This window comes from Salvelinus sp. IW2-2015, linkage group LG30 (genome assembly GCF_002910315.2).
Source record: "Salvelinus sp. IW2-2015 linkage group LG30, ASM291031v2, whole genome shotgun sequence".
Lineage (NCBI taxonomy): Eukaryota > Metazoa > Chordata > Actinopteri > Salmoniformes > Salmonidae > Salvelinus > Salvelinus sp. IW2-2015.
In genome coordinates, this window is record NC_036869.1 from 1,040,000 (window position 1) to 1,108,638 (window position 68,639).

General features: G+C 42.9%; 4 protein-coding genes across 6 annotated transcripts in view; 3 read left to right on the forward strand and 1 right to left on the reverse strand.

The window, feature by feature from the left end:
- LOC111955159 (coiled-coil domain-containing protein 126) overlaps positions 1–2,556 on the forward strand; it is a 12,201-nt gene extending 9,645 nt beyond the window's left edge. The window contains exons 2-3 of the mRNA XM_023975271.2: positions 50–650; positions 844–2,556. Of these exons, the coding sequence (XP_023831039.1) occupies positions 425–650; positions 844–1,091 (474 nt within the window). The 5' untranslated portion in view covers positions 50–424 and the 3' untranslated portion in view covers positions 1,092–2,556. The remainder of the gene's footprint in view (positions 1–49; positions 651–843) is intronic.
- Positions 2,557–5,149: 2,593 nt separating this feature from the next.
- LOC111955019 (transformer-2 protein homolog alpha) lies at positions 5,150–11,260 on the forward strand. Its single transcript, XM_023975052.2, has 9 exons — positions 5,150–5,296; positions 6,792–6,919; positions 7,039–7,183; positions 7,692–7,751; positions 7,975–8,163; positions 9,110–9,225; positions 9,814–9,999; positions 10,468–10,538; positions 10,658–11,260. The coding sequence occupies exons 1-9, from the start codon at positions 5,261–5,263 to the stop codon at positions 10,666–10,668; spliced, it is 942 nt and encodes a 313-aa protein (XP_023830820.1). The 5' UTR covers positions 5,150–5,260; the 3' UTR covers positions 10,669–11,260.
- A 13,084-nt stretch (positions 11,261–24,344) lies between these two features.
- On the forward strand, positions 24,345–59,517 carry LOC111955141 (insulin-like growth factor 2 mRNA-binding protein 3). Of its 3 annotated transcripts, XM_023975240.2 has the most exons (17): positions 24,345–25,157; positions 26,103–26,163; positions 34,661–34,709; positions 38,933–38,984; positions 39,167–39,230; positions 43,211–43,492; positions 44,021–44,155; positions 44,307–44,429; positions 49,110–49,245; positions 49,513–49,647; positions 49,882–49,950; positions 51,814–51,939; positions 52,051–52,089; positions 52,300–52,374; positions 52,652–52,783; positions 52,921–53,034; positions 56,512–59,517. In XM_023975240.2, exons 1-17 carry the CDS (start codon positions 24,983–24,985, stop codon positions 56,632–56,634), a joined length of 1,890 nt encoding a protein of 629 aa, XP_023831008.1. In that variant the 5' UTR covers positions 24,345–24,982; the 3' UTR covers positions 56,635–59,517. The 3 variants fall into 3 exon arrangements, with proteins under 3 accessions (XP_023831008.1, XP_023831009.1, XP_023831010.1); XM_023975241.2 differs by lacking the exon at positions 49,882–49,950 and having other exon boundaries at positions 24,355–25,157; XM_023975242.2 differs by lacking the exons at positions 24,345–25,157; positions 26,103–26,163 and adding an exon at positions 32,309–32,503.
- A 3,190-nt stretch (positions 59,518–62,707) lies between these two features.
- Positions 62,708–68,639, reverse strand: part of LOC111955143 (transmembrane glycoprotein NMB) — a 19,489-nt gene continuing 13,557 nt past the window's right edge. Inside the window, exons 5-11 of the mRNA XM_070436189.1 lie at positions 67,468–67,758; positions 67,183–67,248; positions 66,750–67,052; positions 66,338–66,443; positions 65,944–66,170; positions 63,885–63,975; positions 62,708–63,441 (exon numbers count right to left, since the gene is read on the reverse strand). Coding sequence (XP_070292290.1) covers positions 63,288–63,441; positions 63,885–63,975; positions 65,944–66,170; positions 66,338–66,443; positions 66,750–67,052; positions 67,183–67,248; positions 67,468–67,758 — 1,238 coding nt within the window. The 3' untranslated portion in view covers positions 62,708–63,287. The remainder of the gene's footprint in view (positions 63,442–63,884; positions 63,976–65,943; positions 66,171–66,337; positions 66,444–66,749; positions 67,053–67,182; positions 67,249–67,467; positions 67,759–68,639) is intronic.

Genomic DNA, 68,639 nt, shown 5'->3' on the forward strand with positions numbered 1-68,639 from the left:
ATTGAAACATGACACGGATGACTCACCTGTTTCTGTCTCTCTCTTTCAGATCCTCCCTCTCTGAATGACTCAGGCAGCTATGTATGTGTTTGGGCCCCATGGTTGACTGCCAGGTTTGGGCCCCATGGTTGGCTGCTAGGTTTGTATAGTGTTCTACTCCTCCAAACCCAGCCCTATATCCCCCWGTCCTAACCCCTTAGCCCTGTGTCATTATTTTGACTAGCCCGAGCTCCACACACTACTAGCCCCAAACGCTTAACCCTTTGCCTCCAGATCCCTCTCCTTTCTTTCCTAACACCAGCCATCTCCAGACCCAGTACCAGCCCCAAGCCCCTCTCCCAACCCTGTTCTTCCAGTCCCACCCTCTATCCCCCAGACCCCTACCCCTCTCCCCTGGCCCAGCCCCACATCCAGCCCCAGTACCATGCTGGGGAGGAACATGTCCCAGAAGCTGAGCGTGCTGCTGATCATCATGGGGCTGGCGTGGGGGTTCATGTTTCTGCTCTACACCGGGCAACAGCCACACCACCAGAGCAGTGGCGAGCTGCATCAACAGATCCTGGAGCTGAGCCGGCGCTATGTCAAGGTGCTCACCGAGGAGAACCAGAACGCACCGGGAGGACCGCAGGGCACCTCCATGGCTGGTTACGGTAAGGGTTGCTTTAGAGCTAGAGAAAAGTCCAGAAGCCACCATTTAGTATTTTGTTGTGGGGCTGGAAATGAGGAAACACTCATCTACTACTTAAACAAAACTACTTACAACATTCTACTTGAACCTAACATTGTTTAATATTTTTATTCTCTCTTTCTCTCTCACGTACGCGCGCACACACACACACACAGCTGATCTGAAGAGGACCATAGCGGTGTTGTTGGACGACATCCTGACGCGCCTGGTCAAGCTGGAGGGGAAGATTGAGCTGGTGGCCAACACTTCAGTGACTAACTCCTCCCATCTTGCAGTGGGTGCCCTGGCCTCAGCTCCWGTTGCCTTACATAAAGCCACCAAGCAGGACACGCCAGGCAACCACCGCCTGGAAACCGCTCGCATCCCTCCACACACACCCAACAGACCTCGGCCAGGGGTATAGTAGGTTGGGTAGCGATTGAGGCCCTGTTCAAATACTTTACAAGTGCATCCTTTCTTCCTAAGATGGTCACTGATCTAATAAGGTTGGTAGGGTGGTAACTCTCATTTCACTTGTCTATTAATTTACAGATCAGTGATTATCTCAAGGGAGCAAGGAAAGATATAGATATATATATTCCAAATCATTTAAACCTAACCCTGAGAAAGGACTGACTGCCTGTTCATTTCCAATAACTATATGGCTGATTTCAATTCTTTTTACGAAGACATTTTAGCACCTTTTTTAATAGTTTTAGTCATGGACTCTCTTAGGCTTGAATTTTAGCTTCCCTTTTTTAATGGTTTCATCATGGATGGGTCTACAAACTGCCGATGTCTTTGACGATGTCTGTGGGCAACAACATAGCATCAACAATAGTAGAGGAAATAGACAAACGTATATACTCTGTAGTGTCTTCAAGGAAGCTGATGATGCTGAATGTGAATGACACTCCCACCCGGATATGACTTAACTCGGACATACTGCCTGCGAATTTGCAATACTGCTTCTAATCCCATCCATATCAGAATGCTGAACTAAAAAATGTTCTCATGGTAGTTTGGGAAATATTTTGTAGTTTGCAGCAGTTCCTGGTGTGTGTGTGAGAAATCAAATAAAACAGTTAAATAATAATAATTTAGCCGTTGTACCGTAGACTTTAAAAGGATAAAGTGATGATCCAAAGAATGTTATTTGCACTCTCCTTGAAAGCTTGATTTTAGAGTATGTGTATAACATGTCGAATGTAACTCAATAAGCGGATAATGACCAAGTGATTGCTATTGCCCAATTCCAACTCTCCTCTTTGTCACTACCCAGACTGTTAATCTTTGTCGATTTCCCTTTGCAGATCTGAATGGTTAGGACCAGGGGGTTTTCTGACCTGACCAGTAAACTCCTATCCCAATCAATGTACAACATGCTTTTGTCTCAATGTAGCCCTCTGAGGGAGTTGCTTGCCTATTGCTTACACATATCAGTTCCTTTAGTCTGAGATCACATTACACAGTGACTGTTTGGGGAAGCCCTAAAAGATAGTGGGCTAGCCCAATCTTTGTTTTTTACTTATGGGAGTGCCTTTCTATGGCACACGCTTACTTACCCCTTTAAYACAAAAACATGGGCTGCAACTAGACTCTCCACTGTTTCAGAAGCGTGCATTTGAACACTCCCTGTCATGGATTTAAAAGCATTGGATTGGTTTAAGCAAAACCCAAGATCAGCATTCAGGGGCAACTTCACACAGCACCCTTGTTTGACAAGACAATGGCAAGTTGGCCAAAGCAGAAACCGACTGGAACCCAGGAGGATACATGAGATCTCAAATTATATTTGTAATAGATGGTTTTGTAGTTTTAACAAAACTGGCATGTGCACAATAGTTTACAATGTTTATTAAATGCATAAATAAAGTTGAACAATGAGCTCTTGTCTCTCAAATGCATAGTAACAGTTGTTGGTTAGCTAGCTAGCGAATTTGAGCCATATTAGCATAGACGTGACATCAGTGAAAACACCTCAAAACAAGACATGGTATCAAGAACAAGATAAAACTAGCTGAAACTAGTCACTTACGGTTCCCCACATGGTAGTTAATTGTCATTGTTGCGAGCTATCTGGCCATCAAGAATCGCAACGACACATGGACTTCTGTTTGGAGCGATTTCAGTGCCAACAAAAACGATTTGAAATCAATATTTTTTTATTTACATTTAGATATTGAATTTGAAGCCAATCTTTTTGAATTTGTAATGGACAAATTGAATAATTGAATTCATAAATTTAACTCGTATTTCATGATTTGAAAGTTAATTGAATGAATATTGCATTCATTCAATTGAATTCAAATTCAGTATTTATATATTCAGTTTCAGTATCAATATGGTAAATATTGCATTCATTGTCTATCAAGTTTACAAACTATAATTTCCAGTTGACCAAAGTTTCATATTCAACTTCTCAGATTCAGTTCCCTCAATTCAGATTCAAAACCAGAGACGACATCCTAGTACTTTGCAAGCAAGGAATGGTAGAAGAAAACAAATATAATCAAACAAGCAAAACAATGAGATTATTGTGGACTACAGGAAAAGGAGGGCCGAAAAGGCAGGGCTTTAGTGGAGCGGGTCGAGAGTTTCGAGTTCCTTGGTGTCCACATCACCAACAAACTATCATGGTCCAAACACACCAAGGCAGTCGTGAAGAGGGCACAAAAACACCTTTTCACCTTCAGGAGACTGAAAAGATGTGGTATGGATCCTCAAAAAGTTCTACAGCTGCACTATCGAGAGCATCCTGACCAGTTGCTTCACCGCCTAGTATGGCAACTGCTCGGCATCCGAACATAAGGAGCTACACAGGCTAGTGCGTACGGCCCAATACATTAATGGGGCCGAGCTTCCTGACATCCAGGACCTATATACTAGGCGTGTCAGAGGAAGGCCCAAAAAATTGTCAAAGGCTCCAGTCACCCAAGTCATAGACTGTTCTCTCAGCTACCGCACGGCAAGCCGTACCGGAGCACCAAGTCTAGGTCTAAAAGGTTTCTTTACAGCTTCTACCCTCAAGCTACAAGACTGCTGAACAATTAATCAAATGGCCACCTGGACTATTTACATTGAACCCCCTTTGTTTTTATACTGCTGCAACCTGCGTGTACAAATTACCTCGACTAACCTGTACACCCGCACATTGACTCATTATTGTTATGTAATTTTGTGTTACTTTTTATTGTATTTTTTACTTTTGTTTATTTAGTTTATATTTTCTTAACTCTATTTCTTGAACTGCATTGTTGATTAAGGGCTTGTAAGTAAGCATTTCACGGTAATACATCTGTTGTATTTGGCGCATGTGACAAATTTGATTTGACTCTGTTAAACATGTTTTGGGTGTTTTCTGAAGCCAATGTGGCATGTTGAATTACATTTCTTAATATGAATTTGGCTCTGCCGTTTGGGCTATAAGCTATTATGTCCAATTCCTGAAAGTGAATACTCTCTGGAACATGGTCGTGCCTTCTGTTCCTCTCTATGTTGGGAGTGTGACAAAAATGTAAATTGACCCCATAACAGTATAGTTGAATAGCACTTCTAAGGATAGCTATTCCACTCCCTATTTAATCTTGCTCTTGTGAATGACTGGGTTCGAACCGGGTCTCCTACATGTCTCAAGACTGTGTTAGCCCATTTAGCTAATGGGCTAACACAGTCATTCACAAGAGCACACTATAGGGATGAGATTCCCAACTGGTTGCAACCTTGTTCAGTCAATCCATGTGATAATTTGACCCCTTTTAATTATTTCACGTATTCATTAGACCCTGAGAATCAAATAAAGTGATATGAAATGCTTAGTAAAATACTTATCTGAAATGTGTCTTATCTGACTGWTGTTTGCATTGTGTACTATTTTCCTGTTCCTATTTCTTGGGTTTTGTATACAAAACTGTGAGACAAATATCCATCAATGGTCAAATGGGTAGAGTTGCAATGGCTTACTATGGTACACATTTGATGACCATCTGGGTCATACAGCAATGGAACACTTGTAATACCATATACCAATACGTAATACCAATACAATTTGATCTCAAATCAAATTGTATTTGTCACATGCTTTAAAAAAAAATGTACTTAAAAAAAAAATGTTTTGTTAGTTAGGTGCTCATAAGTAAGCATTTCACTGTAAGGTCTACACCAGTTGTAGTCGGCGCATGTGACTAATACAATTTGATTTGATTTTGCTTCATAAACAACCGGTTTAGACTAACAGTGCAATGCTTACTTACCAACAATGCTGAGGGAAAAAAATAGAAATAATAGAAAAATAATAACACGAGGAGTTAGTACACAATGATTAACGATAACTTGGCTAGTCAAGATTCTCAATTGATTGTCATTCAWAGGCCTACAAGATCTTCACTTGCATTTGGATGAACTACTATGAAACTGCCATCAGTATCAAAAAGGCGTGGCAGAAATCACGATGACGTAGGCACAGTCTTCAGGTTATAAACAAACTGCAGTCCGCCATCTTGTTACACCGCGAGAAAGAGAAGCACAAAGGAGGACGCTATTATTTTGTCTGAAAACGTAGCGAGCTATATCGTTAGCTATTCTAATTACAAAATGAGTGACTTAGAGGATGGACACTTTGATGGACGAGTAAGTATTAACGTGCAACGGAAACCAAAATAATGTCTTATCGTTMCTCTCTTTTGCTGACATAGCTAGCTAACGTTAGCTAGTTACGGTTGTTATCAGTTTATTCGTTAGTAAGTTAACGCTGTGGCTTGCTAGCTAATTTGCGAGTTGCGTTGGTAATTTAAAATAAAAAGTAGGTAGATTACAACTTAAAATGTAACTCACACAATTGTAAGATTGCTGGGATAACGAGATGAACTCAACATTATTCTTCAAAATTAAACAGATTAGCTACCTAGCTAACGTTACCTTTCGCTATTTGTTTCCAGCTGAACAATACAATAGCTAGCAAGCTAACTTCCCTAGCTAAGTGGCTAACGACGTTATCGGACATGACGCTACCGGTATCGTAAATGCAACGTTATACACGTTACACAGATACGCTAACTAACGTTAGCTGTTGCTAGGTTCTAGCTAGCTCCCAGGTAAGTTTGGTGGAAGCCTTTGTCGCAATAGTAAGTTGCAATCGGAGCTTCCTGTGGTGTAGCTAAATAAGTTAGAGGTAGCTAGTGGTGAGACACAACTGTTACCTCACAATGTTAATTTACTCGGTGTGCTACAACTATGTATTGCAAAAAAGAAAAAAACGATGTATTGCAGTGTACCTCTCTTGAAAAGTTGTAGTCATCATCACTGAACCCTTCTGAGATGCAGGGTAATACAACATTTCTGCAAGTCAAGTACTTGTCCTGCTACAAATACTGTATACATTATTATTTAACGAAAGATCTTATTTTTCTATAAATTCATGATCTTTAATTTTATTAAATGTTCTTTTTTCATTAAGGTTAATGATCGTGAAGGATTTGAAGAGTTTTATCCAAGAATGTGGAAGAAAATATCCAAGAATAAACGAAGCCTTATGAAAAACAGTTACAGAGCAGAACATAGATGTGGGAAGGGGAAAAATCAATGAAACTGGAAGATTGGTGTTCAGATATAGAAGCGCTTGCAGTATGTATGACTAAAGGTGAAAATTGTTTCTATTTGGGGAAGAGAGAACCCGGAATCAGAAAATGAAAACTGAAAAAAGAAGAACGACGAAGAACAGTAGAATTCCTGAGAGAAGGAAGTAGAGTATATAAAGAAACTGGAAGAATGAATGTATCCCTAGGTTAAGTAAATGTACAGTATATGTTCCAAGTGTCTTTACACTACTATGCTCCCTTTCTATAGATAAAACATGCATGATGACTTTAGTTTGACCCAGGTAGAAGAAACGAGACATGGCATTTGTTAACATTATGACAGGGTTCTAGCAAATTATTATTCCAATTGAAGGACTTTTTTTTCTTCCTTTCTCTATCACTTGTAATAGACGTGGTGGAGCGCTAACCTTTTCCTCCACAGTGTATGTGCTCTAGTTGTGTATGTCTGACTTTGAACAGTTGCTTGTCTGTTCCTGTGTGTGTAAGTAAGAGGGGGCCTTTTTAACACGCGGTTACTGTAACATTAGGACTCTCGCTCCCCATCCAAATCGGACCGTGGCAGTCCTGTTCGGGTCAAGTCGGAGAGCAGATCCGGCTCCCCGAGCCCATCCCGGGTCGCCAAACACTCAGAGTCTCGGTCCCGCTCTAAGTCCAGGTGAGTCTGTCTTCCTGTTATTGGAACCCCCACTTCCTATCTCATTGATTCCATTCTCTTTGTGAAGGGTAATGTCAAATTGTGCTTTTGCATAACTTGACACTAAATTCTTTCTCTAGGTCTCACTCTCGTAGGCACTCTAACCGCCGGTACAGCCGCTCTCGCTCCCCCTCCAACCGGAAGAAGTCCCGCTCCTACAGCCCGGAATACCGGAAGAAGAAGAGCCAGAGTGCATCGCCTAACCGCCGCCGCCCCAGCAGCAGGGTGAGTGACAGGTCAGGGTCTGGCTGCTGATGGGGGTAGAGAAGTACTTCCCAACCTTCTCCTCTGTAACCACCTGACGTTTCAGATATTTGTTGTAGCCCTAAACTGGCASACCTTAGTGTGCACACTAGTCAAGGGCTTGTTGAATAAGTTAACTAGTCAAACCAGGTGGGCCAGTTTAGGGATACAACAGATATGTTAAACATCTGCTGGTTACCAAGAAGACGGTTGAGAAACCCTGTGGTAGAGGGACCGCTGTGTTGTATAGAAAATACAATTGTCAGATGTGTTTAATGGCTTGCAGCTGCTTTATGGGATTTGATTAAGGTGTGTGTACGTAGTTTATGATAGGAATGTTTGACCGTTTGATGTATAGGTAGCACGTTCATTTACCAGTTAGTATTCCTATGCTGCTCCTGTCCTGACCCCTCCTGTATTGTTTGTTACAGGAAACAGAATGTGGCGTATTTAATAACCCCTTTTATTAACCCTCCCTCTTTGTCAATAGAGCCAAGACTTCAGAAAAGAGACATTCAGTCAGGGAGCAGGAGGTGGTGAGGATGCCAGGGTATGTACATCTTCTTACCGTGATGCCTTCTGCATTCTACATAGTGTTTTAACGCAGTGGGCCACAGCACGCAATGCCTGTGGTTTGGCAGTATAGTCACATTTATGCCTCTCGTGTGTGTGTGACTGAGATGAAGAGTGTGAGGGCAGAGATTGTATGCTACACCTAGTGGCTGGTAATGTTCATATCAGCTGCTGTGAACTCTGATCCCTTTGACCTCCAGGCGAACCCTGACCCCAACCAGTGTCTGGGGGTGTTTGGACTGAGCTTGTACACCACGGAGAAGGACCTGAGGGAGGTATTTGGCCGGTACGGCCCTTTGGCTGGGGTTAATGTGGTCTATGACCAGCGCACAGGGCGCTCCCGTGGCTTCGCCTTCGTCTACTTCGAGAGGATCGCCGATTCCAAGGAGGTATGGGACAAACAGAGCAGTCTGGGCCTCTTTCTCAAATTAGTTTTTCCTCGACTATTGCGTTCTCGCTCCTTGCCTTCTCAACTGTGTTGGAGAATGTCTGAGGCCCTTCCCCTCAGAACTTATCCAATGGGTTTTGAGAAGGTGAGAATGCCAGAAATCAAGAAAAGATTAATTGAGAAAGAGCCATGGATTAGGAAGCACATGATGGGTCCTATTTAAAATGAATTTTGTTGTTATAAGAAGTAATGCTGTTGATCATGTTGTGGTACACCTAAGAACCGATGGTAACTTTGCTTTTGGTGYGATCAATGGCCTTATTCCTCGGTTCTTAATTCACCTGGAACCATTGATATTGTACACTGACTAGTCTGTACACTATAGTTTCGTTTTTATATTGTGAGTCGTGGTTGTGTGATTACTCATAAGCACCACCAGGTGTCAGTCTTGCCACTGACATGAAGTGGTACAAGTGACACGGGGAACTCATCACTGTAATGAAGGTTCAGTCTAATCCCAGGGGCCCAACATCGCGAGACTTCCGGGAATGCTTGCGAAGCAGAATGGGGGTTGAGAAGTGAAATGATTCCTTAGTTGTTCATTTTCACCATCTAAAGGCACAACCTAGGTTTGAGCCAATGTCGGCACAACCGTTTGCCCTGATGACTTGTTTCAACACATGMGCGTAGCTAGCCACTGTCGCCTTGACATGGCCTACACTGCTTCTATTGGAGAAGCAGCTTCTACATATCTTCATACTGAACCCTCTTTGGTTCAGCGTTGGACCAATGGGATGGCTCAAGCTGTGCTCAGTATGAACACACATGAAACCTATTCTCTTTATTTTTTACCTCGATCTTTTCCCTGTACACGTAGAACATTTTGTACACATTTTCAGTGATGAATTTTTAAACTGCTGTGTTTTTGTACCTCTTTGTTTCCCTAGGCAATGGAGCGGGCCAACGGTATGGAGCTGGATGGGAGACGTATTAGAGTGGACTTCTCTATCACCAAGAGGGCCCACACCCCTACGCCTGGCATCTACATGGGCCGACCCACACAGTAAGTATAGGATGGTGAATCTCTGCTCATTGTGTGGTTTTATGCAGATTTCCACCTGTCTTGCTGTAACTGTATTTATCTCCTGTGTGTATTGCTGTTTTTGGATGGCCTAGTGTGAAGTGGTGATACTGGGGGATAGGATGACTTAGTTTATTGTCCTGATGTGAAGTGGTGCTACTGGGGGATGACTTCGTTTATTTTCCTGGTGTGAAGTGGTGCTACTGGGGGATAGGATGACTTAGTTTATTGTCCTGATGTGAAGTGGTGCTACTGGGGGATGACTTCGTTTATTTTCCTGGTGTGACGTGGTGCTACTGGGGGATGACTTAGTTTATTGTCCTGGTGTGAAGTGGTGCTACTGGGGGATGACTTAGTTTATTGTCCTGGTGTGAAGTGGTGTTACTGGGGGATGACTTAGTTTATTGTCCTGGTGTGAAGTGGTGCTACTGGGGGATGACTTAGTTTATTGGGAGTTATGAGCTGTGTCTGAAGTGGCACCCCACCCCCTGTATAGGGAATCTGGTGCCATTTGGACGCAGCCAGTGTTGTGTTTGAGGAAATCTTAACTCTTGTTGTCCCTTTCCTCAGAAATGGTGGTGGTGGGGGGGAGCGAAACAATGGCGGCAGCGGTGGTGGTGGAGGAGGGAGGAGGGGACGGGACTCGTACGACAGATACGACGATCGACGCGGTGGCGGATACGACCGTGGATATGACCGTGGATACGATCGGGGAGACCGGGGATACGACAGATATGACGAGTACGACAAGTACAGGTGAGTGATACTCCAGATGTTGACTTCTTTCAATAGATTCACATTCACCTCGGTTAGCTATGAATATAYAGTACCAGTCAAACGTTTTGGACACMTACTCATTCAAGGTTTTTATTTTTACTGATTTCTACATTGTAGAATAATAGTGAAGACATCAAAACTATGAAATAACACATGGAATCATGTAGTAACCAAACGGGTTAAATGGATCAAAATATGTTTTTGATTCTTCAAAGTAGCCTGCCTTTGACAGATTTGCACTCTTGGCATAGTAAAAATAAAAACCCTGGAATGAGTAGGTGTCAACTTTTGACTGGTACTGTATTTGGAATAAAAATGAACATATTTAACTTGTTAACACTGTTGGTGTTCTTCAGGTTAAATGAGGGGATGAATGGGGTTACGTGTCCTGTTGGGGTATTGTGAGTTGTTCCTCACACTTGTATAAATCTGTTCTCCGTCCTTCAGTCGCAGGCGCTCTCCCTCACCCTACTACAGTAGATACAGGTCCCGCTCCAGGTCTCGCTCATACAGCCCACGTAAGTACACGCACCTCAAAAGCCATTGTTCAACTCTTAACTATACTCAGTTTGATGTCTGAGGGACTCACAATTACATGAAGCCTATCACACTAACGTGGATCCTTGTCTCTTTACAGGACGATACTAACAAACTTTCATCAAGGTCAGGTTTTTTTTCTTTCTCCGTTAAGCACATTGGAACAGAGCGGGTCGRGAGCGTTGTCAAGCTAACTAAAGTGTATATCAACAGACGAAGCGCCTCTGCAAGAAAGTCAGTTTGTAAGAAGTCTTGTTTACGTGCTGTAGATGTCGTTATTTCTTTACTTTGATGCCACCATGTAGTGTCTGTGCTGAAGACCCAGAGGGGAGTAATGAAACTCATTGTGCCCGTTTGAGTATCTTTTAAAACACTCCCTTCTCTTCAGCTTGTCACTGATCTATAAGTTACTGGATAAATTGAAGTGTTGTTGCTTTCAGGGCTGGATTGCTTTCACCAATCCAGCCTTGTCAGATCAGTGGTTACCTCAAGGAAGGAAAGAAGAATGTTTAATATTCAACGTATTCAAACGGGCTCATTGGTTTTGGCAGTAAATGTGAAATTGATCAAGTATCACTGGTTTGAGGAGGGTCTTTGTTATTAAGTGACCTCTTTTAGTTTCGGATGTTATTGGGATATCCTCCAGAGATGTTTATTTTGATGTTATTTTGTTTTTATGGAAATTAAAAAACTGAATCCCTAATGTAAATGTATTTTAATTCTGAATTCAAAGTTAGGCTGTGTGAAGGTATCATTCAGAAGAGTTGTCCCTGGGATCCGCATGGCAATACAGATCTTTGAACAAAAGTTGATTGATTTTATGTACTTGTTCACCACMGTGCAAGTCCTAATCACAATGCATCTATCAGCCTAATGAAAAATACAAGATGAGTTTTTGTTTTACCAACAAATAAGTGTTGAAATACACTGAACAAAAATATAAAAGCAACATGCAACAATTTCACTGAGTTACAGTTCATATAAGGAAATCAGTCAATTTTAATAAATTCATTATGCCCTAATCTATAGATTTCACACTGGGAATAGATACCTCAAAAGTAGGGGCGAGGTTCAGAAAACCAGTCGGTGTCTGATGTGTGTCTGATGTGAGCACCATTTTCCTCATGCGGAGTGACATCTGCATAGAGTTGATCAGGCTGATTGTGGCCTTTGGAGTGTTGTCCCACTCTTCAATGGCTGTGCGAAGTTGCTGAATATTGGCGGGAGTTAGTACACATTGATCCAGAGCATCCCAAACATGCTCAATGGGTGGTGCCATGGAAGAACTGGGACATTTTCAGCTTCCAAGAATTGTGTATAGATCCTTGCGACATGAGGCCATGCATTATCATGCTTAAACATGGTGACGAATAAATGGCACGACAGTAGGCCTCAGGCTCTCATCACAGCATCTGTGCATTCAAATTGCCATTGATAAAATGCAATTGTGTTGTCTGTAGCTTATGCCTGCCCATACCATAACCCCACCTTGGGACACTACGTTGACATCAGCAAACCGCTCACCCACACGCTGCCATCTGCACGGTATAGTTGAAACCAGGATTAATCCGTGAAGAGCACACTTCTCCAGTGACAATCGAAGGTGAGCATTTGCCCACCGAAGTCTGTTACAACACCCAGCTGTAGTCAGGTCAAGACCCTGGTGACGACAACGGGTACGCAGATGAGCTTCCCCGAGATGCTTTCTGACAGTTTGTGCAGAAATTCTTTGGTTGTGCAAACCCATAGTTTCATCAGCTGTCTAGGTGGCTGGTCTCAGACGCTCCCGCAGGTGAAGCCGGATATGGAGGTCCTGTGCTGGAGTGGTTACACGTGTTCTGCGATTGTGAGGATGGTTGGATTTACTCCCAAATTCTCTAAAATTATGGCGGCGGCGGCTTATGGTAAAGGAATTAACATTCAATCTTCTGGCAACAGCTCTGGTGGACATTCCTGCAGTCAGCATGCCAATTGCACGCTCCCTCAACTTGAGAAATCTGTGGCATTGTGTGTGACTAAACTGCACATTTTAGAGGGGGCTTTTATTGTCCCCACCATAATGTGCACCTGTGTAATGATCATTCTGTTTAATCAGTTTCTTGATATGCCACACCTGTCAGGCAGATGGATTATCTTGGCGAAGGAGAAAGGCTCACTAACAGGAATGTAAACAAAATTGTGCACACAATGAGAGAAATAAGCCTTCTGTGCATATGTAAAATGTATGGGATCTTTTATTTCAGCTCATAAAACATGGGACCAACACTTTACATGTTGCATTTATATTTTTGTTCAKTGTATWTGCCAATGACTTGCTCGTAAGAACAGTATAAGCACACATGATTGATAAATGAAACCGCTGCTTTTGACATTCATCCCTTCACTGAAATATGCCGACTTCTCAGGCTAATTATCCCCGACTGACTATTGTATTCAGCCCATCTCCGATCAAACAAGCTAAATTCACACCTCTGCTCCTCTGTTTTTGACAATACTTGTTAATGTTTACACTAGTCACACTCCTTTATAGTGTGTGTTCAGCATGGGGAACCATACCCAACACTGCAGATAGCAATACACTACATACAAAAGAACCTGTCCTCCACATAAAATGCGAATTACTGCTCTATTTTCTATTTTTCTATGTGCAATCCTCAAGAGGGCCGGCACACTTCACTAAAGATGACATAGCGTTCAGATAAATGTGGTGTAGAAGAGCAGATCATAGAAGACCACAGGGATTGTCAGCTCTATGCATTGCATTTCTGCCATGCTGGATAATCCAATCAGTCCAAGAGTGAGTGACACACCTTGGCTAAGAAAACGCTGATTGGGATGGGTGTGATCCATACCGTCGATGGTGTGATCGGGGGGAGGGGTCAATCTAAGTAAAACAGATTGGTTTGGAGAGGAGTAAAAAAAAAAGTGCCAATGAAGATCATTGTGATTCAGGCAGGCTAGGTGACTGATCAGAGGCAGTGGTGTAATAGAAGGGAGAAAACAAATGTTTGTCTGGAGACCTTGGCCCTAATGACAGCGGAGCCCACTGGGTAATGGCTACCATCACACTACTGGGGCCAGGAACATAAACTATAGAAGATAATGCTACAGATTCATAAGAAACCATTAGTTCTAGTACAAGGTTCAAAGTCCTTTCTCAAGATCAATATTTTTTTATTCCAAGATACACTTACTATGGAAAATATAAGTAAGTACACCTACTCTACTAGTCTATGTTGACCAGTGGTCAAAATAGTACCCAATTTAAATTTTTACATTTAAATTTTTAGTCATTTAGCAGACGCTCTTATCCAGAGCGACTTACAGTAGAGTGCATACATTTTATTACATTTTTACATACTGAGACAAGGATATCCCTACCGGCCAAGAGCAGACGCTCTTATCCAGAGCGACTTACAGTAGAGTGCATACATTTTATTACATTTTTACATACTGAGACAAGGATATCCCTACCGGCCAAACCCTCCCTAACCCGGACGACGCTATGCCAATTGTGCGTCGCCCCACGGATCTCCCGGTTGCGGCCGGCTGCGACAGAGCCTGGGCGCGAACCCAGCCCAGCCTGGGCGCGAACCCAGAGACTCTGGTAAGTATACTTACTTATTAAGTATACTTACAGTTGAAGACGGAAGTTTACAGGGGGTGACCAGTCCTCTTCTGGCTGTACCGAGTGGATATTATAGCAGTACATGGCCAAGATGTGCAAATGTTCATAGATGATCTGCAGGGTATAATAATAATAATAATAATAATAATCACAGTGGTTGTACAGGGTGCAACAGGTCAGCACCTCAAGAGTAAATGTCAGTTGGCTTTTCATAGCCGAGCATTCAGAGGTCGAGACAGCAGGTGTGGTAGAGAGAGAGTCCGGTGAACAGGTCAGGGTTTCATAGCCGCAGGCAGAACAGCAGCACGACCAGGTGGACTGGGGACAGCAAAGAGTCATCAGGCCAGGTAGTCCTGAGGCATGGTCCTAGGGCTTAGGTCCTCCAGGAGGACAGGGAGAGGGACATTGTGCATGTATATGTGTGTTTATGACTGTGTGCATGTCTATGGGTAATTGACTGTGTTYGAGTGAGACTCTTACCCATGGAGTGCCATACGTAGACGTAGCCCTTGTGTCTCCAGTCGTTGCTCTGAGGGAAGGGTTTCCCGTCTGGGAAGACGTTACATCTCTTCAGGTCAGTACAYTTTCCAAAGCCGTAGTCATCTAGCCAGGAGGTCCAGTTAAACACATAGCCAGTCTTAAGCTGACTGTTAGCTGAACAGGGCAGTGGAGGGGAGAATTACAGTCAATTCACAGAATGTAGTACACCCTAGCCTATTTCATGTCTCAATGTTGAGTTATTCAGTTTTTGTTTATGTATAATGAACTTGTTATCAACTGTCGTGGTGTTGTAAAGTGTGTATGTGTGTGTGTGTGTTTTATGTGCAGGGGCGTACTTAGTGATTTCACAATCCTCAACAGACTATGGGAGGCGCACAGTACTACATAGAACCATGGCTACATGGAACTCTCTTCCACATCAAGTAACTGATGCAAGCAGTAGAATCAGAATTTAAAAACAGATAAAAATACAACTTATGGAACAGTGGGGACTGTGAAGAGACACACAGACACACACATACAGTTGAAGTCGGAGGTTTAAGTACACTTAGGTTGGAGTCATTAAAACTCTTTTCAACCACTCCACAAATTTCTTGTTAACAAACTATAGTTTTGGCAAGTCGGTTAGGACATCTACTTTGCATGACACAAGTAATTTTTCCAACAATTGTTTACAGACTGATTATTTCACTTAATTCACTGTATCACAATTCCAGTGGGTCAGAAGTTTACATACACCAAGCTGACTGTGCCTTTAAACAGCTTGGAAAATCCAGAAAATTATGGCATGGCTTTAGAAGCTTCTGATAGGCTAATTGACATCATTTGTGTCAATTGGAGGTGTACCTGTGGATGTATTTCAATGCCTACCTTCAAACTCCGTGCCTCTTTGCTTGACATCATGGGAAAATCAAAAGAAATCAGCCAAGACCTCAGAAAAAAAATTGTAGACATCCACAAGTCTGGTTMATCCTTGGGAGCCATTTCCAAACGCCTGAAGGTACCACGTTCATCTGTACAAACAATAGTCCGCAGGTATAAACACCATGGGACCATGCAGCCGTCATACCGCTGAGGAAGGAGACGCGTTCTGTCTCCTAGAGATGAACGTACTTTGGTGCGAAAAGTGCAAATCAATCCCAGAACAACAGCAACGGACCCAGTGAAAATGCTGGAGAAAACAGGTACAAAAGTATCTATATCCACAGTAAAGAAGTCCTATATCGACATAACCTGAAAGGCCGCTCAGCAAGGAAGAAGCCACTGCTCCAAAACCACCATAAAAAAACGGTTTGCAACTGCACATGGGGACAAGATTCTACTTTTTGGAGAAATGTCCCCTGGTCGAGATGAAACAAATAGAAATGTTTGGCCATAATGACCATCATTTATTTTGGAGGAAAAAGGGGGAGGCTTGCAAGCCGAAGAACACCATTCCAACCGTGAAGCACAGGGGGTGGCAGCATCATGTTGTGGGGGTGCGTTGCTGCAGGAGGGACTGGTGCACTTCACAAAATAGATGGCATCATGAGGGAAGAAAATTATGTGGATATATTGAAGCAACATCTCAAGACATCAGTCAGGAAGTTAAAGCTTGGTCGCAAATGGGTCTTCCAAATGAACAATGACCCCAAGCATGTTTCCAAAGTTGTGTCAAAATGGCTTAAGGACAAAGTCAAGGTATTGGAGTGGCCATCACAAAGCCCTGACCTCGATTCTATAGAAAATTTGTGGGCAGAACTGAAAAAGCATGTGTGAGCAAGGAGTCCTACAAACCTGACTCAGTTACACCAGCTCTGTCAGGAGGAATGGGCCAAAATTTACCAAACTTATTGTGGGAAGCTTGTGGAAGGTTACCCAAAACGTTTGACCCAAGTGAAACAATTTTAAAGGCAATGCACTCAATTAGTATTTTGTAGCATGTAAACTTCTGACCCCATGTGATGAAATAAATAAAAGCTGAAATAAATCATTCTCTACTATTATTCTGACATTTCACATTCTTAAAATAAAGTGGTGATCCWAACTGACCTAAGACAGGGAATTTTACTAGGATTAAATGTCAGGAATTGTGAAAAACGGAGTTTAAATGTATTTGGCTATGGTGTATGTAAACTTCCGACTTCAACTGGTAAGTGTAAAAATGGAATTGCTCAAATATACTGAAGTATCAAAAGTAAAATTATAAATCATTTCAAATTCCTTATATTAAGCAAAGCAGCCAGCACCATTTTCTTTTTTAAATTCATGGATAGCCAGGGGCACACTCCAACATTATTTACAAAAGATGCTGTTGTGTTAAGTGMGTCCGCCAGAACTTAGGCAGTAGGGATGACCATGTGTTCTCTTGATAAGTGTGTGAATTTCACAATTTTACTGTTCTGCTAAGCATTCCAAATGTAACGAGTACTTTGGGTTGTCAGGGAAAATTTATGGAGTAAAAAGTACAATATTTTCTTCATGTAGTGAAGTAAAAGTTGTAAAAAATATAAATAGTAAAGTACAGATACCCCAAAAAACTACTTAAGTAAAAATACTTGAAAGTACTACTTAGGTACTTTACACCACTGATGTTGACCTTGAGAGTTTCATCTTCCTCATGTAAAGAGGAATAGCTACAGTGAAAGAGGTAGTACTTTGAGGTTTCCTGGGGACCAGACAGTGAATATTTTAATACACCGTCTGGAACATGACAGTGTTTGATTCTGGAAATGGGCCTCTCAGGTCCTCTACAAGCCGGATTGTTGAATACAATTATATTTGGATTTATTGGTCCAACTGCTCAAAATTTGAGACAAAATATTCACAGGGAAGTATTATTTTCCTGACTTTTTAGAGAACCGGTACTGAAGTAGAAATGTATATCACCTGGCACATGCGCAAAACCATGTAAACACCTGCAAGACTTTGGTTAGTATGCATGGTTCGCATGCGTGTACTTCCATCTTGTGCTCATGCATTCGGTCATGAGCAAAAGACAATCTTGATTGTCACATAAATAGATCCCAGTTTTATAATACTTTCCTGTGGCTATTTTCTCTCAAATTTCAACCAGATGTATGACCAAAACCACAGTCAATTGGCAGAGTAAGTTTAAATACACAGAACAAAAATATAAAATGCAACATGTAAAGTCTTGGTCCCATGTTTCATGAGCTGAACTAAAATATCTCAAATGTTCCATACGCACAAAAATCGTATTTCTCTCAAATTTTTAGCACAAGTTTGTTTACATTCCTGTAAGTGATCATTTCTCCTTTGCCAAGATAATCTGTCCACCTGACAGGTGTGGCATATCAAGAAGCTGATTGAACAGCATTATCATTACACAGGTGCACCTTGTGCTGGTTACAAAAGGCCACACTAAAATGTGCAGTTCTCACACAATGCTTTTGCCAGTGAATGCAATGTTTGTTTCTCTACCATAAGCCGCCTCCAACGTCGTTCTAGAATTTGACAGTACGGCCAACCGGCCTCACAACCGCAGACCATGTGGATGGCATCGTGTGGGCTAGCGATTTGCTGATGTGAATGTTATAAACATGATGTGCCCCATGGTGGCGGTGGGGTTATGGTATGGGCAGGCATAAGCTACGGACCACAAACACAATTGCATTTTATTGATGGCAATTTGAAAACACAGAGATACTGTGACAAGATCCTGTGGCCCATTGTCGTGCCCTTCATCCGCCGCCATCACCTTGTGTTTCAGAATGATAATGTACGGCCCCATGTCGCAAGGATCTGAACACAATTTCTGGAATCTGAAAATGTCCTAGTTCTTCCATGGCCTGCATACTCACCAGATATGTCACCCAATGAGCATGTTTGGGATGCTCTGGATTGACGAGTTCCAGTTCCCGACAATATCCAGCAACTTCGCACAGCCATTGAAACGGAGTGGGGACAACATTCCACAGGTCACAATCAACAGTCTGATCACCTCCATGCAGAGGAGATGTGTCGCGCTGCATGAGGCRAATAGTAGTCACACCAGATACTGACTGGTTTTCTAAAAATGCATCTGTGACCACCACAGGTGCATATCTGTATTCCCAGTCATGCGAAATCTATAGATTAGAGCCTAATTAAATTATTTAAATTGAATGATTTCCTTATATGAACTGTAACTCAGTAAAATCTTTGAAATGATTGCATGTTGCGTTTATCTTTTTGTTCAGTATATAATATTACTCAACATTCGTGACAGACAAGGGATGCGAAGAATTTTTCTACGTAAATGTGCGTAGCATTGTCTACATAATTTGAAGACGTCGCCACGTTTCGTAACTAACTTTGAGGCTATCTTTGAAAAGTAATGGTTGAATTAAAGTAGAGTAGCACATGTTTGAAAGAGGGTAAACTCAAAAGACCACTTTCACCTTTCTCTGACCACCTTTAAATCGGCATCACCATCTGTTACAGAGACTTGTTGGTGAATAGTAATGTAAACATTGTAGAACATTGATCATAGATACATATATAATTCTTGATCACTTATTGAAAATTGATCATGCATACTTATTGATCACAAGTATTTTGCATTCAAAATGCAGATGACCTCAGAACAGTAAGCGTCACCTGCTTTTCACTGGATGAGACTGGGAAAACATAATTAACTAAATCATATCCAAACATTGGTGAATCAAACATTCACCGGTTAAACTAATAAAACAAAGTTGTGTTAGGAAATGTAAAAGTGACTTTCACATGTGTGGAAACCAGATGAGTGGCCCTTGAGGTTGAACCCCGACACAACTGCACGGCTATCTCTGCTATATGTCTGCAAGGAGAAACAGTGGCACAAGGATATCCTCTTCCTCACAGTCAAGATGAGCTGATAGCCTATTCCCTGACCTCATGAGCAGAAACATAATGTGTCCCCCAAAGGGCACCCTATTCCCTAAATAGTGCATGACTAATGACTAGTTCCACCCGGTTCCAAAACAACCCTAGCACCTATCACTTCTGTATCTGCAGATTTGAAAGGACCAGATAGGTTTGAGCAATATGGCAGAGAAAACTTTAGAGGTCTATCACCATGTTGCTTACACCTATCTGTCTCTTTCAGATCTGCAAACACCAAATGAGTAGGTAAGGGTCTAGGGGTGGTTTTTGGACTGAGATGATAACTGTTCATCATCCCTGATCTATCATGACTGTCTATAGACCTACTTTAACGGAGTTATTATTCAGTTGGTATGATTATGTAGTATCTAAATGAATCAGGCAAGATCTCTTTTCCATTCACCAAAGGCTTATTTGAAAGATTTTCCTCTTGTAGGACAATCTATGTTCTGATTCTGGGTGCCAAGTTCCCACCATGGCAGATGAAAATATGATGTCCAGAATATAGAACAGACATGATACTTTATCATGTAATACATATACTCTATTCATCACACCTTTATCTGCAACATTCTGAACGTTGCACTCTGCTAATTTTCCCCCTGTTAATTCAAATGTATTATCAATTTGTATTTCTAGATTTGTTTGTTTATTATTCATTTGAAAACCAATACCGGCTGCCAGCTTTTTTTTTATTGGTGAGAGGTGTTTTAATCTGTTTGGTTTTCAAACTTGCAGAGGCTAGGTCTGAACTTAACTATGTTTTGTTGTCTTCTTATGAATGATCTTACCATAGGCACTAAGTGCGGCAGCTAGTCTAGCGGTTCGAGCATTAGGCCAGTAACCAAAAGGCTGGTGGTTCGAATACCTGAGCAGACAAGGTGCAACAAATATGTTGATGTTCCCTTGAGCAAGGCCCTTAACCATCATTTTATCCAGGGGTGCTGTACTACTATATCTGACCCTGTAAAACCATTTTTTTCTTTGTACAGTTGCTTCAATACAACACCAATAAATATCTGTTTCAAATATGATTTCATAACACCATAATCAAACATTGATCACAAGTTAATTATATGTAAATTCCAAAGCAAATTGGAAATGTGTTAATAAATTAACATAGGCTAATGTATGCTTGGAGGTGTTCAAATGAAGTGACTTGAAGAGTAGTTTGCATCAGCGCTTGGGTCAGTTCTATTTTACCTGAAGACCATTCAGGAAACTAATTTGATATAATTTAATATATAAAAAATAGTTAGATACATTTTCAAATCATGAGGTTTACTGAAATAGAATTCAACTGCATAATATTCCCTGAGGTTATCATTCATAAATGTGTTTTTTGTATWGAATTGGAGTAAATAAAATGTACCATGAAATGACGATATACTGCAACTTGATATTAGMCAATTCATTTCTATCAAGAAAACAATTAGCTGACATTTATAAATCAGTTGATTTATTGTTTAATGTAATATTGTACAGTGTAATGTATCAACATCTATTTTTCTGGACAGGTTTCTGACAAGTTAATTGCTGTTATCACACAAATATTGAATTATTAAAACATTCCTAAAAAGTTCCTGTGAGTCACATTTCCTAAGCTATTTCTAAGTTCATTACAAGAAACTTTGAACATCTTCACCAGCAATACTATGAATCACTAATTAAAAAGATCACACTTACATTCACATAAAAGTAGGCCTAGATCCAGAGGCTGACAAAACGGGTCTTGAACAACAATTTGAATGCATAGTCCAATGCAAATCACTTCAAAAACAGTCTTTAACATCACACGTTTTTTTAAAGAACTATGTAAAGGGAACAAACAATGTTTAGAAAGTTAATGTTAATTAATTTCATATTTTGTAATTTGCTTATAAACTTTCATTACCAATAGACATTGTTTTCTAGAATGATTATTGAAATAGGCCTAGGCAGAATACCGCCATTTTCTGTGTGGAAGATAGTAGTGTAAGTCTATAGGGGGACCTCACAGGAAAAAGACCAATACAATTCTTAAAAAACAAAACATTTAAGGTACATTTAATGCAATTTAAGTGCCATATATGAATGTCAGTTTCAAAAAGCAATTTATCCAATATCACATCAATTATAAAAATCCTTAGAGAAAAGTTCTCAACACGTTTTTCGACATTCACTACAACATGGCGTTCACGACAAGAATGGTCCATACGTTCTAGCTCAAGCAGTCAGCCATTGGAATGCATTGTGACTAACAAAGAGATGATTAGAGATTATCGACTGAAGTATAAATAAATAGATAAGGGTTCGATTGTAGTTGTTAAGGGTTAGATTGTAGTTTCACCCAAAACGGTATCCCTTGTTTCCATAACGGTATCCCTTGTTTCACTGAACAACCGGAATGAATGAGACAGTGTTCCCCACAACACGATATATCACTTACTATATATATATTGTTTAAACTTCCTTATGGAAAGAAATATCATCCTATTTGATCTTAAAATCTCACCGATGTTTCCCGTGTTTTCCATTCATAACAATCTTTAATCATTCCACACAAGACGTAGTCTCGGGTATGAAACTATCTTTATGGAAGCCTGTTTACCCCTATGGAATACAGCCATACCGAAGTTTTCCCCCAAAGAATGGGGGCGGGGACTAATTATGTACATTCCTCACGGATATATTTACCCTTTCGCAGTTCCTGAGCGCCTTGTACAAGCCTGGAATCGTAAACCAGAAGGACTGCGACTTTTGTTGGMCGTGAACAAAGTGTAGACTCTAAGTCACACTGATAGTCCAATCTTTTATCTATATGAACACATAGCCTATTACACATTTACAGAAAACTGTCTCATTTAAACATTTCGTTATTTCACAACGCATGTAATTAGAGTTGGGCTCATTTAATAAATTGAATCAATATAGGCTATTGAACTGTAACGAATGCATAACGCGGTTGTTTATTGATTGTTTAAAGTTGAATAGTATTTTAAATGATTAGGGAAAGATTACACATATCCTAATGTTCACCATTTAATCAATTACAGGTGAATTTGCGAAGCAGAAGAACGTATAGGCCCAATAGTGGTGTGTTTGAAACCATTTCATTTAGGACTTCCTTGTAATTCTATTTTCATTTTATATAAGATCATTTCCATCTCCAAATTTAACTCACTTTACCAACTCAAATAATGGGACTGCTGGGACTGCTTTTGTGGCGTAGCCTAACATGTATCTAGTTGCATCGTAATTATTTCGTTAGATTAAGAATTGATTATCACCTTTATTCATAAGGAGAAAAACTACATTTTCTTTCGCGCGCTGATTCATATAGAATAGCAGTGCAAAAGAGCCAATGACTGAACACGCTGAGCTCGAGCCAGCGAGAGTGGTAGGGGAGTGAGAATGAGCTCTGTGATTGGTCAGTCTTTCCAACCAATAGTAGAGCACTCTGTTTGGTCAGCTCAGAGTACGTCAACTAAAGTGCTGCCAGTGTGCCATAGCAGAGGGCCTACGGTTTGAGGCTTTGACAAGTCACAATTGATTTCCTTATTCCTTATTCCTAACATGAACATGTCCATAAAACTGAAATGAATTGTTCTTAAGTTGTCTAGAAACAAAATACTAACTTTTCCTGCRGTATACATTTGAAGAAGGCATTTTATCAATGTGTCATTAGGTGTTGCTCACACACATTATTTAAAAGTTGAATAATCAGCTGAATAAACTATATGCACTCCCATGCATATTGTGTAGTACTAAACAAGTTGTATAGGTACTGGCTAAACTATGAACTATCCAACTCTGCTCAGGTATGTGTGCGTAAAATCATTAAAACGGTATTCAACAGTGGCCATGCATGCGTTTCGAATGTGGGCCTAATGAGCCGATATAAATCCACTTTATAACGTAGAATAATTAGACCAATTCTAATTTCATGGATTCCACTTCTATTATATTATTCCCTCAATGTCTTTAGCGGAACATCTTTTTATTTTAGCCTGAATATCAGCATGGATATTTGACGGACTGAGATCATACGTATGGTAAATGTAGCCTAGTAATTTGGTACTTGTCAATGTAGTTGCACGTTTGTGAATTGCATCTACCCCTAACTACAATTATTTTACACTGGATACATATTAACAAGTGTAATTAATTGTCTGAATTAATGTACTAAGCCCAGCCAGACTGCATTTGAAAGAAACCTGCTTGCTTGTTGTCGCCAATTCGCTAGGGGCATTTCTCTGGATGACGAGACCTTCCCTCTCTGTACATAGCATATATACCAATGCCGGAAATAGTAGGCGGTTCGCCATATGCAGTAGGTTCTACTATAGGTTTCTTCTCCAGATGGGTGTTTTCGAAAACAAACAAGTAATCTCGCCCCAAGACATCCTATTCCCCTCTCTGCCATTTCGTGTGGACATGGACAAATCTGTATTGTAGACTAAAGCAGGGAACCACCTGAATCTTGTTAGAGAAGATGGATGCCGTCATGTGGTTGGTAGTAAGCGTGTCATTCCCATGTTGACCGGGCCATGGGCCTAGGGGAGGACGCATTCTAAACTTTCATTGATTGAATCCAATTCAAATGTGTTTCACATGCATAAATTATAACATCGAGCGACATAATTTATGAATGGCACCTCCCCCTTCTTCCTCTCCCACCATAATTTTCTCTATAGAATGCCTACCCTACACCCACCGCAGTCTCGCGTGCGCGCAAACCTCCGCAACACTGTTGCCCCTCGCTATATCCGTGCGCGCACTGCTGTTTTACTACTTCGACCAGCGACCAATGGGAAGCGAGGCTTTGCAGAGAAAGGCAAACAAATGTGATTCTAGTAAAAGATACACTGGGTTCTCACGGAATCTCTTAACTCACATAGCTCGCCAGGTTTCTCCCCCAACACCAATCCACTCTTACCCTCATTTTCTCTCGACTCTACGGTCCCCACCCCAGATTCCCGTGACATTTTCCCAATCCAACACTTAATTGAGCAACTGGGATTCCTCACGTGCGGGGTTGATTTGTAGTTTGAACACGTGGCTCATTCAAAAAAGCCGGAATATCCTAGTTTTTTTCCTTCCCCCTTCTTCATATTGGTTTTATTCAGAGGCGGGCACGAGCCTTAACGTGTGTGAATTTATCTGTCTCTTTGCCAAGGGGTTTGGAGGAAGACAAAAAAGTCGTGTCTCCTCCTTTTTCACTCAGTCAGATATCGTTTTGGAGAAACTGAATAAATAATTAAGATTTTTTTTTTTTGCGCGATAGAGAAGGGCGAGTAAGCGCAAACGCGACGAGGTTTCCCGTCAAATATATCTGTGGCTTCAACGACTGGGGGAAGCACGCCACCGCCACTCCGTTGAGTAGTAAGGCGATTTTGGCGACTCCAAACCCGAGAGAGCAAATCACGATTTCCTTCTGCGTAAAGATTGTCAATTTCAGCGCAGACCATGAATAAGCTGTACATTGGAAACGTGAGTGAAGAGGCGAGTGCCGAGGACTTGGAAACTATCTTTGAGCAGTGGAAGATTCCGCACAGTGGTCCGTTTCTCGTCAAAACTGGTTATGCGTTCGTGGATTGCCCCGATGAAAAGATAGCAATGCTGGCCATCGACATTCTTTCAGGTGAGACAATAAAAAAAGGCGTTCAACCGGTGCGTAAACGGTGCTTTAATTGCGGAAATGGCTACGGGTTTACTTTAACCGCTGTAGATGGACGCATGGAGCCCAATAGGGTGGGGGTGTATCCAAGCTTGTCTCATTGCCTCACACTTGGCTCCTGACACCGTAGAAGGATAGTCCATGCCTTTGATAAATTCAAAGTGTGAATTTTATCTAGTACAAAAACGTTGAAGTAACTTGTTTGAGTGAAGGAAGGAAGAAACGCCTGTCCAGTGTAACGCCATTCAGAGCAATGGGGCACACAGGCAGTGGCCGCACATTGTAGGCTTGTCTAACATGGATCACTTCGATTAAATGTAACTAAATGTAACTCTGTTACTTTTGTTGCCGCCTTTGAGCTTGCACTCTCTTCGTGGACCAACAAAGTCGCAATGGAAGTATGGCCTAACTTGTTAAATTATAGCACACAGTGCATGTGCCCTATGCTGACACACCAGGTGGCTTAATTGTGTATTGGTCAAATGTAGGCCAACGAAATGCAAGACTAATGCAAACTACTTTTTATTTACAATTTAGAAACGACAACAAAAGTACGCAATGTGGGACAAACAGTGGCATTCAGCAGGCCACAATCTAGAAATAAAAAATTACGATTTTACGAAATATCCTCGTATTGAGCTCAGGTGTCGGATACTTGTCACCGATACCACATTTAACCTTTTAGAATAGACATTCACGTTACGTTGGGTGAAACTTAGTGAAAATAAAGTAATTTGTGTAATTTGAATGGTCACACAATTGTGCCTCCGATTGAAATTAACGTGATTTCGTGCCAGGCCTTYTTGGTCATAAACTATAGTTGAGGCCTACTTTTGGCTGCCTATGAGAACAGTTGATGAGAACTAAACTAATTGTGAACTAAAATTGCATTTATTCTCCTCACTATAGGTAAAGTTGAACTACATGGAAAACTCCTAGAAGTGGAGCACTCGGTCCCTAAACGTCAAAGGTAAATTCTGATTATAAACTCATGTATTGTCCAACTGATCCATTTACGCTATAAGGGGCTGCTGCTGTCCTCAGCCAAATTGTACATATCTCCATCGACACTTCTGGAAACATGTTATTTTTGTAACGTTATTTGATTGAAGTCGTCTGATTGTGTCTTGTAGTCAGTGTGTTTGGGGCGTCAGCAGGAAGGGACGGAATGTTTGTTCATTTGGGGCAAGCAGAAATTCATAGGGTGTGTGTAGAGGTCGAATTATAAGGACATGAAGGATCTCATACCGTCACGCCTATGGCGACCTAAAATATGCGACTTATTTTTGTTGTTGTTGAATAATGTACCTTATTTTAGACACCATTCCCATCTTTGGAAGTAGTTAGCCTATATAGTGCAAATCTCCAAGTGTTTAACACTTGCAAACTGTAGGGCTATTTTAAGCAGCAATAGCATTCTGGGCCTGCTTAGGTGTGTGTACATGTATGAATGTGTGTGTTGAGGCGTAGGCCCTCTGAAGCCGTCCATTTGAGAAGGATCTGGCCGTGATTCTCCCTTGCTGCCCCACGCTTCTGCTCTCCTCGCTCATTGTGATGGTGCACGAGATGGACTCGGAAAACCCCCGGTCTGCTAAAGACCATGTAGCTCGGTGTAGGCTACAGTCAACAGGATTAAACTATGCTGAGTTATAGCCTTTAGTCTGGGGCGATATTGATCCTCATTTACGTGGAAGAGGGACAMAAAAATGCTACAATTTGGCGTGGCGTGTAGGATATCCGCCACATGAAACATTTTGTCCTTTATTAAACCTTTCTTGGATTTTAATTGCTGTCATTGAAATTAGTTATTATTGTAATCATTTGAGAATTGAGGAAGAGGATTTAGAGCCGAAATGCACTTTAATGTGTTTAGATGTGCATTTTAATGATTTAAATCATTTGGGCTAAAAGCAGTGGATAAAGGCTACTGCTACGTTTGTAAGGAATTAGAAACAAGCATCTGATCACAACTTTTAAAAATGTATATTGAAGTCAAGTTTAACAGAATTATGATTTGTGTAATTGCTGATACCACCATTTAGCCCTACTAAATCGAATAATCTGTTTTATTGACGTTCTGCACAAAATGGTGTTAACATATTTAAAATGTACAATTATTATAGTGGACATATTTATTTGCATGCTTTGAAATGTCCATGCATTGAATTGTCGAGGTTAAGGCCAAAATGAACTTCCGCAAGGGCTTCCCCTAAATGCGTTTACTGCTTTTAGCTCGTTCATTATTGGGATGGAATCATGAACCTATTATATATATATTTTTTTTAAAGCCAAATCACTCTGGTCAATTTGTTGACCTTTCCCCTGCCAAAGTGCTAGATATTTTTTGCTAAATGATTAGTCTTTGACGTCTAGGTTTATACACACTGGCGATTTGTAGCGGTAGGCCTTTATAGTAGGTAGGCCTTTTAACTGACTTGCCTAGTTAAAATAATAATACATATATATATATATATATAGTGAAGTGTAAGCCTGGTGCTTTTTGGCCTCCACCTACAGAAAAAGGAGAGAGAAAAAAGATTAAATCCCCCTTTTGCCACAGGAAAGGTTATAGGATCGACTGGGAACAGTATCCTGCCCATCACACGCACACACACACACTGAGGTGTGCACTGGGGCCCCTCTGCATTCCAGCCCGCTGAGTGTCAGCTGGAGGCTCGGCCAATCACCACAACTTAACCTTTGAACTTGTGGGAAGGGGAAGTGCGAGCAAGGAGGCAGAGGCTCCTGGTGTCCTCCAGGGTGGAACCGTAGACATTAAAACCAGTAGATGGTGATAGCGCTGACGTCATCCACTTATTCCTGTGGAAAACTCCCAATGGCACGTGAACCCGGAAGTATTTGAACTTGAAGCCCGCCATATTGCTGAATGGCACCCAAAAAAATATTTAAGGATCATGGTGAAAGTGACCTTTACTAGCAAAGGATCGCGGTCAATATAGTCATTTTCATCCTGCCTGAGAGAGTCAACCTTAATGTCTAAGGTAGAGGTATTCAAGTCTTGCCCTACGAGGTCCAGAGCCTGCAGGTTTTCTATTCTACCTGATAATTAATTGCACCCACCTGGTGTCCCAGATCTAAATCAGTGCCTGATTAGAGGGGAACAATGGGGGGGTAGTGGAACTAGCTTTGAGGTCCAGAGTTGATGAGGGCGTGAGCTTCATTGTAGCCTGCCGTCCCGTGATTGGTCTGTCAGCACGTGGTCATGTATGACTACAAATGTAGTAGTCAGAATGGATCACTATTTAATTAAATATCTTGATTTATTGCGAACTTTTAAAGGATTTACCATGGGAATCGAACTTGATCCTTATCAACACATTTTAGAGACCAAAACGTCTCTCTATAAATTGTTTAGCCATTCTGGGGATCGTAATTTACATAAGCTTTCTAGGGCAGACCAGAGGCCTCATAACTGTTGTGTAAATTTCACACTATTTACATCCGCCTTTTCTGAGAAGACTGCGCTCGTACAAAAATATCTAGAGATTTATAAACTTGGCGCACGACATACATACGAWTGTTTCCCATTTATAAATCAGAATGTCCTGAAATTCTGCGAACAAACAAGCATTACTACTCCACCTGAAATGCCCATTCACCTTTTTATGGTGACTACAATAACCCCTATTTTCTGCAAACTTTGGAGGTATTGGAATTAGGCCGAGGCAGTTTTCTGAAGGAAATGGCAATGGCGAACTTGCTCAAAGGTCTTTGGTGGTTTGATAGCCATGACATTTGCTGCAGGCCTAGGCTACCTGACAGACAACGTTATTGAAAGACGAACACAATTGCAAATTGCTGTGGACCTGTAAACGGGTGTTTTGTATTTACTTTTTATTTAACCTATACGCTTCACTGCCCACGACTTCTGACACGACGTCTATTTAGTGGTAGCCATACACACTTCAATACAGAAGATGAGCTGTTTGTTCACCTGTTAAATTCTACTGTTTGTTATAAACCACGCTCCCTATCTTATTCATAGAGCAAAATGCTTGAAAAAATACCTGAAAAAATAGCCTGTGTAATGGGGCCCAATTAATTTGTTTTAGGATACCTCGGGAATATGAATCTATCAAGGTGAGGAATTTATTTTGCAAAGGTTATGAAGATATATTATGTTTACAAATAAAATATTGTCTACACACGAAATTTGAAATGACAGTATTGAGACGTACAGAAGTAGCCTATACTGCCCTACCAAGCAAAAAGGCAGTAACTGTTCATAGCGTGGAACTGAGAAATATTGGTTTAATTTACCTTGGTTTCACAGTAACTTTATGCAGTTACTGCTAACATGACCCCTGTTTTCTCCAATACAATAGAGGCAGGATATTTGTCCACATGATTACGCATGTAGTCATTTTTGCTACAATAATTAACAAATTTCTGACCAAATGAGCAGTTACTGCCTTTTTGCGTGGTAGTGCAGTGTAATCGTCCGTTCTACTGCTAAACTACGCTCCTGACCAGACAGCATAGAGCAAAGTATTTGAAATAGTAGTAAATAAATAAGCTATCAAGTGTCCTATTAAACGAAATAGGTTACCTGGTGAGTATGAAAACATCACAGAAAAGGTGAGGAATTTTTTCAGCAATTGAATTAAAGTTTATTTAACCTTTAATATAACTAGGCAGGTCAGTTAAGAACAAATTCTTATTTACAATGACTGCCTACCCCGGTCAAACCCTAACCTGGACCAATTGTGCGCTGCCCTATGGGACTCCCAATCACGGCCGCTTGTGTTAACAGCTTGGAATTGTAACGCCTCTAGCACTGAGATACAATGTCTTATACCGCTGTGCCACTCTGGAGCACGCAATTATCATGGAAATAATATCATTAATATAGCCTAGCAAAATAGATGCCTATTTCTAAATATTTTAAATGCCAAGATCAACTAAATTGATCTCTCTTCTCACTAACGACAAACAATTGCATATTGTTATTAACCTGTTATTTGTTATGAACAAACGAGTCCATCTTATCCGCCATTTTAACAAAATACTTGGCTGCTTGCAATGCAATAGTTCCACCACTAGAAACTGTGTACACATGGTCTGAAGTTTGTGGGAAGCTGAGCACAATCTCACTTCAAGTTCAGTTTTTTAAAATAAATGGCAACTGTTGCGTGTGAACTAGCGCATCCATGTTTAGGGTCATATTTTGTACATACACATGGTTTGTAATTGAGGTCCCAGGGCTTTTGGCACCGCTAGGTTGCTACGCATTAGCCGACCAGCAGAGCTCGGGACTTCACGCTCCAGACCAAACACTGGGGGCCTGGGTGGGATAGGCACATCGAGGTGTGCATGTGGCGAGAGGGGTGTGTGCAGGTTGTTGGGGTGGTTGGGCTAGGTTTTGGTGCAARTGTGCCATTTGCCTTAGTCCTACTCCAACGTGACATTTTCCATAATCATTGTTGGTCTTTGGCCCACAGATTGTGATCCCTGTAGCTTGATCATGAGGGGTTACAAGAGTTGAACATGTAATAATGCAATAAGTTTAGGTTGTTTTGGGGCTAGCGGACAGCCACAAATTTAGGGTGTAGGTGTATTTGGCTACTTATAGTTGCTCACTAATTTGTTTATTTCATGTTAACTCTCATGCCCTATTAGCTGTACTAGTCAGTTTGTAGGACACACACAGACCCTATAATATGTTACACTGTGACCTGATTAAAGCTATATTCATTAGTTTGAGTGAAACACAGAAATAAAATATAACTCCCATCTGTAAAAAATAAAAAAATGGCATGATTTGAGAGGTGGCCCGTGTGTGTCGGGGCATTCAGGGAGGTCAAGGGGCGAGTAGGAAGCTGCTGTGTAAGTGTTGATGAATCAGTGTTATTGAATGTCAGTAATGTAAAATTCCACAACTCGTACCAGTCTGCCTTGTGAATATGGTTCAACTTGAACCAAGTTTAGTATTAGTCTAGGACTTTTTTTTTTACCAGACAACAAATCTGAAGTTGTATTGGCACAGTAACTTTCTCACACTTTCTAAAACTGCAGATGTGGATAAAATATTATCAATATTCTCATCAAATGGCGAAGGGCGTAGGTCATTAAATCCTAACCATCGTCATTTAAACCAAAAGAATACACCCATTGCCCTATTCCTTTAACTAACAGACAAAAAAATCCCAAGTCGTAAAAGCAAAGCCCACTTCCATGGTCATTCTAACCCAGTAACTGCGGCTTTGTAAGGAGTAGTAGCTCCCAGCTCTTATTAAAGAATTTGGGGTCAGGAGGTCACTGTGGGGCCCAACCTGCAAAGAAGGGATTTTGGATGGAAGCACGGGGGTGCCTGAAATTCTCTATGGCCCCTTGTCCCATCTAGCTAGTGGGACTAAAGGTCCCTAAACTCACTCATGCTTATCATGGAGCAAGAGACACTGTGATAGTGTGGATTCTTATGCTATAGAACCATTGCATACCATGCTGCAGGGAAAGTACCATTTTTAGCTATTTATGTGTGTAAATCATCAGATTTAATTTAGAAATATTCCAATTCTAGCTCAAACCAATTTAGCAATTTTTTTTGCTATACATTTTTTTTTTTTTACTGCAGAATGGACACTTGTTGTGAAGTGGAAGGGCCCATGTAAGAGTGCAGCGGAAAGTGAGCAGTTTTCTGAGTTCAGTCATTCAGAACGCCGGCATACTGAATAGTCAATGCTGGATGGATAGGCGTTGAGCACAGACCTGGGTTTGTGTGTGTTTCCTGACATGGATGGGTTTTTATAGTGTGGGTGCCAGTGTTTCTGTTGCGTATTGTCTGTATGATGAGATGGATGGTGGGGGAGGGGTAGTGACATGGATGATCATGGTAGTGAGAAACAGGGATGGATGTGGTGAAGTCTGATGTTGCTCGACATGGGATTCCTCCTATGGGTTTTACACACACACACACTACATCACATGAAAACTCAACGCTCACGGTCCCCACACCCCCTCCATGTTTCTGTCAGTGGACTTTGTGTCCATGGAAACGGGAGCCCCACCCDTACAGGGCAGAGGCCCTTGTGCCCCCCCCCCCAAACCACCCCTTTTCCCAAATCAAAGGCTGGGACTGGGGAATGCACCCCCCCAATACCCCGGCTGACTTCGTCCGTGTGTGTGGAGCTATAGGTTAATCTGGCTTGAAGTGCTTGGTGCATTTGAACATTTTGCACAGCATTCCCACTGCAATGCAGAGCAACGCGCACACGGAAAAAGGGGGACGGATCAGCCAGGAATGGCACAGCAGACCGGAAAGGGCTGGAATTCCTCTCGGACGCTTAATGGTATTTTTTTCTATAATTCTCCATTTAGAATGTATCTATCTTTATGGTCCAAATAAATGAATACAATTCATTTGAGGCCCTGTTGGTGTGACAATGCTGAAAGTTCCTCCAGATTGAGTGTGCATGTTAAAGAATCTGTAAATCTTTTTGTTGTATGTGGGTGGGGGGGGGGGTGGAAATAAATGAATACTAATGGTAAATGTCATTGAACTTTCCCCTACTAAGTTTTCGCTGTGGCCTAGTCCTGCATGCATGGAAGCCCAAAAAACTTCTAGACTGCAGATGTGAATTTCTGTGCATCACATTTTTAGTATGCTCCAATGTAACGCTTGTTTTCTCTCTGGGTCGTGTGTGTATATAATGAAGTGTGAGCTGGGCCGTGTGGGTGGCGGGCTGAGAAACATCTTTAAGGCCACCAACCAGCCTGTTCATAAAAACGTTAACATTTGACTCACTCATTGACTTGCACAGCTTAAAACTAGTTGAGTAGGGAAGCATGTTTTCAATTTGAACCAATCATATTTCGATTGTATAGTCTATTAGACTTCTCTACTCTATTAAACTTTTAAGTCTGTGAAGAGCACGAGTGTGATATGCACATCCTGAACTTGAGGAACAAATAATACAGATGAAGAGTTGAGGCCTGCTCATTACTGCTCTGCAAAGCTTTAGTTCTGACCCACAAAATACAAAGTTTCCTATGTATTTTTTGTCAGGTGTCAAAAGGTCTTTTGACATTTCATGGTGTACACACCCAAGTCTTAATTTCCTGGTCAAACCTGTGCTTTTAGCCAATGATATAGATTTTGTTTTTTGGTCCTAGTGGAAGGTGTTTGTTTTTGGTGTCGTTTGTCTTGTCTAGATGTCAGTGGGAGAAGTTTCCAGAAAGATTGTAGGGGTTAGGTTTTTGTTAGGAGTGTTGGATAGATGTGTTTTGTGGGTGGGTGTACGGTCTGTGTAGAACTGAGTAGGGGTCACAGTCTGCCCTGGAACTCCCAGCTGCATGTACATTGTGTTCCTTTGGTGTGTGGGAACAGGTGGTAGACTTTAGAGCAGCCTGGACACGTTTCCCACGTTTCTATCTCCCTGGTCCAAACGATCACCTTTTTATGAAACGTGTTACAAGTACACCAAATTACATTGTACGTTTTTGTCATTTAGCAGATGCTCTTATCCAGAGCGACTTACAGTAGTGAGTGCATACATTTTTCATGCTACTTTCCGATACTGGTCCCCCATGAGAATGGAAACCCACAACCCTGGCGTTGCAAGCGCCATGCTGTACCACCTGAACTGTGTATATGCAGACTCGTTACAATTCACTACTCCAACCAAGCATCTGTATGACCTCGTAAGTATTTGTGTCCTTGGTATTCACAATGTTTTCATTGAAACCAAATGTTTTCAAAATGTGGTTTGGAGTTTGAAATGCAGGACATTCTGAATACTAAGCCAGAGTTGTACAGTAATTGGGAGGATAGTCTGTTCTGCGCCACTGTGCTCCTGTTGACTGTGATGTGAGCGCGCCTTCGTTCTGAATCCCCATCTGTTTTCTCTGCTTTGACACAGCTAGTGGAGGTTCCCTCTTTCCTGGCCTTGGCATCCCTCCCTTTTCTGCACTCACTCTCCTCCTCTGCCTTTCTCCTTTCTGCTCCTCTCTCCTCCATACCTCAACCCTCCTTTTTCCTTTCTTCCTGTCTCTTCCTCCCTCCTTACCTCTCCTCCCTCCATCTCCTTGCCATGCTGTCCTCCCTCCCGCGCCTTCCTCCTGCTCCTCCCTCCCACGCCTCCCTACCTCTCCTCCCTCCCTCTCTCCCACCCGATGCTTCTCATTATCAGCTGGTTTGAACAATTTCTCCACACGATCAAGCTACCAGTCCAACAATGTAACAGCCTCTCTCTCCTTCCCGCTCTCCATCCATTCCTCGCTCCTCTGGTGCACACCCGCTGGGCTTGGGAGTGGTATTAAAACATTAGTCATGTCCACAGCTTGTGCACCTCTCCCCTCTTACAGAGCGCAGAATGATGGAAGGAGGCACCTACTAGCTTGCTGTTTTATTACTTTTATTTTTTTGAACCAGTCAATTTGTCCTTTAGCCCAACCAACCCTTAATGCTGACTGACTCTTCCCTTCTCTACCCCTCTCTTTCCTTTTAGGAGCTGTAAGCTGCAGATCAGGAACATCCCGCCTCATCTGCAGTGGGAGGTAAGTGTTAATTGGTCCATTGGTAAAGCTTTGGATCTAACGATCTATACTCGGTCCTGTTCAATGGGAACTAACGTTAAAAAAAATACTTTGAAACAGGATGTGAATGTAAGCCTTTTTATTGGGTGTAAACGAGTCCACAGACGAGGTTCTTTGCCATCTTTGCGTTCCATTTTGGTTTTGGATCCACTCATTAATTCTTTAGAACAGAGTTTTGCAGGTCGCCATTTTCTTCTGGCTGTCTCATTATGGTACTTTTATACTTAGGCTCATGCACCAAATGGCACCCTATTCCTTATGTAGTGCACAACTTTAGACCAGGTCCCATAGGATCACTATGAAGGGAATAGGTTGCGTTTTGGTACTTAATTTACCTTTTTAGTACAGGTAGTAATTTAGCAGTTGATTTTGTCAGAATATTTCGGCCCAAAAAACTTGATAAGGAGGTAAGTGAGTACCAGCATAAAGCAAGCATAGGACAGTCTTTTTCAAGCTTTTTTTGGTGGTAATGACAGTATCATATTTCAAATGTGCCTACATTACCTCATCTATTTCATTGCGGCAGACTTGTTGGTTGTTGTGCTCATGCCGTGTGTGTGTGATCAATGGAGCTGTGATAGTCTGTGTAACGGCGGAGGATTACCTTTTAGGCGAGTGACCTACTAATGAACTGCAGGTGTGTACAGTAAGGTGCGTTGTGACACGCATGGCGTGTGTGTGCGCATCCCCAGCCTGTGTGAGAGATCAAACCTTGCTCATGCAGACATGGTCAGATCTCTTGTTATTTCTACACACCACCTACACCCATTCATTCTCAATGTATCAGTTGGATATTGCCCTGCAGTACTGCCTTCAGAAAGGGATTTATACTAGTGGTCGTTTGTCTCGAGAATCCGACACATTCTTAGTAGGCTTGGGAGATGTACCTTATACCAGGGTATTTCCAAATACTGATGGTATGATTTAATACCCCTGCAGCAGGGTTGTGTGCTATGTCACTGCTTAGAACTATAAGTTAAGCTGAACTATAAGAAATGTAACGTGTCAAATGATATCCAGCTCTAGGCTCCAGCTATGCATTTGGTTTGCTAACTTGTTAGCTAAGTGCCTAGATATCAAGACCAAGCTTCTTGGTCATAGCAGAGACATTCAATCCCCTCCTGGATCAAGCTCCCTGGTGTCTAAATGGTTTGTGCACAAAAAAAAAAATTATTTTGGTTTTTATAGTGCCCGTGGTGTGCACTTCTGGTAAAACTGTTTATCCCAATATGGTGCAGAAACGGTATGAACATTTAATGCTCAACCCTAAGTCATCTTCGGTATTGCCCACAGGTTGCTCATTTAGTTCGACTTGTTTAAGATAATCCTCGATCCTTTCTGCTCACTGTCCAAATAAGAGAATGGACTGGGTCTGTATCACAGGGAACATCTACTTTAGAAAAGGGTGGTTCATGTCTCATTTTTACCAAATAGAATACGGTTAATGGACAACGTTCTCTTCCATTCTAAACTCGTAGTGCATAGGCCAAAGTATGACTGATTTAAGCCTCTCCACCTTTGACTTAACTGTTCTAAATTGACAAAAAGCTTTTTGCGCTGGTTGGCTTGTCTTGTGCTGTGTAAATGGGTGGTAGTCTATAGCATGTTAGCTAGCTGATGGTTATTTGACCAGAATGGGGATAGGGTTGGAATGGGGGAGGGAGGGACTAAACACAGAACAGTCTTTGACGTAAAGGAGACCTTGTATCTTATCAGGGAGATACCAACATGGTGCCTCAGCACACAGCCATGCAGGCAAAGAGCTGGCTTGTTCGCTAGGCTAGCTCGTGGTGGGTGGGTGGGCCTGCTCTGTGTTGCCTCCATGTGCTATGGACAGACACTCACAGAATGTGTAGCATTACTCCTGTCCCACCCCTCCCCCAAACCAACCAACCACCCCCAACCCAACCACCGCTTCCTGCAGGAATGCACTCCACCCTTTCCTGAATGGCCTGGATTCTCATTGGCTGAGCCCTGGAGACGGGCAGACGTGGCAGCCAGTGAACATGCAGGTGCTCTTCACCAGGATCAGTGCTGGAACAGCCAATGGGAAGGCTTTGAGATGTTTCAGGGGAGGGAGGGAAGGGGATTGGTGGGTTTGGAGAAAGGGGGCCGGGAGCGAATCTGATTGGTCAGAAAGTGGGCTTGTGAGTGCTCGGGGGTGTGGCTTTCAGTAAGCCTGGGCATGATTGGAGGTCCTCTCCCTGTAGGCTGTGTTTGGACTCCTGTCCCTCGCTCTCTCCCACCTTCTCATCCATGACTACACTTGAAGAGGAACATTAGATCTAGCTAGTTGAAGTTTTAAAGATTGGTTTGGCTCTGACAGATTTTTGGTCTCTTTCTCTATGGACTCACAAGTGGATAAAGATCAGTTCAGCTTGATAATGTGGGGAAATGAAAGATCATGAATTTAGAAAGATCTCTCTCCTGCTTGACTCGTACAGCCTGGTTGATAGGTGGTGTTGAAGGGCCAGTTGGATCACAGGGCTGATGACAACCTTGCCTTTGTGCTGTTGTCTGTGCCCAATGTTTGTACCATGTTCTGTGCTGCTATGTTGTTATGTCTCCCTGGGTGTATGTGTGTGTGCACTCATATATTAGTATTTTTAATCTCAGCCCCCTTCCTGTAGGAGGCCGTCATTGTAAACAAGAGTTTGCTCTTAACTGGCTTGCCTAGTTAAATAAGAGGGTACAAATCTAGCTAGATGTACTCGGGCTTATTTGAAATTAGCTAGCTTCAGCATCACATTCCAGCTCAAGCTTCATCCTTGTTACGATGGTAGATATTGGTTGTGCACCCATTGCTTACTGGCGCCTGCTCCATCTGGGCTTGTAAATGCGTGTTCACGTCGCACATGGCTAGTCGACCGCCAAACTCGTCATTGAGATTATGTTGAAACATCAACCCATGCTGTGTGCCACAACTTAATTTTTGCCTAAATCTAAATGAAAGAAGTTTACCTGCAGATTCAGCAGGATATGTGAAATGGGTTATTAGAAGGGCAGTTTTCCTTATGCATATCTTTCTTTGGTGTGCTTGTCAGAACAAATCCATGTTTTTGGTGTTGAGCTGTTATCAATGCACAAGTCCCTTTTTTACCAAAGTTTTACTGCACATTTTAGTTTCAAATGTGTATGTATTTGAACATTGCTATTTTTAACTCATGAACATTTTGATGATTAAAATATTTAATCAGTCATCTTCCTCATTTGGTCTGGAGAATGAAGGAATTTGATTGGTCTTCAATTCACAGCTCAAACACTTTTCAGGATAACTGGAGTTTAACCCTGAGTTGGCCTACCATGGAGCAGGTTAGTTCTGGAGGATTCGTTGCCATAGAAATGTACCTGGCTAAAAGGTGAGCCACATTGGTGGTACCGGTTATCCCGAGTTGAACTCTATTACTTCGCTAATTCTTCAAACCAGGTTCGTAGTATAGGGCTCTGGTGTTATCCACGTGCACATGGATTTTGGACTGTATATATGTAGTTGTGGTGGAGTAGGGCACACAGTCTGCCTGAGGGCACACAGTCTGTGAGTGTATTGTTTTTAAAAGTGTATAAACTGCCTTTAATTTTGCTGGACCCCGGGAAGCGTAGTGGGGATCCATAGTAAATACAAATATTGATGAATGTGTTGTGGCTTAACTGTAAATGTTTATTATCGTGATTGGCCCATGGGCTTGACATTGGGATGTGGCTGTAGTATGTTGCCCCCGACCCTTCGGTCAATTTTGCATTTCCTCCACTAATAGTTAAATTTAGAATTGGGGGAGGTAAATCTGATCCTAGATCTGTACCTAGGGGAAACTTATCCCCAGGGCATGTGTTCCTGATCACCTGCTGGGTGTTGACGAACGTTGGCGTTAACCTGTATAATCTTACAGAAATGAACAAAATTTGCTCTGCTGTTTCCTGTTTTGCACTGAACTGTGCAGCCCTGCGATAGACTAACGTCCTGTCCAGGGTCCTGCCCTGTCCACTGATKCATCAAGCAGCCTCACGCTACAGAAACAGGAGATGGACATGGGCCGTTCTCTCACACAAGGCTTACTTACTAAACTGTACTCACTAGAAAGCCCGTTTGAGTCCCCATGACAGTGTGAAAAAGACATTGGTATCTCACTGGACCTCCTCTCTGGTCTGGTTCTAATCACATTCTCTCCCCTGTGGTTCTGACTCAGGTTCTGGATGGCATGTTGGCTCAGTATGGCACAGTGGAGAACTGCGAGCAAGGTATATATATATATACACACACACACACCTTAGCCTTTCTGTGTCTTCTGTATCTGCTCTTTCTAGTAGGTCTTTGTTCAAGTCTGTGACTGTTCAGTTGAAGTTGCATGTTTAGTGTATAAACTTGTATTGCCCTATGTGTGTTTGTGGGTGTTAAGTCCGTGCTCTCCCTCCCTCCACAGTAAATACAGACACAGACACGGCAGTGGTCAACGTCCGATACGGTGCCAAGGACCAGGCCAGACAGTAAGCACACACCTTTTCTTAGTTTAAGACTGCTCTTGTAGAATGCATAGACTTGTTTAGGTGGTTTGCACTTTTCCCCACACTGCATTTGAATTGATCCCCTTTGATTTGTTAGTGCAGCGCATTCCTCGTCTCCCTCCAAAGCAGTCCATTGTAAGTTGCTGCTATAGGAGTAACATGCTGGCTGAGAGGAGCTAGCTCACTGCTGCCCTCTGGTGTGTGTGGAGCCCTGACCATTCCTGATAAAGTGGGCGTGGACGGTGTATGAAAATGAATGGGATCATTTAGTGCAGTTCACAGGACAGTCAGTCCTGGCCTTGAAGAGCAACAGGGTTTTGTTCCACCCATGCACTAATACACATGATTCTTCTAATGCTTTTATCATCCAGATCTTGTTTCAGTAGTGAGGGAAAATAAAATTGTCAGTTGACTTTGGAACACAACTGACCTTGCATCAGTAGCCTATCCAGAGGGGTCAAGCAGGTTCCTCCTCCTGTGACTGACAGCTGTATATTATCAGTGCTGTGACAGTAGCTGTGTTTCTATTAACTTGGAAACTGGATCCTGGACTTTCTGACGGGCCTCCTCCAGATGGTAAGGGTAGGCAACAACCCATCTAACACTCCGTTCCTCAGCACGGGAGCCCCTCAGTGGAACGTGCTTAGTCCCCTCCTGTACTCCCTGTTCACCCACGACTGCATGGCCAAGCACGACTCTAACACATAAAGTTGGCTGACGACACAACGGTGGTAGGCCTGTTCAACGATGAGACAGCCTATAGGGAAGTGGTCAGACACCTCTCCCTCAACTTGAGCAAGACAAAGGAGATGCTCGTGGACTACAGGAAAAGGGGGGCCCTGAATACACCCCCATTCTCATCAACAGGGCTATAATGGAGCGGATCGAGAGTTTGATGTTCCTTGGTGTCCACATCACCAACACACTAACATGGTCCCAAGACAGTTGTGAAGAGGGCACGACAACACCTTTTCCCCCACAGGAGACTGAAAAGATTTGTCATGGGTCCCCAGATCCTCAAAAGGTTCTACAGCTGCACCATCGAGAGCATCCTGACCAGTTGCATCACTGCCTGGTATGGCAACTGCTTTGCCTTAGAGGGTAGTGCGTACAGTACATCACTGGAGCCAAGTTTCCTGCCATACAGTACCTATATACTAAGTGGTGTCAGAGGAAGGCCCCAAAAATTGTCAGACTCAAGTCACCCTAGTCATAGACTGTTCTCTCTGCTACTGCATGGCATGTGTTACCTGAGCGCCAAGTCTAGGTCCAAAATGCTCCTTAACAGCTTCTACACCCAAGCCATAAGACTGCTGAACAATTAATCATATGGCCATCGGACTATTTACATTGAACCGGTACACCCTGTACAGTGCATTCAAAATATTCAGACACCCCTTGACTTTTTCCACATTTTGTGGAAAATGGATTCAATAGTTTTTTTCCCCCTCATCAATCTACACACAATACCCCATAATGACTAAGCAGAAACAGGTTTTTAGAAATGTTAGCAAATGTATAAAAAATTCACTGAAATGTTAAATTTGTCAGTAACATTTATGTCAGGTATGTCATACCCTTTACTCAGTCATTTGTTGAATTTGTTTGGCAGGGATTACAGCCTCGAGTCTTCTTGGGTATGATGCTACAAGCTTGGCATACCTGTGTTTGGGGAAGTTTCTCCCATTCTTCTCTACAGATCCTTTCAAGCTCTGTCAGGTTGGATGGGGAGAATCGCTGTACAGCTGTTTTCAGGTATCTACAGAGCTGTTCTTTCGCTTTCAAGTCCAAGCTCTGGCTGGGCTACTCAAGGACATTCAGAGACTTGTCCCGAAGCCACTCCTGTGTTGTCTTGGCTGTGTGCTTAGGGTCATTGTCCTGTTGGAAGGTGAACCTTCGCCCCAGTCTGAGGTACTGAGTGCTCTGGAGCAGGTTTTCATCAAGGACCTCTGTACTTTCCCTCGATCCTTACTAGTCTCCCAGTCCCTGATGCTAAAAAACATCCCCACAGCATGATGCTGCCACCACTATGCTTCAGCGTAGGGATGGTGCCAGGTTTCCTCCAGATGTGATGCTTGGCATTCAGGCCTGAGTTCAATCTTGGTTTCATCAGACCAGAGAATCTTGTTTCTCATGGTCAGTCTTTAGGTGCCTTTTGGCAAACTCCAAGCAGGCTGTCATGTGCCTTTTACTTAGGACTGGCTTCCATCTGGCCACTCTAACATAAATGCCTGATTGGTGGAGTGTTGCAGAGATGGTTTTTCTTCTGGAAGGTTCTCCCATCTCCACAGAGGAACTCTGGAGCTCTGTCAGAGTGACCATCGGGGTCTTGGTCACCACCCTGACCAAAGCCCTTCTCCCCCGATTGCTTAGTTTAGCCTGCCGGCCAGCTCTAAGAAGAGGTCTTGGTGGTTTCAAACTTCTTCCATTTAAGGCTCCCGAGTGGTGCAGCGGTCTAAGGCACTGCATCTCTGTGCTAGAGGCGTCACTATAGACCTGGTTTGAATCCAGGCTGTATCACAATCGGCCATGATTGGGAGTTCTGTATGGCTGCTCACAATTGGCCCAGCGTTGTCCAGGTTAGGGTTTGGCCGGGGTAGGCCGTCATTGTAAATAAGAATTTGTTCTTAACTGACTTGCCTAGTTAAATAAAAAAGAATGGAGGCCACTGTTTTTGGGATCCTTCAATGCTGCAGACATTTCTTTTAGTACCCTTCCCCAGATCTGTGCCTTGACACAATCTTGTCTCGGAGATCCACGGACAATTACATGGTTGTAATTGGTTTTACATGGTGTACATTGGTTTTCGCTCTGACATGCACTGTCAACTGTGGGACCTTATATAGACAAGCGTGTGCCTTTCCAAATCATGTCCAATCAATTGAATTTACCACAGATGGACTCTAATCAAGTTGTAGAAACAACTCAAGGATGATCAATGGAAACAGGATGCACCTGAGATCCATTTCAAGTCTCATAGCAGAGGGTCTGAAATACTTATGTAAAGGTTTAAAAAATAATAATAAATTGCCAACATTTCTAAACTCGTTTTCACTTTGTCATTATGGAGTATTGTGTGTAGATTGTTTTTCTCATCAATTTAATTTATTTTAGAATAAGGCTGTAACGTAACAATGTGGATAAAGTCAAGGTCTGAATACTTTCCGAATGCATTGTACTTGCTATTTTAATTTTATTTGTACTTTTTTATATATTTTTATTTATTTATTTAGTAAATATTTTCTTAACTCTATTTCTAGAACTGCATTGTTGGTTAAGGGCTTGTAAGTAAGCATTTCACGGTAAGTTTGTATTCGGTGCATGTGTATGTGGCGCATGTGACAATTAACATTTGTGTGGTTGGCCGGGCGCCTGCAGGCTGACTTCAGTAGTCAGTTGAATGGTGTTTCCTCTGACACATTGGTACGGCTGGCTTCCGGGTTAAGCGGGCGTGTGTTAAGCTGCGCGGTTTGGCGGGTCATGTATCGAAGGATGCATGACTGGACCTTCTCTCCTGAGCCTGTTGGATTTGCAGCGATGAGACAAGATCCTAATTGGATATGACGATAAGGGGGGTAAAAAAACATTTTATTTATGCCTAATAAGCGATTGTTATCTTCCCGTCTGGTTATTTAGCTTACAGCTCACAGTCACCCTATGTTAACATATAGGATATGGATTCCGTACAGAGAAATTATTTGTTTGCAAATGCAACTGGGGCCATGACAACACGCGCCCCCCCCCCCCCCAGCACAGTTTCCATCATTTGTCACAATAATGAATGTTCAACAAAATAAAAATCAACCCCATCGAACGGGTAAAAATTCTCTTTTAGAAAATGTATCCTATATCTGAAGTTTCCATTACACGTTTATTTTTTTTGCCACATTGCTTTTTTCAAATAAACCTGCATCAATGGAAAGCTGCCTTGTGACTGACAGCTTTTTCTCTGTGTTTGCCAGGGCGATGGAAAAGCTGAATGGCTTCCTGATGGAGAACTTTGCCCTGAAGGTGTCGTACATCCCTGACGAGACGGCGGCTGCTGCCGCCCCGACCCTGGGAGGGGGTAAGAGGGGCTTTGTCCCCCGTGGCCCTCTGCGATCGGGTTCCCCAGGCCTGGGGGCGCGCCCCAAACTGCAGTCGGACGTCCCTTTGCGCATACTCGTCCCCACACAGTTCGTAGGAGCCATCATCGGCAAGGAAGGAGCCACGATTCGCAATGTCACAAAACAGACACACTCAAAGTAGGACTGCTTCCCTGATCATGTACACATTCATGTACACAACATTCTAATGGGGTGCATTTAGCAGGACGCAACGTTGTGCATGTACAACAAACACCCCTCTTACATGTAGAATAAGAAATCATATTGGCTCTTAATGACATTTCTATCTGCTATTTTTGGCTACTGAACATGGCCTTGATTTACAACCATAAATATCAATACATTTTGAGGCTTGGCAATATAAAGCTCACTCCCACAGAATAAATTACTCACTGAGAAAATGTTAATTTTGGCTCCAACTACCTATTGATGTCAACCTCTCAAGGCATCTCAAGTTGAAAACGATGGACATTGACCGTTTCACCCATCTTTAGTGATTCTGTGAGATTGAGCCAGTACGGAGGGTGGACACGGGTATTGAACGACTGTCTCCGGTTGGGAGTAGTATGGGACCAGCCGGTAGTGTAACCGCTAGAATACAGGCTGTTTAGAGGGTGACAAACAACTCTTCCCTTCTAAAGCAGTCTCTCTCTTGCCCATCTCTAGGATTGACATCCACAGGAAGGAGAATGCGGGAGCAGCAGAGAAGCCCATCACGGTCCACTCCACCCCAGAGGGTTGCTCCAATGCCTGCAGAACCATCATGGAGATCATGCTGAAGGAGGCCCTCGACACCAAGTTGTGAGTTCAGCTGGAGAACGCATACATGCACATAACCAACACCATGTTGAGTTCAACTGCCCATGCCTAGTCATGTTAGGATACCAAACTTCTATTCTTTATTATTATTCAATAACTTGAGCCATCTTATCTCTGTCTCCTTTATCCACAGTACTGAGGAGATTCCACTGAAGATTCTGGCTCACAACAACTTTGTGGGCCGACTAATCGGGAAGGAAGGACGGAACCTAAAAAAGATTGAAGTGGACACCGAGACCAAGATCACCATCTCCCCGTAAGAAGACCAACATCCCCATACAATCACCCATAAACTCATATACACGAGCCACAGGTTTCAAACCAAGATTTCTGACTGGCTAATAATTCTGGGAACGCATTGCGAAGCAGACTGTTTCTGGAGCTCTTAATCTATAGGTTCTTTGCACATACCATCAGAATGATTACTGCAAACAAGATGAGTGTCATGACAAGGGTTGCACATTTTGGGCAATATTCAGAGGAAACTTTCTGTGGGAATTAATGGGATTATGTGGGAATTAACGGGATTATGTGGGAATTAGCGTGAATATGTGCGAATTAATACCATTTTAATGTAGATGTTTTTTGCATTGGATATATTTACCATATCGTATGGAGACAAACATAAACCTTTTACCTTATGATAAGTAGACATCATTGCAAATGATTAAATCCTTCCAATAGAAAGAAAAAAAAATATTTAGTTATGATTTTAAGTTTAATTAAATGAGTTGACACTTCACATGAGATGATTTCACTGAACAACAAAAGAAAGGGAATATTGAATGATCCCCAATGATCSATCACATCTCCCAAAAAGGTTTTCAACATAGATCTGTAAAATTATAGTCTAGAAACTAAAGCCTTGGTTGTCTTCCATGTCTTCTCCCTGGACCTCCTCAATGTCCACCTCTTGAACATCAGACGCTGAGGCCTCATCTTCACTGTCACTTTCCAACCTTGTTGAGGATGGTTCGTTGYCAGGCTCAAAAAGCCTCAAATTTGTCCGGCTGGCCACCAATTTTTCAACCCWTGTATTGGTCAGCCTGTTGCGTGCTTTGGTGTGTGTGTTCCCAAACAAGGACCAGTTGCGCTCTGAGGCGGCTGATGTTGGTGGTATTTGGAGGATGATGGAGGCAACAGGGGAAAGAGCCTCAGATCCACAGTCCCTTCCACCAGGTGGTTGATGAGATATGTTGGCACAACTGCCATATTGCATCTCCATCCCAAAGCCCTTGCTTGGAAGTGTACTTCGCCAGACTGCCTAGAACCTTGCCCTCATCCAAGCCAAGGTGGTGAGACACGGTAGTGATGACACCATAGGCCTTGTTGATCTCTGCACCTGACAGGATGYTCTTGCCAGCATACTTGGGGTCCAACATGTACGCTGCGGTGTGTATAGGCTTCAGGCATAAGTCTTCACGCTTTTTGATGTATTTCAGAACTGCAGTTTCTTCTGCCTGGCGCAACAGTGAAGTGGGCAGGGCAGTACGGATATCTTCTCTTACTTMTGCAAGCAGAGTCTGAACATCAGACAGGATGGCATTGTCTCCATCAATCCGTGCAATGGCTACTGCTATAGGTTTCAGGCTGCTTACTACTCTCTCCCAAAATACATCATCCAGGAGGATCCTCTTGATGGGGCTGTCCATATCGGCAGACTGTGATATGGCCATTTTCTTGGAGAGACTCCTTCCCCTCCAGGAGACTGTCAAACATAATGACAACACCACCCCAGCGGGTGTTGCTGGGCAGCTTCAATGTGGTGCTTTTATTCTCCTCACTTTGCTTGGTGAGGTAGATTACTGTTATAACTTGATGGCCCTTAACATACCTAACCATTTCCTTGGCTCTCTTGTAGAGTGTATCCATTGTTTTCAGTGCCATGATGTCCTTGAGGAGCAGATTCCATGCATGAGCAGCACAGCCAATGGGTGTGTTGTGAGGGTAGAACTCCTCCACTTTAGACCAAGCAGCCTTCATGTTCGCAGCATTGTCTGTCACCAGTGCAAATACCTCCTGTGGTCCAAGGTCATTGACTGCCTTCAGCTCATCTGCAATGTAGAGACCGGTGTGTCTGTCCCTTGTCTGCTCTGGTAGAATACTGGTTGAGGGTTGGAGATTGATGTAGTTAATTATTCCTTACCCACAAACATTCGACCACCCATCAGGGATGGTTGCAATTCTTTCTGCTTTCTCTATGATTTGCTTGACCTTCACTTGAACTCTGTTGAACTCTGCATTCAGCAAATGAGTAGCTCAGCATGTCTGGTATGCAGGGTGAAGAACATTCAGATATCTCTTCCAATACACATTGCCTGTGAGCGTCAGAGGTGAACCAGTTGCATACTCAGCTCGAGTAAGACATTCGTCAGCATTTCTCTGACTACGTTCCTCCATTGAGTCAAAAAAAACTTCTGATTCCAGGAGGACCATGAGCTGTTGCTATTGATAAGGTGTCTGATTCATCATTTTCACCTCAAATAGAAGTAGAGGGACTTYTGTCAGAGGTTGCTTGTTGTGAGCGCTGATGGAACTTTATGCACTTGGCCAGATGATTCTGCATCTTTGTTGCATTCTTCACATATGATTTGGCATAGTATTTGCAAATGTACACAKCTTTTCCTTCTACATTAGCTGCACTGAAATGTCTCCACACATCATAGTGCCTGTGGCATTTTCCTGCGACGATTAGGAAAAAATWGTAAAAAAACTAACCAAATAAAAATCCATGTACAGATAAATAGTTAAGCAGTTAGATTAAACAACTCCTTTGTAAGATAAATGTTTTAAAATGAAACCTGTATGGAAACCTGTGAATTAACACTCCTCAATTAGCAGGCTCAAGCAAGCTAAAACCACATGGTAGCAGAAATGACTAAGTTTAGAAATGATTTAAACACACTTTGCTGTAGGCTACTATTTACTAGTTAACAAAAAATATTTTGTCATATAAAATATATTCACCCCACCCAGTATTGTAATCAAAATGTACCAGAAAGCATGTAGTCCTAGGATCAGACAGTGTAGTAGTGTGGGCTCAATAGCATCTCATTAGTGTGCAAGATCTTGAGAATCAGCTGTACATGTGATGGAGGAATGCACTGCACATGCAGAGGGTTACAATTCCATTGAGTTGGGGATAGCTTAACCAAAATATGCCACACGACCTAGAATTGTCTTGTGTATCCCCCCCAAAAGGTAAACTGTTATAAGCAAACGTTTTTGAATTTAAGCAAAATTCCCGGGCTTAACTTCCCATGAGAAATTTTCTAGAAAATACTGTAAATTTACCAGAAAGTTTCCAACTCTTTGCAACCCTAGATGTGACTTGACTTCTAACATTAATCTGATTTATTTAATCCACCATGTTTAATTGTTACCCGATCTTTAAATTTATCATGCGACATTTAACTCATTAGGATTTAGGGCACCACGACAGCGGTTCTTTAGTTACCATCTCCCGAATTAAACTCAAATGTTTTTACCAATTTCATCGATAAACAGTAATCTTAATCATTACCTCGTATCATATCATCATTCTGAAGTCGTAACCTCCTGACACTGCAAAAATCCCAGCCTTACTTATTATTCAGTACTACACAAATTGGCTTAATTATTTATTTACTAGCTAACTAAATGGTAACACAGGACAAACATACACACTGAATACATTTAAAAACAGGTACCTAGCAGACGGACAACAATATGGCTGCTTGTTACAGAAGACATGGAGAGGGACCGAGACTGACTTAACTTTGGTACATTTCAGAAACTACTCTCACTTTTAGCACCTATACTTTACACACAGACCGCCGCCCGCTTGGACTAAGAAATCATGAGTGTATTTACGTGAAAGGTCGTATATCTCGGAACTGGCCTCCTTGGGAAGGTGGTTGGGCCTTTTCGCGGTACGCTTGTTAGGCTCTGATTGTCCAAAATGGTTCCCACAAGTCTCATACTGTTGTCTTCCTTTGTGGTTGTCCGTTATCCCGTGACTTGTCATGTAGTCCTGAACAGAACTACAGAGTTGATTTTCTTTCCATTCGCTCCTGAAGCTTCCTCTTTGAAGATAGGCTAGCCAGTCGTGTAGATGGTTCCCAGTTGGGTGATGAGTAGTGTAATACGGTGATTTGAGCAGAGTGGTAGAATGGTCCCACTTCAATTCGATTTTCTAAATACTTAGGACAGATAATCAGCGTACCAGTTGTCTGGGAGGTCTACCAGTTGTCTACTTCATGTTGAGATGGAGTTCAAACCACTTTAAATGTGGGCTGCAGCTCTACGTCTCTAGTCTAATGTTAATTCTTAACCCATTTTATACAGTTTGTTAAAAAGGGGCGGTTCCGTCAGGCTGACACGCTCTCTGACCTCACTCAAGGGGGCGGTGACTACGTACTGTGCAGTTATAAAAACAATTTTCTCGTATAGTTTCTAAAATCACATCCCTCAACAACACGTTTCATATAGCATGCACAAGATGGAAACTTTGTACATGTAGTGTGTACTTTTCAAGTTACAGTATTTCCTTTATAACATTTTTTATTTCATCACCACAAAATAACAACCAAGACGACATTAGTCTTCTTTTAGGTCACCTCTGCCCGTTCCCCACGTTCCATATTAGAAATATTGTTGCTTTCGAACGTGTTAGTTTCATCAAAGTCTTAAAGCACGTTCCTTGGGTGAATTTGGAGAGGAGTGTTCTGTCCTTGATTTACAACAGGGCATGAGGTGTTAACCCCCACTAGTTCCCCCCCCCCCCCCCCCCCCCCCCCCTCTGCGGGTGAGAGGTTGGTTGAACTTCTGGTTGAAGTTATTTATTGCAAGCTGATCTGACCTATTTAGAGCCTCACGGGACAGTCATGACTAATGTCTCATAAGACACACACACACACACACATTAGAAACCGAGGTGGTAATGGATGTTCTCCAGTCTCCAGGACCTGACGCTGTACAACCCTGAGAGAACCATCACAGTGAAGGGTTCCATCGAGGCGTGCTCCCGCGCTGAGGAGGAAGTGATGAAGAAGGTCAGGGAGTCGTATGAGAACGACGTGGCCGCAATGAACGTAGGTCCTTGTTCTAACCCACTGGGGGCACTCTGTTGGTGGAACCAAATAATCTGGAGTTGTTCAAAATGGCACCCTACTTCAACCTTTGTGTACTATAGGGAATAGGGTGTCATTTGGGATGCAACCTGGGAGATCATGGCTTTTTTTTTAGGCTGTGCAGCTACCCACATAAAAAGTTAACTTTGTATTTGAGTGGTTTATCCCAGAGAAATGTTTCTGTTCTTAGTTCATTTTGTCTAGTAGTAAATCTTTCTCTCTACCCAGCTCCAGTCTAACCTGATTCCAGGACTCAACCTGAATGCCTTGGGTTTGTTCCCTGGTGGTGCTCCAGGTATGGGCCCCTCCATGGGACACAACGCCCCACCTCCCGGTGCCCAGGGTGGCTACTCCTCATTCGGGGTGAGTGTCTGGACCCCCACCTCCCTGGGTTTACTCCACAGTGCCTCTTGGTGATGCTTAAAGATGTCCCCTCCTTACAGAGCAGTTCTGCAAGAAGAAACTTACAACAGACCAACCTCTGACTGAGAAGACATTTTGGATCTTTCAGTGACCGTGTCTGTGTTCCGCTCTCCTTATAGAGCAGCCATTTGGGGGCAGGACAGTGACTTGGTTTTGTATTATTCTCTCCTATAGAGCAGTTACTTCGGGGGCGAAGGGACATTTTGGGCGTCTGTGCTGTCGGCGAGCAGCCAGCCCCTCTCTGTAAGTCTCCCTTCCCACAGTGCTTTGCACGGCTTCTGGCTGCTAGCTGCTGGATTGGGTAGAAAGGCAGGGCTTGCCACAGCTAAGCCCCTCCCAGTAACCTATGACCCCTAGGGATTGCCTAACTCATGTTTGTGTTCATTTTGCTAAAATCTGCTGGGTGGTGGCCACAGCTTCTACTGGGTTTAGTTTGGCCTCAAATCTTCAGCTGAAGAAAGTGAAGCAATTAAACACCGTGGCATGTTTAGAAGGTTACAAATGGTCGCAGATGTTTCCAAACAGGCACCTTTCTATTAGACAATTTGATCTGGAACAGCCTCCTGGTGAAAAGGTTTGCTCCCATCTGGAGCCTTCTGAATGTGTTCTCCGGTTGGATGACTTTACCCCCAACTGAAGTGTAATGAGTTGGTGTCCTCTAGATTAAAACCAGCAGCGCTGTCCCAAACGGCACCCTATTCCCTATAGTGCACTACTTTTGACCAGAGTCCTATGGGTGCACTAAATAGGGAATAGTAATTAGTAATCCCTCCAGGACTATGCCTCCCTGCCCCTTCATCTAAAAGATCTCACCCATTTCACTTCCCTCTAACACCAGGCATGTGCACTGAGCCCACGCAGTTTGCTGCAAGTCATCTTTTTAATACAATAATATGTTGTAATGTGTGTGTGGAAGCGCTGGTGAGTGACTGAGCCGGGTCAAGCATTCTGAAAGGGATTATCTGAGTGGTCCATCCATATACTGTGGTTTAGTTGGATATTTTCAGTTGCTGCAGAGAAATGTCGATCCCTCTGGGAATGTTTACCTGAGCTAGGTGCTGGATGCTAGAGTTTCTCATCTTTCTAGAGTCAGGGTCTCTTACAGCCTGGGTGCGTCCCAAAAATCTCTCCTTCCTCACTCGTTCACTACTCCCCACTAATTTAATTGTATTGTCATGGGCAGGAGGGAATGTCCATATAACAGTCTTTTTTTTCTTTCAAAACCATGAAGGGAAGGGAACAAGTGCTCACTTGGGGAGAAAGGAGAGATAATTGGGACCCACTCCACGTTTGGAAGTTGAGGATTTTGTTTAGTTGTATTCAACCTCTTCAAATATGTATGTACAGTTGTTTCATGGTTATGCAGTGCTATAGTGATTCTATATGCTACGGAGGGGATGCAGTTAAATTGGGATAGATTTGACTGGTTAACAAAGTTAWTCCTCATATTTAATAAAACACTTAGGAAGTTTCCTATCATGTCTGCTTCCGTTCTCCGTGGCAGTGTCTTAAATGACCCGCTATTCCCTCTATTTCACTGCTTTAGACCAGGGCTCATAGTGCTCTGATCCAAAGTAGTGCACTGTGTCACGACCGGGAGACCCATTAGGCGGCGCACAATTGGCCCAGCGTCATCCGGGTTTGGATGGATGTCCTCGTCCCATCGTGCTCTAGCGACTCCTTGTTGCGGGCCGGGTGCCTACTTCGGTCGCCAGTTGTATGGCGTTTCCTCGACACAGTGGTGTGGCTGGCTTCCAGGTTCAGCGAGAAGTGTCTAGAAACCGTGCGGCTTGGCAGGGTCGTGTTTCGGAGGACGCATGGCTCTGGACCTCTCCCGAGTCCGTACGGGAGTTTCAGAAATGGAACAAGACTGTAACTACCAATTTGGAAATTATGAAATTGGGGAGAAAAAGTAAATAAATAAAGTAGTGCTCTAAAGAGGGAATGGGGAACCATTTGGAACGCCAGCCCTGTGAGGCTTCTTCCTGTGTTACTTGGTTGTGGTCAACTGGGCTGCTATCGCTGTTTGCCTGGTATGGTCTTCTTACGCTCAGACTGGCTCTGTTGTGTTCTCATTACGGTCGTGTGGCCTCTACTGTTCCACAGGGCCAAGGGCAGCCGGAGTCGGAGACGGTCCATCTGTTCATCCCGGCGCTGGCGGTCGGAGCGATCATCGGAAAACAGGGTCAACACATCAAGCAGCTGTCGCGCTATGCCGGAGCCTCCATCAAGGTGAGGGACTTAACTGACAGGAGGGGTTTGAGCTGCGTCTCAATAACCTAAAATAGCTTCTCATATCATTTTGTTCTCTTCACCTTTTCTCCCCCCCCCCCTCCATTTTAGATCAGTGCAGATGAAGTCCGTGTCGTAGATGCAAACCAGGTATTTTAATTTCAAATATTCAGATTCCTTTTTCGTCTTATCCATCAATCCTCTCAGATCTCCACAACTGCATATTGGATTAGAGCTCCAGTTCAGATTGGTTTTGGGTGGTGCCCTCTTCAGGCTGTTATGATGCACCCATAATAGGGTAAAGGGAAGCAGTGGGACCTGATTTAGATCAGGTAAAGTGTGTGTTGTCCCTCCCCTCAGGTAGCACCTCCAGACGGCATGGACACCAAGCAGAGGATGGTGATCATCGCTGGACCACCAGAGGCCCAGTTCAAGGTAGGAGCCCTTGGGACCACTCTCACTTTCTCCACCAGCCATGCAGTGTCCAATACCCACAACACCAGATGAAAAGCGTTGTCTTTTTTGCTACCAGAAATCCATAGAACAAAATGGTAGTCTGTACAGTTAACTGGCTAGCTGACTAAATCTGGCACATTCAGATGTTGATTGATGCCTGTTGTCCCGGTCAAGTTAATTAAGATATTTTCAAGATGAAGACGCTTCAATCAAGGGTTGTGAAAACTCCTCTGACTGACTCTTGGCCCTGTTCCAGGCTCAGGGTCGTATCTTTGGGAAGCTAAAGGAGGAGAACTTCTTTGGGCCGAAGGAGGAGGTGAAACTGGAGGCTCACATCAAGGTGCCCTCCTTCGCTGCTGGTCGTGTCATCGGAAAGGGAGGCAAAACGGTACGCAGACTCCTGTGTGTGACTATGGTTGCCAGATGTATTCTAATTGTGCTGCAGAATAATTGAAAGCACCACTGATTACCTAGACTGTATCTTTTATAATGTCTTGTTTTCTCCACTTCTCGCCCTCCCCTCAGGTCAATGAGCTGCAGAACCTGACCAGTGCTGAGGTGGTGGTCCCCAGAGACCAGACGCCTGATGAGAATGACCAGGTCATCGTCAAAATCACTGGACACTTCTATGCAAGCCAGGTATGTTACACTTCAAGTGAAGTTTGATTAGTGTATTTTAAAATTGCAACAGCAAATAATAATGTTGGTCAAACTGATGTTTTGAAAGGATCAGATGGATTGATCTATCATTTCAAGGATGTTCCTCCAGCCCTGTCACTGGGTAAGGCAGTGTCTGCTAGTGGCACTGAGTCATATCTGGCAGGGGGATATTCATCCCAGTCAGCTGTGGTCAGTGGGCTAAAAGGCTGGTTCATGCTGAAACTGACCATTAGAATGTGTCGTAGGGATTAACATGGGTAACGAGGATCCTGGGACTGAAAAAGATGTGATGACAAGACTTGGGAAATTACAACATTTGGCACTAATGCAATTCCACAAAATGCACAACATGAACAGCATCAGAAAAGAAAAATAAGGTGCATTATCCAAACGGGTTGTCCCACGGAAGCCTTTAGCCTAGCATATTTAATTCACAGTCTGCATTAATTCAAAGTACACGCATTGACACTGCCGGACTGCACAAGTGACCCAAATGCAGTTAATAATCCCTACAGGAAACACCTGCAGTAGAACCTATAGCTGTCATTGTGACACTTCAAACAGTCACAAGTTTGATGGGTCTATGCACAATTCACTACATATGAAGTCTGTTAGCATTTTCCCTCAATGATGACTCCTGTCTCACATGAAGATTCCTAACTTCATTCTGTAATATATAGGTTGCATTATCAAAGCACACTTCTTGCCTACGCATGTCAAAATACCGCTGTAACATTTCTCTCGTACTTGCTTACCCGTATGAGAGCTTCGGTAGAGAATGTGTGATGAACAAACGGTATGAGTAGATATGGATATTTTTAAAACCGAGTTGGTCCCTGTTAAAATACCTTGCTATTTAAACTATTTTCACTCCCCAGTTATTCATGAGCTGATCTGCTATCTGTATAATCAACTAGATTTTGACAAAAATAGGAGATTCTGTCATTCTTTGGAGGTTATCTAGCAAGCTTAGCAACTTTTGTCATTTGACTGCCGTTATGTTTGATTGGCTAACGCTATACTCTGGGTGTGCTCTGTCGATCGCCTACTCCTGAAATGCTCTGAATTGAGGAGCATGATGACGCTCAATTTATGAATGGCCTGTTTCGCAATTCATAACGTAATGAAACATGGTTACTCTATCATGACTGAATCTGTTTAAATTGCTCTGAAATCTTTCCGCAGTGGTGCCGACAAGGTGGCGCAGCACCCCTCTTTGGGGAGAACCCTGGCATGTCGGCCATATCTTGATTTTTAAATGCTTTAAGTGGGCACTTCCGATTTGAGGTATTTCCCAGGGCTCTCGTGATAAATTATTCCCAGTATTGTAACTTGGTAGATTCTCTGTAAAATATGAATCCCTACTGTAGGGTAAAGGGAGTATAGTTGTGTGCTGTAGGGCAGGAGTTCCCAAACTTCTTCACTCTGGCCCCTTCCAGCATTGGGGAACATCCTGCACCCCCCTGTGTGTGTGTGCATGCACCCCGTCTATGGGCACAAACTGTTCACACCCCCTCATGTTGCAGGTTCCAAGCTTATTTCCTGCAATTATATACATGTTGCCATGTCTAATGTGCTTTTGATATTTGAGTGACTCAAACATTACAACAAAATCTATGGGCTAAAAAACATTAGCTGACATGGGCTAGTTGATCTGGACATTTCTGACCAGTTATATCTATAAGGTATGCAATGACTGACATGACAGAAACTGATGCACTACCCAATTTTGAAATTGTACCTTGTGCATTCTACTATTAAAACTTGCAAGAGTAAGTTAAAAGCTGGACTGAGTTCCTTCAAAAAAATAAATTGGGAACCACTGCTGTAGGGGAAAGGGAGTATAGTTGGGTTGTTGAACCTTGGTAAAGCCAACAGATGTGGTTTGAGTAAAATGTACAATGTCTGCTTCCTTATGTAATGATTGTCCACCATACTGCTTCACAGCTGTGTAGCATTAACCAATGTCTGCTTCTGAAATGGCACCCTATTCCTTATCAAGGGCACTCGTTTTGACCAGGGTCGTGCTCCAAAGTATTCAGACCCTTTGGACTTCTTCACATTTTATTTTTACAAAGTGGTATTTAATTGTCTTTTTGTCAAGCCTAAATTGGTTCAGKAGTAAAATGTGGCTTAACAAATCACAAAGTGTACATGGACTCACTCTGAAATGATAGGGGTTGACATGATTTTTAAATTAGTAACCATTCCTCTGTCCTCCATACATCTATAAGGTCCCTCAGTCAAGTAGTGAATTTCAAGCACAGAATCAACTACAGACCAGGGAGTTTTTTTTCTTCATAAGACTCATAAAGGGCAGTGATTGGTAGATGGTTAACAATAACAAATCAGACATTGAATCTCTTTAAGCATGATAAAGTTAATTGTTATGATGTATTAAACCACCCAGACACATTAAAGATGAAGTTGTTCTTCTGAACTGAGCTGCAGGACCGGAATCAAACTGCTGAGGTATGTCACCATGAGGCCATGGGTGGTTCTAAGAGCTCCAGAGTTCAGTGGCGATGACGGGAGAGCTAAGGATGGATCAACATTGTAGTGGCGCTACAATAATGACCTCAATGACAGTGAAAAGAACACCAATTAACAAGTTACAATTATTCTGAACATGCATCTTGTATGCACCAAGGTACTAAAGTAATACTGCAATAAAAAAAACATGGCAAAGGAACACACTTTTTGGCCTAAATGCAAAGCCCTATGTTTGTGGCAAGCTGTCTTCTTATTTTGAAACATGGTAGTAGCTGCATCATGGTCTGGGTCTGCTTGAAATCTGCCGATACTGGGAGTTTTTCAAGATGAAAAGAAACGCGATGGAGCTAAGGCAAAATCCTAGAGGAAAACCTGCTTTCCACCAGACACTGGGATTCACCTGTCAGTAGGACAATAACCTACAACACAAAGCCAAATCTACACAAGTTGCATAACAAGACTGAATGTTCTGAAGAGGCTAAGTTAGTTTTGACATTAATCTGATTGAAATACTATGGCAGAACTTAAAAATTGCTGTCTAGCAATGATCCCCAACATCTTGACAGAGCTTGAAGCATTTTGAAAAGGGGCAAATATTGTACAATCCCAAGAAGACACAGCTGTAATGGCTACCAAAGGTGTCTGACATGTATGGACTCAGGAAACTGAATACTAATGCAACAGACATTCATCTTTAATATATGCTAGAGTATTTTGTGTAGATTGTTGATGAATCCCACTTTGTAACACAATGTGAAGAAATCCAAGAGATCTGAATACTTTTGCAAGGCTCTGTATATAAGGAATAGGGTGCCATTTCAGTACTATAGGGTGCCGTTTCAGAAGCCGCCACATTAACCTTCTTGGTGAATTCTTTATTCTACTCACCTTTTAGAAGCAATGGCTGTGTGCATGCCAGTGTTAGATGAGGTTCCTGACCTTTGCCCTTTGACCTCTCCCCAGCTGGCCCAGAGGAAGATCCAGGAGATATTGTCACATGTGAGGCGGCAACAACAGCCAAAACCCTCGCCCCGTGGGGAGGGGCCGTCCCATGGGGACGGGCTCGCCCGGCCCTCCCGGAAGTAGACCTGGGGGCCAGTGACTGAACCGCCCGAAGACAGACCAGAGGGGTAACACGGGCAGGGACGACACGCTCATCTCAGGGGTTAAGGGTCATGGGTACCCGACTGTACACCCCATACCCCTCTCAATGACCTCCTTGACCAACACCACAGTGTGGATAGACCTTAACCCCCCCCCCCCCCCAAATCACCTCACCTCTCTGAGATTATACTTCAGAGGGTTCCAACGTTGTCACACCCTCTCACCACACGGATGGGTCCTGATTGGTTCCTTTTTTTTGTAGAAAACACCAAGACATAAGAATTATCCCCCTCCCTGGTGTGGTAACACTCACCACCTCACATGTTGATGACAGGTGTTCATTTTGACACTCGTTTCAGTTTTTACCTTTTTTATTTAGAATTGTTTTTCGCCCTGGATGAAGTGTTTGTTTAATTGGTTGAAGCTTTCTCTCCTGAGTTTTCTGTGGAAAGAAAAAGGCATTGCTCTGAGTCCTGGTAGGATGATGAAAGATTACGGGAAGGGGTTTAGACGGATGGGCAGGGCTAGGGGTAATACTCTTGTTTGATTGGACAGGGGCCCCATCGGTGGTTTAACGGGGTGCCCCTGTGCTGGTATTGATAGTGGCATTTTATAAATTCGGATGCATTTTATAGATATATAAATATATATTTAGAGTTGAGGATAAGTTAACACTTAAGGGACGTGTTGAACAGTGTTGGCCAGGAAAACGAATTTAATATGCATTTTACTGAACTACCTCAGGATCTCTAGTACCTCAAGAAGACGACAAGAAAAAAAATAAGAAAATTGATATATATAATATATATATGAGAAAAAAAAAACTTTTTTTTTTATTTTTAAATTTGCTTTGTGGTATTTTGTATACTTTATAAAGCTAATAGTTCTTGAACATTTTTATTTTTTTAAGAAAATTAACAATTTGGTCAGCTGCCAACTGACCTTGCCTTCAACTCTAGTGCTTTCCAGCAGCATCAACGTGACGACGGTGGCCCTGTACATAAAGTCTGTCTGTACATAGAGCCAAGGGCGGAGTTGGCGCTCAACTCAGTTGGCTGCTGATGGGAGTATAGAGAGAGAATACATCGCCTCAGTTCTCCTGAGGAATCCACCATCTTCTGAAAACTACAAAAAGCACGTCTATATTAGAGTAATGCCGATTCATGCCATCCGTACATACTGCAGCGACGCCGTTTAGTTTTGGGATTCTGACACTTATTGTTGACGGTACGTTTAAATGTTTTCTTTTCTTCTGTCTTCCTGGAAGGGCAATGGGAGGGGCCTGAGCACTGAGTTATCTCTGTAGCCTTCATAGAAATAGACACGGCAGACCAGCACAGTCTGTCTGTTTTTCTGTTACCTGCTTAGGCCTTGAACCATCATAATCTCAAACTCGCTTATAGTGCAATACATGGGGAATAGGGTGGAATTTGGAAGTTACCCCAAGTTTCTTACAAGCTAAAGTGCGGTCCACAGCCTGATGGGTTTTAAAAAATAAAATAAAAACATTCTAGAGCGACTTTGCAGTGGCCCCAGTAGCCGTGGAGTCAGTCTGTTAGTGTAGTTTACTGCATGGTGAAGGTAGGGGAAGTCACACTGATGGATGCTTTTATGGAATCTACTGTAACTGTTTAACCAGCAGCAGCAGCTGTAACCTTTGATTGAAGTGAGAGAAAGCAGTTCAAATTAGTATTCATTACAAAAAGCCAAGCGGCACACAACATTTTACTAAATGAACCCTGTTTGGGACGAGGAAGTTCAGTAAAAAAAAAATCCAACGACAAAGAAACACTATACCAAGTTTATCCTTTTTTATGCAGAATGTAAATATGTTTTGATTGTGGTAAAAGTGCTCGAGTGTATCCATTCTTCCACAATAGAACGCTGTCTACCTCAGCCGAGGGGGGGGTTTGTGGCAGCATGCGCCCTCACCCCCCCTAGCGCTCGCTCCCATACACCTCCTAGCGCCCGCGCCCTAACCCCCCCCTAGTGCCCACGCACTCGCTTCCACACTTCAGTCCCCCCCCAACACTTCTCTGCATGGGCGCGTATGTGCGCACGCGGTCCAACCTTGCGCTTACGTACATGAGGGGCACAAGTGACGTTTATCCCCCCCTCCCCCACCTTGTCATCTGTTTTTTGATCTACCTCTTTAGAAACACATTTTGAATTAGAGGCATACTTCTATTTATTAGATTTGGGTTCTTCTCCCGCTGTCCCCCCTTCCGCTCTCCCCCTTCCGCTTTCCCAGATATAAATGAAAATTAACAAATCATGTTGTACTCTTTTAGAATTTAAAGGAATAATTGAAGAAGTGATCAGAAATATTTCCTTTGCTAGCATTTATATAATCTACTCTTGCTTAAATGATTGAAAATCCTCAAACATAGCTTTTTCTGCTTTTATTTTTGGTAGTGTGGCTTCCATGTATTGAACTTTCTTGCTTGGGTATTTTGTGAAAAAAGGTATTTTCACCCGTGCATTTTTTTGATTCAGTGAATGGACGATAAGTAAAAAATAATTATAAACTGTAAAAAAAAATGAAAAAAAGGGGGAAGAAAGGGGGGCCTGCCTTTTTGTTTCTGGTTTGAGACTAACAATAAATACTGTGTGTCTTACCTTTGTCTTCACGAATGCTACATTAATTTGATAGCGATTTGTTCCGTTAGTATTTTCTTCGATGTGTAACATGGAAATTCATGTTTGTGTGGGGAAAGTGGAGGGACTTGTTTAGGGCGTGCCTTTTTTTGAAAAAGTGGTCTGGTTTAGGCGCGATGCCTCCTCTGTGAACATGCTTGTGCCCCTTAACCCCCCCACACAGCTCAACTTGTCAAACGCCTCTGAATAAAAACTAAGTGAAATTGGCTCCTATGTCCTTCACTTTATTTCTCATGTATTTTTCCATCTACTGTAAGATGCACTTTTTCTAAATGTTTTGTTTAATTTAACCTTTTGTTTAAGCGGAAGTTCAGGATATTACAACTTGACGTTAAACTACTTTCAGGGCGAGGGACCATTATCGGCCAGGAGAAACCGTAATCTATGGTTTTGTTTTCTCTAAACGGCCGCTACATACTCTAGCTACTGCTAGCAAAATATTTTATGGAGTGATATTGGCATGTGTGCAGTTGTCAAAATGGTTAGTTGGTCCGTTACTACAACCGTGTAATAGTGTTCAGTCCAATTTTTATAAATTGTATTTAATCAGGTTACTTGTTACGTCACTTGTGAGCCCCCAAAGAGACGCATGCAGATCGGTAGGTTACACATTTCCAGTATATTCAAAACCGATCTTAAGCTTTCCAGAATGAAACGTCAGTTTCACACCAAATCAAAAAAATATGGCTTTTCAGTAACTAGTTATTTGTGCAACACATGTAGATGGCACACAGAATGGACAGTAATGTCAAACGGATAAGTTATTTAAACTTTTTATTMATGTTTTTACATTTGCTTTTTCTAAAAGTAAGCCATTGTTAAGCTTGACGCACAGCATAAAGATATTTTAATAAATTCATGAGTGAGGAAAAAATCAATATCTCTGAAGATCTGTCAAAAGAACTTTCTGCCCAGCTTCATTTTGGTTCCTAGGCCCTTTCCCTTTGGCGTTCACAGATCTAAGAAGGCTAAAGGAAGCGGCTAGATATTGAAATGAGACGGGAACTTAATATTACTCTCCCACCAGAGCTGCCTCAAACATTGCCCCACCCCAAACTGTTTTTGTCATTTGCTGCACACAGTGCCTATTTAAAGTCAACACCCCTGGTAACTTTAAAAAAAGTGTCTAAGCATGATAAAGTTAMTTTATGTATTAAACCACCCAGACACATCAAAGATGTCCTTCTGAACTGAGATGCAGGACTGGAAGGAAACTGCTTAGTGATATCACCATTGTAGCCTTTTTAAAAATCACCAACGGCCTAGAGTTCAATGGCTGTGGTGGGATAAAACTGAGGATGGATTAACATTGTAATGACTCCACAATAATGACATACTGTGCATTTGGAAAGTATTCAGACCCTGTCACACTCCACATTTTGTTAGGTTACAGCCTTATTCTAAAATGTATTAAATTTAAAAAAAATCCTCACCAATCTATACCCAATACCATATAATGACAAAGACAAAATAGGTTTTTAGACATTTTTGCAAATAAATTAAATCACATTTTAAGTATTCATACCCTTTACTCAATACTTTGTTGAAACACYTTTGGCAGCGATTACAGCCTCGAGTCTTCTTGGGTATGACGCTACAAGCTTGGCACACCTGTAGTTCTCATATTATTCTCTGCAGATCCTCTCAAGCTCCGTCAGGTTGGATGGGGAGCGACATAGCACAGCTATTTTCAGGTCTCTCCAGAGATGTACAATCGRGTTCAAGTCCAGGCTCTGGCTGGGCCAGTCAAGGACATTCAGAGACTTGTCCCAAAGCCACTCCTGCGTTGTCTTGGCTGTGTGCTTAGGGTCATTGTCCTGTTGGAAGGTGAACCGTCCCCCCAGTCTGATGTACTGAGTGCTCTGGAGCAGGTTTTCATCAAGGACCTCTGTACTTTCCCTCGATCCTTAGTCTCCCAGTCCCTGATGCTGAAAAACATCCCCACCGCATGATGCTGCCAACATGCTTCACCATAGGGATGGTGCCAGGTTTCCTCCAGACGTGACGCTTGGCATTCAGGCCAAAGAGTTCAATCTTGGTTTCATCAGACAAGAGAATATTTTTTCTCATGGTCAGAGTCCTTTAGGTGCATTTTGGCAAACTCCAAGCAGGCTGTTATGTGTTTTACTGAGTGGCTTCCATCTGTCCACTACCATAAAGGCCTGATTGGTGGAGTGCTGCAGAAATGGTTATCCACAGAGGAACTCTGAAGCTCTGTCAGTGACCTTCGGGTTCTTGGTCACTTCCCTGACCAAGGCCCTTCTCCCCGATTGCTCAGTTTGGCTGGGCGGCAAGCTCTAGGAAGACTCCTGGTTCCAAACTGTGTTCTTGGGGACCGTGAATGCTGCAGACATGTTTTGGTACCCTTCTCCAGATCTGTGCCTCGACACAATCCTGTCTGGAGCGCTAAGAACAATTCCTTCGACCTCATGGCTTGGTTTTTTCTTTGACATGCACTGTCAAATGTGAGACCTTCTATAGACAGGTGTCTTTCCAAATGATGTCCAATCAATTGAATTTACCACAGGTGGACTCCAAGTTGTAGAAACATCTCAAGGATGATCAATGGAAACAGGATGCACCTGAGCTCAATTTTGAGTCTCATAGCAAAGGGTCTGAATACTTATGTAAATAAGATTCCATTTTTATTTCTAATACATTTGAAAAAGTCTAAACCTGTTCTCGCTTTGTCATTATGGAGTGTTGTGTGTAGATTGAGGGAAAAAATGTATTTAATCCATTGTAGAATAAGGCTGTAACGTAACAATGTGGAAAAAGTCAAGGGGTCTGAATACTTTCTGAATGCACTGTTTAAGACCAGTGTAAAGAATACAAATATTCCTAAACATGCATCCTGTATGCAACAAGGCAATAAAATAATACAATTAAAATACACTTTTTGGCCTAAATGCAAAGCCTTATGTTTGGAGCAAACACATCACTGAGTAACTGTCTCCTTATTGTTAAGCATGGTGCTGGCTGCATCATGTAATGAGTCTGCTTGACATCGGCAAATACCGTGAAATAAACGGGATGGAGCTAAGCACAGGCAAAATCCTAGAGGAAAACATGCTTCAGTCTGCTTTCTTACCAGACACTGGGAGATTAACTAACCTTTCAGCAGGACAATAAGCCCAAATGTACACTGGAGTTACCAAGAAGACGGTGAATGTTCCTGAGCTGCCAAGTTACACTTTTGACTTATATCTGCTTGAAAAACTATGGCTGTCTAGCCATGATCCTCAACACTTTGACAGAGCTTGAATATTTTTTTTATGGGAAAATATTGCACTACAGGTGTGCAAAGCTGTTATGAGGCTTACCCAAGAAGACCCAGCTGTAATCAACGCTACAGGTGATTCTAACATGTATTGACTCGGGGTGAATACTTATCCAATCAATGTATGTTAGTGTTTTATTTTTCATTCATCTTTAAAAGATATACATTTTCTTCCACTTTGACATTACAGAGTATTTTGTGTAGGCTGTTGACAAAAAATTACAATGAAATCCATTTTAATCCCACTTTGTAACACAATAAAATGTGAAGAAATCCAAGGAGGGTCTAGACTTCCTATAGACATACTTTTCTACAACAAAGTCAACTAAACAAAGGCATTAGTATTTTCATATTTTATCAAAAGTTAAATGTTCCTCTTGCTATCTTATTAACAGTTGTTAGTTCTCTTAGTTATTGGTATAGATATCTTCTTTGTGATGCATTTATGAATGTGCTAAAATTCAACTTGGTACTGAAGAACCTCTGAGTAAAAATCCTGGGGCCTGTTAAGGATTATATAATGTTACAGAACATTGAGATAGAAATGTATTGTGTAGAACAGATATGCTTGTCTGTCAGGTACGACAGGGAATCCAGTAAGCTCTTGATTCTATTTCTATCTGCACCATTCAAAACGTTTCACACCACTGAATACACCCCAAATTTGCAGCCTGTGGCTGTAGTACCATCGGTGGGTCTACAGGGGGTGTCTGTCCGACAGCAGGCGACTCCTCTCCTCGTTGGTGGGGAATATTACCTCCCTCAGCCGGCCCATACGACCCCCAACACCAACATGGCCACTGGCGTCCTCCACCAGGGACCTCCTCACTCGCTTGTAGACTTTATAGCGCCTGGGAGGGGAGAGAGAGGAAATGAGAGGAGGGAGAGATGGAGGGAAGGGGGAGAGATGGAGGGAGAGAAGAGGGGGAGATGGGGTGGGAGAGATGGGTGGGGGAGGGAGGAGAGATGGAGGGTAGGGGGAGATGGGGTGGGAGAGATGGGTGGGGGAGGGAGGAGAGATGGAGGGTAGGGGGAGTAGCGGAGAGGGAGGAGAGATGGGGTGAGGGAGGAGAGAGGGTAGGGGGAGATGGGGTGGGGGAGTCAGGGAGGAGAGATGGGGAGGGTGGGGTGAGAGAGGAGAGGGAGAGACGAGGAGGAGTGGACAGAGAGATGGAGAGAGGATGGAGGGAAAGGGGGATAGGGGAGAGAGATGAAGTGGGGGAGATGGAGATGAGAGATCATGAGTAAGGGAAACTGAGTGTGTGCACACGTAATACTGAGTGGCTTGACTTACTTGTAGACTATGAAGGCGGTGAATGCAAAGATGGCTACCAGAATAGCACTGGAGGAGAGGACAACCTCTGCAGCATGAGGAGCTTTAGACTCTACAAACAGATGGGGGGAGGGACGGAGAGACAAGAATGTGAGGGAAATTGACAGAGTGATAGAGAGGTGGGATGGATCGAGGGGAGTCAAGAATCAAAGGGGTGGGGGATGGAAAGAAGTGGAGAGAGGTGGGATGAGATTAGGAGAGAAATAAACCACTTTAGTGTCAGGTGTAAACTGTGCCTCAATACCATCAAAAGAAACAAAATTCAAAATGAAAATCCCATCTATGGCTGTGGATTTATACACATTCCCAACATTGTATCCAAAATGGCACCCTACTCCCTATATAGTGATCTACCTTGACCAGGGACCATCCATACGGCAAACTATTCACTATATACAGTGCATAAGGAAAGTATTCAGACCACTTCATATTTCCCAAATATTGTTATGTTCCAGCCTTATTCTAAAATGGATTAAATAAATAAAATCCTCATCAATCTCCACACAATGCCTCATAATGGCAAAGTGAAAACAGGTTTTAAAATGTTTTGCAAATGTATTAAAATTAAAAAACAAATACCTTATTTACATAAGTATTCAGACCTTTTGCTATGAGACTCGAAATTGAGCTCAGGTGCATCCTGCTTCCATTGATCATCGTTGAGATGTTTCTACAACTTGATTTACCTGTGGTAAATTAAATTGATTGGACATGATTTGGAAATGCACACACCTGTCTATTGAAGGTCCCACAGTTGACAGTGCATGTCAGAGCAACATCCAAGCCATGAGATCGAAGAAATTGTCCGTAGAGCTCCGAGACAGGATTGTGTTGAGGCACAGATCTGAGGAAGGGTACCAAAAATGTTCTGCAGCGTTGAAGGTCCCCAAGAACACATTGGCCTCCATCATTCTTAAAAGGAAGTTTGGAACCACCAAGACTCTTCCTAGAGCTGGCCSCCCAGCCAAACTGAGCAATCGGGGGAGAAGGGTCTTGGTCAGGGAGGTGACCAAGACCGAGGGTCACTCTGACAGAACTCCAGAGTTCCTCCAGAAGGACAACCGTCTCTGCAGCACTCAACCAATCAGGCATTTATGGTAGAGTAGGCAGACGGAAGCCACTCCTCAGTAAAAGACACATGACAGCCTGCTTGGAATTTGCCAAAAGACACCTAAAGGAATCTCAGACCATGAGAAACAAGATTCTCTGGTCTGATGAAACCAAGAATTAACTCTTTGGCCTGAATGCCAGGCRTCACGTCTGGAGGAAACCTAGCACCATCACTACGGTGAAGCATGGTGATGGCAGCATCATGCTGTAGGGATGTTTTTCAGAGGTAGGGACTGGGAGACTAGTCAGGATCAAGGGAAAGATGAACGAAGAAAAGTACAGAGAGATCCTTGAAAACCTGCTCCAGAGCACTCAGCACCTCAGACTGGGGAGAATGTTCACCTTCCAAGAGGACAACGACCCTAAGCACACAGTCAAGACAACACATGAGTGGCTTCGGGACAAGTCTCTGAATGTCCTTGACTGGCCCAGCCAGAGCCTGGACTTGAACCCGATAGAACATCTCTGGAGAGACCTGAAAATAACTGTGCAGCGATGCTCCCCATCCAACCTGACAGAGCTTGAGACAATCTGCACAGAAGAATGGCAGAAATACAGGTGTGCCAAGCTTGTAGCGTCATACCCAAGAAGACTCGAGGCTGTAATCGCTGCCAAAGTATTGAGTAAAGGGTCTGAATACTTATGTAAATGTGTAATTTCAGCTTTTTATTTTTTATATATATTTTTTAAATGTCAAAGAAAATTCTAAAAACATGTTTTTGCTTTGTCATTATGGGGWATTGTGTGTAGATTGATGAGGGGGGGAAACTATTTAATCCATTTTAAAATAAGGCTGTAACGTAAGAAAATTGGGAAAAAGTCAAGGGTCTGAATACTTTCCGAATGCACTGTAGGGTGCCATTTGGGACTCAACCTGAATAACACCCCAGGGTCTAGCCCTGTGACCTACCGGGTGTGTCAGGGTCAGTGTTGCTTATGGTGATGGTGGTGGTGGTGGTGAGGGCCAGGCTGCTGGTGTCCTCCAGGGTGATGTTCACACAGTAGGTCCCTGGCTCCAGGAAGGTCCTCCGCAGGTGCACCTTGCACTCCGACGATGGGGGCACATCTTCACACACGATGTTCCTCACCTGGWGGCAAGAGGGGTCCGAGACGATGGTGCAGGCTGAGGTGGGAGTGCTTGGGGAAGGCGGAGAGGAGGAGGAGAGAGGAGGGTGGTTATGGTAGATGGATGGGGCAACTATGGAGTGGTTTGTGAGTTAATATTCATTACAAATGACATTTTTCACTAGTCCAAAAACATGTCTGAGGGTTGCCTTAGCCACATTCAATTGTGTTCCACTCACCTGCCCAGGCACTTGACCAGGAAGCTTATGTCAGTGTTGGTGACCTTGGCAGCAGACACGTCCACGATCCGATTGGCTGGCAGGCTGTTGATTAAGTGCTTGGGTTCTGTGATTGGGTAAGGCATGGATGGAGTGATTAAAACATGCTTGGATTGAAGACTTTTCACATTGGAGCAAATACTTCCACTCCCATTGATATCAATACATGATTAAGTGAACATTTGTGTAGACATTGGGCAGTGGAACTTAGTATTTGCCCCTATGAGAGTGTTTATGGCCGAAATGGCACCCTATTCCCTATATAGGGCACTACTTTGACCAGAGACATATGGGAGCCTTATGGGCCCCAAAGTAGTGCACTATAAATGGAATATGATGCCATTTGAGATGCACTATATCCTCATCCACCCACCAATAATGGTGATGTTGGTCTGGAAGTTTCCGTAGAAGTAGCGGAAGCAATCATTGGCTGCCAGATGTGCGTGGCGGAGCTGGGCCATGGGGGTGGGGCCAGCCGGCAGGGACATTGGGGTAGGGCCAGTGGGCAGGGACATGGGGGTGGGGCCAGCTAGCAAGAACTGGGCAAAAAGTTGTATCGGGTTGAACAGCGCCACGGTCACGTCAGCAACYGTCGGGGGGAGGGGCTCTGTCGTCGGGAAGCCTGTAGTCATAGGAACAGGTGTGTTGGAGGCGGGTCTGGCAGTGGTGACTGGCACTGGAAACGAGACAGTGGAATTTGGACAGTTTATGTCAGATGAATAGAACTAAAATCACAAGAGAAAACACTTCCTCATACAATCTGGCAGACACTTCTATTCAACGCACATTACAGAGGTCATTCTTACCAAAACCATGGGTTGTCTCCATTTTGTGAGTGATGGAGTGAGTTCCAGGGGGAGGTGTGTGGGCCGCTGAAGGAGAGAAAAAGAGTGATATGACACATAACGCTTCAAAGACGGACGTGGGGCTGCAGCGCAATCAGCGCAAACAACATTCCCCCAATGGTGCATACCTTATTCCAGGCTGGAGTGCCAGTAGTATGGTGAATACTCATTAGTGTGTACTATGTACTTCTAGGTTTGTGTACCTGCAATATCCACTGAAGTGAAGTGTGACTCAGGTGTGCGTACCTGTAGTTTGCGTGGGCGGAGGACATGGGATCTTGAACGTCGCCTCCACCCTCAGCTTCACGTTGACATCTCCAACCGCACTGTAGGAGTGAGTGGCTATGTTGCTATGGGTGACCAGCTGGTTGCCGTCCTTGAAGTCCCAGATGTAGTCGACGGCGTCTGCGGTCTTCAGGTAGTTACTGGGGTCGTGAACCGACACACTGAACACAACGTCCTCGCCACGCACAAATACACTGTCCGACAGGTTGGCTGATGCCTTCTGAGAAATATTCACAGCCACTGGGATCTTGTCTGTGGATGGGTAAAGGTTAACAAGAAACACTCAGACATGACACATCCGTTCATCTATACATTCATCTATCTGTATCCAGTGCTTCATTTGTAAATTGAGAGGTCCCGGAACCCATAGGGTGTGTTTGTAAATTCTCTCTGGTTATCTACTCCGATTTCAGAGCACTCACGTCTGAGTGTACCAGAGCGCAGAATAACTGCTGAATTTACAAACGAGCAATACTCGTTGAATATGACCGGTGTCCGTGAATGTCAGCAAAAAAACGTTATTAAATCGTTGAATATGACCGGTGTCAGTGAATGTCAGCAAAAAAACGTTATTAAATCGTTGAATATGACCGGTGTCAGTGAACGTCAGCAATTTTTAAAAATTAAATCGTTGAGTATGACCGGTGTCAGTGAACGCCAGCAAAAAAACGTTATTAAATCGTTGAATATGACCGGTGTCAGTGAACGTCAGCGATTTTTTTTAAATAAWTGAATGTAGGCTACAGCACATATGAGAATATATAGGCCTCCTGCCTATGTGAAAACATGAAGCACATATTCAGATTAACTTCACAGTACAGAACAAGTTTGTAAAAAAAACATTTTCCTCCCTTAGTTTTCAAAACATCCCACAATGACTTTCCCCATGTTAAGTCCATTTAACTCCTGACAGTCAATTTCTTGCTCAAAGCCATGAGCAGGCCTGTGGCTGTGACATTTAGCCTCCTTCTACGGCTGTTTGGATGATGTGTAAGAGAGACTATACTACGCCTGCGTTACAATCAGCAAAATCCCTGACTCCCTATGGCTAGTCAGAATTTATTAAATAAGTGAAAGCAAAGTGCTAAAGCTCCACCTGACTAAGGGCTTGGTGTCCTATAAGATGTACAAGG

Bases quoted from the DNA above. Each gene is read 5' to 3' on its own strand.
- LOC111955141 (XM_023975240.2), top strand. From the start codon at position 24,983: ATGAATAAGCTGTACATTGGAAACGTGAGTGAAGAGGCGAGTGCCGAG. The intron at 49,648-49,881 runs GTGAGTGTCTGG...TCTCTCCTATAG, and splicing joins GTGGCTACTCCTCATTCGGG to AGCAGTTACTTCGGGGGCGA. The intron at 53,035-56,511 runs GTATGTTACACT...ACCTCTCCCCAG, and splicing joins GACACTTCTATGCAAGCCAG to CTGGCCCAGAGGAAGATCCA.
- LOC111955019 (XM_023975052.2), top strand. From the start codon at position 5,261: ATGAGTGACTTAGAGGATGGACACTTTGATGGACGA. The intron at 7,752-7,974 runs GTATGTACATCT...TTTGACCTCCAG, and splicing joins GAGGTGGTGAGGATGCCAGG to GCGAACCCTGACCCCAACCA. The intron at 9,226-9,813 runs GTAAGTATAGGA...CCCTTTCCTCAG, and splicing joins TACATGGGCCGACCCACACA to AAATGGTGGTGGTGGGGGGG.